Consider the following 72,089-nt stretch of genomic DNA (forward strand, 5'->3'; position numbering starts at 1 on the left):
CTGTCCAAAAACAGCTGGAAGCTGCGTTGGCTACCGTCGGCAAGCATCTACCTAAAGCTCGAAGTTGCAGTGACGTCGTGGCGCCACTTGAACCCCTGGTGGCCCCGTTGGGCAAGAGGTCAGTTTTCCTGCCCAGTCAGGACAAGTAGAGATTGTAGGTATGCTTGTCATTGGGAGCCCCAACGTTAGGCGGGTGATGGAGCCCCTCAGCAGGCGAGGCGGAAAAGAATTCCAGAGTGCATTCTGTATGTTTGCCTGGAGGTCTCATCCGTGATGTGGGGGAGGCCCTGCCGGCGGCTATCGAGCGCACTGGGCGCAACCGGCTGCATATAGTGGCGCATGTCGGCACGAATGACGCCTGCTGCTGGGGTTGTGAGGCCATCCACGGCTCCTTTCGGTGGATGGTTGATTTGGTGAAGGAAACTAGCAACGCACGCGGGGTGCAGGCTAAGCTGTCTATTTGTAGCGTCGTATCCAGTGTTGATCGCGGTCCTCTGGTTTGGAGCAGAGAGGAAGATCTAAACCAGAGGCCCAGACGACTCTGCGACGGTTTAGGATGCGAATTTCTCGACCTCTGCTGTATGGTGCAGAATTGTAGGGCACCCGTAACACGTTAGGCGTGCATTAGACACAGGAAGCGGCTACTACGGTAGCGGAGTACGTGTTGCGTGCACATCGAGATTTTTTAGGTTAGAGAACCCCTCCCTTATGACCAAAGACGATGTGCCGGCTAAATCAGCCACAGTCACCTCAGAGAATCTTGGTCCTCGTAAATCAGAGATAGAAAAGATTAATATGATTTCAATAAACTGCAGGAACATCCAAGAAAAGGTCACAGAATTAGCATTATTTACTGAAAGTTACAATGCACAGATAGTATTGGGAACAGAAAGCTGCTTGAAACCAGACGTCAGTGAGAACGAAATCCTAAGTTCAGATTGTACTGTTTGTCGTAAGGACGGGTCAGTCGCCAATGGTGGCGGTGTGTTCATTGCAGTAAAAAATTCGATAAAATATAGCAAGTTATCACAGATTACTAATGTGAATTAATGTGGATAAAATTGAGTATCAAAGAACGGTCAAAAATTGTCATCGGGTGCTTCTATAGACCACGTGGGTCAGGGTCTGTAGTTGTGGAGCGCTTCAGACAAAACTTGCACAATATCATTCGTAACTTTCCTGATCATGCCGTTGTAATAGGGGGTGACTTCAACTTACCAGGTATAAATTGGGAGTGTTATGCTATCAAAACTAGTGCCAGAGGAAGGGACGGATTCGTGTGGAATTGTTCAGGATGTCTTGTCCGAAAATTACTTTGAGCAGATAGTTAGCGAACCAACTCGTGAGGGTAACGTCTTAGACCTATTGAATACAAACAGACCTGACCTTATTGAATCAGTTAACGAAGAGGAAGGTATCAGTGATCATAAGGGTGTGGCAGCATCTATGGCGACCGATCCTGCAAGGAATGTTAAGAAAAGTAGGAAGATATATTTGCTCAGCAAGGATGACAGGATACAAATCTCAGACTATCTCAGCAGTCAGCATCAAGTATTCGGTCATGAGAACTAAGATGTGGAGAACAAATGGAAAACAATTCAAAGGCATAGTTCAATATCCCCTACACAATTATGTTCCGAGTAAGGCTTTAAGGGATGGGAAAGATCCACCATAGTTTAATAGCCATGTTAGAAAAGCGCTACGTAAACAAAGAGCACTTCATCTCAGATTCAAGATAAGTAAAAAACTAGCTGACAAACAACAGATGAACGAAGCGAAAATGAGCGTAAGGAGAGCAATGACAGAAGCGTTCAATGATTTTGAAAGTAAGACGTTGTCAACCGACCTGAGTAAAGACCCGAAGATGCAAAATCAGTAAATGGGTCAAAATCATCTGTTCATTCTCTCAGTGACCACATCGGCACCAAAACGGAAGGTAACAGACAGAAGGCCGAAATACTGAATTCGGTCTTCCGAAGCTGTTTCACCGCGGAAGATCGTAACATTGTCCCTCCTTTCAATCGTCGTGCGAACTTCGAAATGGCAGATATTGAGATAACCGACAGTGGAATTGAAAAGCAGCGACAATCACTTAATAGTGGAAAGGCGTCAGGACAAGATGGGATACCTATAAGATTCTATAAAGATTATGTGAAATAACTTGCTCTCCTTCCAGCAGTCAGTTATCGCATATCGCTTGAGCAACGAAAGGAACCGAAGGACTGAAAAAAAGCGCAGGTCATTTCCGTTTTTAAGAAATGGCGTAAGACAGATCCTCACAATTATAGACCTATATCGTTGACGTTGATCTGTTGTAGAATTATGAAACATGTTTTATGCTCAAGAATTATGAAGTTTTCGGAAAATGAACTCCTCTATAAAAATCAACATGGATTTCGCAAACAGACGTCCTGCGAAACTCAGCTCGCTCTGTTCCTCCATCAGATCCACAGCGCAGTTGACAATGGCACTCAGGTTGATGCCGTGTCCTTGATTTCAGTAAGGCATTTGACACCGTCCCACATTGCAATTTAATGAAAAAATACGAGCTTACGGAGTATCGGGGCAGACTTGCGATTGGATTCAAGACATTCTTGCAGATAGAACTCAACACGTCGCTCTTAACGGAGCAAAATCGACAACCGGAGTACCAGAGGGAAGTGTGACAGGACCGTTACTGTTTACAGTATATATAAATGATCTAGTAGAAAGCGTCGGATGCTCTTTAAGGCTATTCGCAGAAGATGCAGTTGCCTATACCAAAGTATCAACGCCAGAAGATAGTAAGAATTTGCAGAACGACCTGCAGAAAATTGATGATTGGTGCAAGCTCTGTCAGTTGACCCTGAACGTAAATAAATGTAACATCTTGCACATACATAGGGAAAAAAATCCACTACTGTACAGCTACACTATTTATGACAAACAGCTGGAGACAGCGTCTGCCGTAAAACATCTAGGTGTAACTATCCAGGGCGACCTTAAGTTGAATGACTATATAAAACAGATAATGAGAAAAGCAGAAACCAGACTCAAATTCACTGGAAGAGTCTTGAGGAAATGTAACTCATCCACGAAAGAAGTGGCTTATAAGACGCTTGTTCGCCCGATTCTTGAGTATTGTTCAGCCATCTGGGATCATTATCAGGTTGAACTGATAGAGGCGATAGAGAAGATCCGACGAAGAGCGGTGCGTTTCGTCAAGGGATCGTTTTGCTGGCGAGAAAGCGTTACAGAGATGCTAAACAAACTTCACTGGCAGACGTTACGAGACAGGCATTGTGCATCACGGAGAGAGTTTCTATTGAAATTTCGGGACAGAACTTTTCAGGAGTCGGACAACGTATTACTACCTCCCACATACATCTCACGTATTGACCACGAGGAGAAAATTTGAGAAATTAGAGCCAATACAAAAGCTTACCTACAATCATTCTTCCCAAGCAATATTCATGAGTGGAACTGGGTTGGAGAGATCAGACAGTGGTAACAAAAGTACCCTTCGCCACATACCATTAGGTGGCTTGTGGGGTATGATGTAAATGTATATGTAGATGAGAATGACATGCAGTGTGATTGGCCAGCTTTACTGCGATATGCTTCGCCAGCATGTCATACCCGCACTACAGGAGAGAGACGCATTGAACTCAACAGTTTTCATGCAAGATGGGACGCCACCGCACGTCACTCGTGAAGCTCACCTGCTTCTCCGAAACACATTTGGAAACGATCGAATTATCAGCCGATCGTTCCCAAATACTTGGCCGGCACGATCACCTGATCTCACTCCTTGTGATTTCTGGTTATGGGGATACCTGAAAGAGAGGGTTAACCAGGGGACATTCATAGATGTGCTGATCGAAGGTGTAGCATATTAAGAGAGGTAGCCAGCATACCTACGGATGTGCTTCGTCCTGCTGTGCAGAACGGAATCCTGCGCTTTCAGATTCTCCTGGACACTGATGGGCGCCCTATTGAGCCCATTTTGTGCCAGTAATGGTATCGCTATGTAATGGTATAATGTATCGTAGCAGCACATTAAAAGTGTTTCGGCGGAACTGATTCTGCATTATTTATCTTCCCCATGCCCTTGACATTAACGCTATGAAGTTTGGTCCCGTACGGCAGTTAGTTTCCGTGTTATAACGTATTAAATAGGGAAAGTGTAATTGTAACCAACCGGTACATCGATAAAACAAATATTCACAAGACTAATTCGGGAGCGCTTTATCTAATGAGTATGTAAAATTCTGATTTAAAAATAATTTAATTTTAATGGGAAACAAATTGATGCTTTCTGTTGACGCTGGGCTTTGCGTGAAAGCCGTGACGAACAGTAATTATTAGAGCTGAGTCCAGCTACACAGTGCTAACACGAAATTGCAAATATCTGCCGAAACACCAGAGAAAATGCGCCTGACGACTCTTAGGAGAGAGACCCGTTATATGTAGGGTTATTTCGTGATGATCTTATAAACATTCTGGGATGATGGAGAATGATGAGAGTATCAATTTGAGTAAGGGACCGTGCTTCATAAAGGACCGAGCCGATAATTATAAGCGAAAATCGTTCTGATACCTCTGACAGTGGAATACATGTACCGGTATTGTTGTTGCCGAGATTGTAGAGTAGGCAACGTTCAGAGGTAGTAGTATGGACGAAAACAAGAAAAAAAGTAGCCATTAAGAACGGGCTCTAATTTTAAGAGATATCGACACTTGTTCACAGAAGACATGTGTTTCTTAGTAGCGAAGATGAACAAGTGCTGATAGCTCTTAAGCAGTGCCGGATTAGTCACGTAGCAGGAGTTAGACAATGATACGTGCCCCGCGCATTAGGGGGTGCCGTTCCAGCGTGTACAAACATCTGTCGCTAGGTGTGATTGGTCTTCTACCTACCGTCCAATGGAAAGACGCTGGCGTCCAAAGCTACAGTGAGCAATAACGGTGTTAACTGGCCAAACCATACATTAAGTGTCGTAATTGACAACACTGAAAAACCTGCAGGGGAATTCCCTGATGTAGCTCGAGGTAGTCGTAAGAACCCGATCAATAAGAGAGGGCTCTGTTGATGACAAATAAGGAAGTGACTAATCATACCGTATTTATTTTTGTAAGTGCATTATTACAGTCGTTAATCATTTCTACAGTGTAGTTATTACCTTTCTTACAGTACCTTTGATACGAGCCGTCTAGAGTGAAGGTTACTTTCTTGTTGGTGAACTATTGTCGTATAACGTGTTGTAGCTTAACGGTTCCCTTTTGTGTCTTCGTTTCTCTGCCGATTCAGTGGACAAATACGATACAATACTGCGGTTAGACAGTAGGCGATATTAAGAGTTTTGTGGACTGGCAAGAGCGCCAATCCACTGTGACGGGTAGCCGAAAGGCACGCGTTTAAGCTCACGCAGGCTGGCGTGAGGTCTGGAACAGGTAAAGTAATTATACTAGCAAAAAAGGTACGTAGCTTCTGGAATACTTAACTTTAATCCATAATTGGTGAACATCGGTCTGACGGTACATGCATTACAAGACAAATAGCAAATGATAATGGCGCCTTGCTAGGTCGTAGCAAATGACGTAGCTGAAGGCTATGCTATCTATCGTCTCGGCAAATGAGAGCGTAATTTGTCAGTGAACCATCGCTAGCAAAGTCGGCTGTACAACTGGGGCGAGTGCTAGGAAGTCTCTCTAGACCTGCCGTGTGGCGGCGCTCGGTCTGCAATCACTGATAGTGGCGACACGCGGGTCCAACGTATACTAGCGGACCGCGGCCGATTTAAAGGCTACCACCTAGCAAGTGTGGTGTCTGGTGGTGACACCACAAAAAGAATGAAATATAATTTCATCGAGTGATAGCGAAATTTGCTGACAGGCAAATGGGAAGCATTGAAGAATATAATAAGCTTATTTCTTCTGTTGATCTACGCTACCAAATTTTAAAAAACCAAGTAGGTTCTATGTGCAACGTATAGAACAGTGGTTCCCAAACTAGGGGTAATTACCACCTGATGGACGCAACGGCAATAGGGCGATCGTGCGAACCATCTTTGTGAGCAAGCACAACACCGATCCCGAAATCCGACGCATCTACCATCAACAAAAGGGGTTTCTGGGGATCGAACGGCGTAAGGCAAGTATTGGAAAGCAACGCCGAATTCAACTGGCGAAAGGCGCGTTCGCATTCCGTCGTCCAGACGAACAGAACACCTTTACGGCGTAAGCGATGAAGCGGAGCTGAAATAGAAGAGGCGTGGCGCACATAGCGATGATAATAATTTATTTTCCCCAGCACACTCTGTAGCTGCTTCAAATTCTGCGGCGAAGGCAAGTCTTGTATGGCACGGAGGTGCTCTGGACTCGGATGTATGCCTTGGGCATTGAGTACATGGCCCAGATAGGGTAAGTCCCGAGGAAAAAACCCACATTTGTCCTTCCGCAAGCGAAGACCATTTTGTCGCAAGACCTGAAATAATGTTCTGAGATTGGCTAAATGTTCTTCTTCCGTCTTTCCGGAGATCACAATATCGTCCAGATAGTTTGCTGCAGTAGGGACCGCCGCACAAACAGTTTGTAGATATTGCTGAAACAATGCAGGGGCGGATGCACACCCGAATGGCAATCGTTTACATCGATACAAGCCAAGATGCGTGTTAACTACCAAAACGCGCTGGGATTCTTCGTCCACCGGTATTTGCAAGCACGCATCTGCTAGGTCCAACTTCGAAAAATATTTACCCGGGCACAGTTTGTCAAAAAGATCTTCCAGGCGGGGTAAAGGAAAAGTAGCAGTCACCAGTTGGGGATTCACTGTTGCCTTGAAGTCCACGCAAAGTCTCAATTTTCTGGAAGGTTTTTGCAAAATTACTAAAGATGATGCCCAGAGAGAAGCCTGCACACGTTCAATTACACCTTGTGATTCCAAATAGTTTAATGTTCTTGCGACCTCATCACGCAAGGCGTGGGGAACACTGCGCGCTCTGAAAAATTTCGGTTGCGCGTTTACTTTCAGTTCCAAATGTGCTTTATAGTTCTTAGCGCAACCAAGGCCCGGTGCAAAAATGTCTGCAAACTCGTCACATAGACGAGAAACACTGGCTGAAGGCACAGTCTGGTTCACCGATAGGACCTGATTTACTATAGACAAGTTAAACAACTGAAACAAATCGAAACCAAACAAGTTCACTGCAGAAGAAGAACGAAGGACGTACAATGACACAAGTTTGGTTTGTCCCTTGTATGTTGCAAGAAGGCTCCACTGTCCTAACCAGAGGTGTACAAATTCCCCTTGCAGCCTGCTTGCCCCTAGCTCCTCTGCAACCATTCATGCAGGTCAGCCTGCCGCGACGTAAACACAAGAGTGCGCGTGTACTGAGGCATAGTGGGCAATGCGGGCGATACGGGCTCCCGCAAGCCCGGGCTACCTGAGTTCCCACAGGCCTGCCAAGCTTCACGGGACCCGCTCAGCTTGCTGCGCCTGACAACAGGTTGCGCTGTCAAGCTACCGTGACTATTGTAGCCAGGTAGTTAGGCCGCAGTTCATTTATCGCAACGGTGGAGGCAGCACAATGAATAGGTCGAACTTTAGTGAGATTGAAAAAAAATTGACAACTGGCGAATACATGCTGGTAACGAAACAGAGCACAAGTGCCGCATGGGAAACGTTTTCGTGTGTTTATGAGGCCGCTTCATATAAATCGGTAGGTGTGTCTCAATGTAAACTATGTAAAAAGCTCATAAGTACTTATTCGGTAACCTCGAGTATGTTACGACATGTGTGCAAATTTGACAAGCAGTTCCCTCACTCCGTAAATATCTTGAAAGAGGACAAAGATTTAGTGGCCGAAAAGTGCGTCGAAATGTGTGCTAAGGACCTGAGACCATTTAGCAGTATAGAGGGAGAAGGATTTATTAATTTAGGGCAGACACTGATCGACATAGGTAAAATATATGGCTCAGTTGATATTAAAAATGTTATGCCTTCCCGAGTGACAGTAGCTAGGAAAGCTCAAACCTTTGCTGATAAAGTGCGCAGCAAAATGCTCCCAGATATAGTGCATGCGATTCGTTCTGGTATATGTGCCAGTACAATTGATCTATGGACAGACAATTACAAAGGGGTGCATTACGTGTCCGTGACAATGCATTACATAAATTCAGACTGGCGTTTGAATAAATATGTACTGATGTGCTCTGCGTTTCCTGACTGCCCAAAAACTGGCTCGAATATTCGAAACGAGTTGGAAGATGGCTTAGAAACAATGGGTGTTTCTCGTGAAGACATTGCCAAAATTACGTTTGTCACAGACCAGGGCAGTAACATTGTCAAAGCTCTCGAAGTATATCAGCGTCTTCCATTCATGGCTCATAGTATAAACACAGTCTTGAAACATGTTCTGAGCGAACAGTTTTTGAAAGAAAATGTTCCAAATATATTAGTCATTCTTAATACAGTGCGGGCTACGGTTTCGTACTTCAAGAGAAGAGGTCTCTGTGTGAGACTGAACTCATCTTTAAAGCAGTGGGTTTCAACTCGTTGGAATAGTTATTTTGACATGCTTGTATCAGTCCATCCTCAGATTGATTCAGTGAAGGCTGTTTTACATAATGAAGGTGCCTCTGATAAAACGCTGGGTTATGACCACCATATAACTGGCCAGCTTATAGAATTTCTTAAGCCGTTTAAAGAAGCCACAGTTGATCTAGAGAGTGACAAGGATCCAACCCTACATTTAGTTCTACCGTGGTTTTATGCCTTAAAAACTCACTGTACCGTACGGGATAACGATGAAGAGGTTTGTAATTTTATTCCATCTGAATATTATAGAACCACTTGTGAAATATGTATGTTGAGAAAATGTATTTTCAGGACATGAAACCTTTGAAACAAGCCGCTGATGCCTTCCTAGAACAGAAAATGTGCGTTAGTATGTTGCATAAAATTGCAACGTTTATGGTGGCTAACTACCGCACATTAAGAAAGTTAACCGAGGATGAAAAAATTGAAGTTTACCAAGCAGCACGACAGATGTGTGCTGAAGGTAAGCTCCTAAAATAAGCATATATTCTTCATCTACATGTACATGGTTACTCTGCAAGACACACGCAAGTGCTTAGTTGAGGGTTCATCGAACGACTTTCAACTTATTTGTCTCCTTTTCTCGAATTTCGCGCGGGATAGAACACCTACAGCTCTCCGTCTGAGCGCTGCTTTTTTGTATTTTATTCTGATGATCATTTCTTCCAATGTATATGCGACTCAACAATATCTCTTCGAATTCGGAGGTGTAAGTTGGTGATCGAAATTTCATATATAGATCGCGCCACGTCAAAAAACGCCATTGTTGTAATGATTACCAACGCAACTCTTGTGTAATTTCCGCGACACTCTTTCCCCTGTTTTACGATAATACCAAACCAGCTGCCCTTATTTAGACTCTTTCGACCTCTTTCGTCAATAGTAAGGCTCTCTAACTTCGTAGCAATGCTCCAAAAGAGTGTTTTGTCATTAAAACGCCTACAGAATTTCTGTGTGTCCATTCCTATTTAAGTAGGTCGTAATTGTAAGCAGAGGTATTAAGTAGAATCTACAGCCTTTAGATTTGACTGGTTGGTCTTGTAAACGAAGTTTAGCGGACTTAGTTTAGTACACACAGGGATAACCTCGCTCTTGTCATTATTTATTACCAACTGCTAATTTTCACACCAAAAATATATACCTTATTTAAATCGTCCTGCAGTTAGTTTTGATCTTCTGTTGACTTTACAGGACGATAAATGATAGCATCATCTAAAACCTATTATAATTTCAACTATGTGTAGTACGATCTTCACATTATTCTGCAAATATTAATTGGAACCTGTACAGTTTCAGTACAAGTGCCCAATCACAGCAACCAAGAAACAAATCCAGGGCCGTACAAAATGGCGAAATTTGAGGACTGGGCAGAAGAGCCTCCTCTCCTACATGATGAAGTCAGCAGATACTTGCAAGAACACTGTGTGAACGAGGGAGATATTCTACAGTGGTGGAAAAATAACTCCCAACGACATCCTCGACTTGCGTGTGTGGCAAGAAAAATATTAAATATACCAGCCACTAGTGCGGCTAGTGAGAGAATTTTTAGTTGCGCTGGAAACCTAATTAGCGAAAAACGATCACGTCTTAATGCAGACAGACTTAACGATCTCGTCATAATTAATTCAAACACTAATCAGCAGACACATTGAAAATACAGTAGAACATTAAACGGGAAACTGAGTTTGAGCGCAAATTTAATTAAGAGTGCAGATTTCTTTCTTGTGCTTTCTGGGCGTCAATTTCTGAGATAGAAATTTTGTAATGCATACAGTTCATTTTTATTTTGGACTAAACTTTTTGATTTAAATCCTCCCAAGTGACATTAATTATTGTTTGTAAACCATTTTCTGTTACTTGGGTTTGCAAAAGTAGCCAAATATTTTTAGGAGTATCTGGTTTGGCCTAAATAATACTTTCAGGGGAACTGAAGGAAAATTTGTAAGGATTTTATGTTGAAAAGTGTTCTGCAAAATAAAATATTCATTTGTGGAGTAAGGCAATACACATTATGAGTTTAAATTACAATTTATTTTGTTGAGTTCCACACACATTGCAAAATGTAATTTTATTCTTTTATTTCTATATTAAGGGGAATCCCACATGCAGAGTCAAGATGCTGAAGACCTAACACTACAAATACTCCTAAAATGAAGAGCGTCTTTTTCCATGAATGTATTGTAGTAGGAATATAATGGAAACTCTGAGCCACTCTCCACAGCGTCTATATCTGCGTCATGAGGATTCAGACTCGTCGTTTAGGTCTGTGTTATGAGGGTCTAGAGTCGTCGTTTTGATTTGCATCATGCAAGTAAACACTCGTCGTCTTAGTCTGCATCATGATGGTCCGAAATATGGTCCCTCATGATGCAGACCTATACTACAAGTATGGACTCTCGTGACGCAAACGTAGGAGCCGCGAAAAATGGCTCAGGGTCGCCATTGTATTCCCAGTACTATAGTTTTTAGACGAACTGGATACGAAACAAGTCCTTCGATTTTGTTGAAATGCATTTTGGCAATTTAGAATGATTTTGCCAACTTTGAATGAATTCACAGAACCAGTAAAATACATCCTGGAAACGTAGTTAAATATTTATATAATTGGTGTCATACTTGGCTGAAACATACTAAAGTTAAAGAATCTAGACTTCCAAAATCTTAATTTGGTTCTCATTGCAGTACAGTGGTTAATAGGGGCGTAGATAATTTATTCTTCTGGGGAGGTGACCAATCTTCTTTTTGGGGGGTGGAGGTTCACTTCTTTAGTACAAATATCCATCCGTTTCGGTGTTGAAAAGTGCAGCACAGACTGCATTGCGTTGCCTGGGCATTTATTTATTCCATACTCTCGTAGTCCATCTTCCCTCCCGTATTTCCTCTCTATCCATTTAGTCCTCTCCCACTATCTCTTTGATCACCTCAACCCCCCCTCCCCATCCCTTGGCCGGCCGAAGTCGCCAAGCAGGTCTAGGCGCTACAGTCTGGAACCGCGCGACCGCTACGGTTGCAGGTTCGAATCCTGCCTCAGGCATGGATGTGTGTGATGTCCTTAGGTTAGTTAGGTTTAAGTAGTTCTAAGTTCTAGGGGACTGATGACCTCAGAAGTTAAGTCCCATATTGCTCCGGGCCATTTGAACCATTTTTGAACCCATCCCTTGGCCCATCTCCCCCCCACCCTCTATCCTTCTCCTCGTCCTCTTTCTGTTGGATTCCGCCACCTCAGTTCATCTCCTCTTCACCTATCTATGAAAACTCATATATATCTGTCAACTTTTGTGGTGATCAGTGAATCAGTGTCAAAGTTTATTGCTAGGTAGCATTTATTGCAATACTTTTTGATACGCAGCATTGATAGTTTTGTTTTCTGGTGCGTGAACAAATGAAGTTGAAGGTGTCCCGACAGGGGAATATGCGACATACAAATAGCCATGTGAAAAACATGATTTTCAAGATTGATGCCACAAACATATAACAACTGCCCTTGCGATTTATCTATCGACATGGCAAATGTAAGCTGCACTGGAAATTATAACCGTTTAAAGTCGAATGGCATGTCGGTCGGAATCTTAGTGATACTGGAATCAAACTGTCCTCACCTTTGTACTTACCTTTTAAAATTGTGGCTTCGATTACGTTGTTCTTTAACTTCTTCCCCGCAAGCCGGGTGCCATTACAAAGACGTGGCTGGTTTACCTTTCGCAACATGATTGCCGTTCCGACTTAATTACAGATTGGGAGGTGGTAATCCGGGGAAATCCAGCGAATTTAAAAATTCCGTAGGATAGTTGAGTACATTATCTTGGTTAGTAACGGAATAAAGCGACTTGTATGTCAGCAATTCGCCAGGTGTCATATTTTGAATCTGAAAATTCATTTCGTTAACATCAAGGTTTTTTGCAGCCAATATAACACGTTCACTCAACCAAAAATGGTTTGCAACTGTTAAACGACATTTTCTGTGCGCGAATTGTCCAACATGATGACTGTGAATGTGTCAGACAGCTCTCAAATTTCAAAAAGATCATAGACATTTCGTTTAAAAGAAATATATATATATATATATATATATATATATATATGTATATATACACACTCATAGACAAATACATATATATACATACACACACACACACACACACACACACACACACACACACACATATATATATATATATATATATATATATACATGTAAATATTCAAAAACCTTCTCCATGGAAACATGCGTACATGTTGAACTTTCATGGTAACCTGCAAACGATGTCAAAATCTTTTGTAAGGTACTCTCTTCAATGTACTGTCCGAAATTTTATGTAGACAGTGATGTTCCTCTTGATGGGCAAGTGTGCAAAATTTCTTCAAGATCGGAATAAAATTGTAGGTTGGTGTAGAAGTGTGTAAGTAAAGTACCCTCCGCCATGCACCATTCAGAATTTTAAGCAGACAGCTCCTTTCATCCTGCTTTGAATATCAAGTGTGCAAAATTTCATCAAGATCGGAATAAATACGTACAATTTGTCGAATTCCGTTATGTAAAGGAACCTCTGCCATCCACCATATGAAATTTTATGTAGACTGTGACCTTCCTCTTGGTTTCAAGGTATAGTGTGCAAAATTTCATCAAGATTGTATGCAATACAAACACACGGACACAATGAAAACGCACTTTCAGTTTTTGTCAAATTTTCCAATTTTTCGGTCGATTTTCGAAAAATTTTATTTCATAAAAACCTTGTCCTGAGAATTACGAACACAGCAAAAAAAATTTTGCCGAACTGGTCAAGGCGTTCTCGAGTTTTACGCTTATCAACACATTTGGCAATTTATTTATATTTATATAGATAAGAAGCCCGAATATACGCATAAAGGAAGAATATACAAATAAAACCAATATTTTTTTACCTGAAATTAATACATATATACAATGTTGGGTTTTGTCTTTTGGTGCTCAGGTAAAATAAAAACTTTTTATTAACATTCATAATACGACAATGACGTGCGCAGACTAAACGGCTGCGTAGCGCAGCTCAGCAGTAATATGAGCAGGCATGCAAGTTTCCCGCAGCCTGCCCAGGTTGGGTTCTGCTTGGCTTGGCTGGGAGTGAAGCAGCCTACCCGTTCTGTTGACAACGAGCGGCGGCCTGCCCGCCTGGCCACCGGGCAAGCATGGGCGGGTTAAAAGAGGGACATGTACACCTCTAGTCCTAACACAGGGAGCCCGTGACCTGAATATGTAGTTAGCTTAACATTTGCGTCACGCAACGGAGGTGTGCCAAGCTGTTTGTACATGTCGTGATTGATCAATGAAACTGCAGATCCGGTCTCGAGCTGGAATGGTATCACTTTGCCGTGAATGTCCAAGTCCACAAAAAGTTTATTGTCCTGCTGACGACAAGAGCGACTGTCTCGTGCAACGTGAACTGACACTGATACAGAATCACTTGCGACTTGACGGGATTTCCGGCGATGTCGACGCACACTATTTGTGGAATGAACACAGTCACTGTTAGAGAGAGTGGCACTGGGCGGAGTGGAATGAACTACATGAATTTCCATGGGCGAAGGTTCATGAGCCTGAGTATTCTTGGTTCGATTCCGATTCCAGCGTGAAGCAAAGGGCCTGAAATGGTTGTGAGTGTCCGATCTGAGCTTTTTCTGGCAAACACTTTGAACATGTCCTTTTTTATTACAGAAAGAGCAAATAGCCTGGCGTGATGGGCAATTCTCACGCGAATGTCTAGTAACACACTGCGGGCATGATTTTAGCACTAAATGTGCTTGCTGGTGTGGCACACATGGCGGAGAGCCTGGTGGCAGCTGCACGGACAGGCGCGAGGGCTGTTTACTGTTCCGTGCAGCTCGCCCGGTTGGCCGGGTAACATGACACACAGCTGGTGAAGTTTCAAATGATTTCTGAGCAAAGTCAAGTGTATCCTGCCGATCCAGTATGTCTATCACTTGTTGAAAGGAGGGATTGACCAGTTTCAAAATCTGTTTCCGTATACGAACATCAGAAACGTTCTGTGCAATAGCATCACGTACCATAGTATCTGAATAAGGGAGTCCACATTCACACTCAAAAGCACAATCCCTGGTATGGCCTTGCAAAGTTGCAACCCACTCCCTATTAGTCTGACTGGCCATACGTTTCGTACAAAAGAACGTATACCGTTTGGCAACGACACTGACTGATTCTTTGAAATATGCATCTAATGCAGACAAAATTTCGTGGTAGGACAGAGTTGCTACGTCGCGTCGGGAAAATAATTTCACTATCACACGGTAGGTGGACACTCCGACACAAGAAAGCAAAAAAGGCTGCCGCTCATTACCTTGAATTCTGTAGGCGGCGAAATGGAATCCAAATTGGCGTGATCACTCCGTCCAACTTTCCAGTGCCGCATCAAAAGGACGAAAAGGTGGTGCAACTGCGTGTTGTGGCTGCGGTAGCGGTGGAGCGGCGGCTGCCGCATCGTTTTGCAGTGCACGTTGACCCTGGACGAGCTGTCCAATGGCATCCTGTAAGACCTGCGTCTGCTGATTCTGCAAGCGATAAAATTCGGACAGTACTTCTGGAGATTGTGGCGAAGCCATGACACAAGTAAATTAGGCAAGATCAAAACGAACGCATAATTCTCGTCGCCAAACTTTTGTGGACTGGCAAGAGCGCCAATCCACTGTGACGGGTAGCCGAAAGGCACGCGTTTAAGCTCACGCAGGCTGGCGTGAGGTCTGGAACAGGTAAAGTAATTATACTAGCAAAAAAGGTACGTAGCTTCTGGAATACTTAACTTTAATCCATAATTGGTGAACATCGGTCTGACGGTACATGCATTACAAGACAAATAGCAAATGATAATGGCGCCTTGCTAGGTCGCAGCAAATGACGTAGCTCAAGGCTATGCTAACTATCGTCTTGGCAAATGGTTCAAAATGGTTCAAATGGCTCTGAGCACTATGGGACTCAACTGCTGAGGTCATTAGTCCCCTAGAACTTAGAACTAGTTAAACCTAAGGACATCACAAACATCCATGCCCGAGGCAGGATTCGAACCTGCGACCGTAGCGGTCTTGCGGTTCCAGACTGCAGCGCCGTTAACCGCACGGCCACTTCGGCCGGCTAACAAATGAGAGCGTAATTTGTCAGTGAACCATCGCTAGCAAAGTCGGCTGTACAACTGGGGCGAGTGCTAGGAAGTCTCTCTAGACCTGCTGTGTGGCGGCGCTCGGTCTGCAATCACTGATAGTGGCGACACGCGGGTCCAACGTATACTAGCGGACCGCGGCCGATTTAAAGGCTACCACCTAGCAAGTGTGGTGTCTGGTGGTGACACCACAAAAAGAATGAAATATAATTTCATCGAGTGATAGCGAAATTTGCTGACAGGCAAATGGGAAGCATTGAAGAATATAATAAGCTTATTTCTTCTGTTGATCTACGCTACCAAATTTTAAAAAACCAAGTAGGTTCTATGTGCAACGTATAGAACAGTGGTTCCCAAACTAGGGGTAATTACCACCTGATGGGTAAAGCGAAATTTTCTGAGAGGTAAAAATTAAACAATTCGATTCCGTTTCAGTCACGAAACTAAGTTATTTTTAAAAGATCATTACTATTATCACAATTTTGTAAGACTTTAATATTGATTATATAAGTTGTCAATAAGTACTTTTTCTCAATTAGTGTCATTTATGCGGTGGAGGTTTCAGGTTCGTCTCATAGTCCACGCACTACACACTCATGTTGTGCTTTGTCTCGCACATTGCTGATGATGAAAGTGAAACGTATACATAACAAATGCTAAATATATAAAGGAAATGTCTTCTCCAAGTTGTAGATAATAACTGCAGTCGTCCAGAAATTGCTTCATTGTTCTCGTTGAGACACATACATGTATTAATTGGCAGTATGACACAGCACTAACTACATACGGGTTACTATAGTGCTGTAAACAGTGATATTATTATTATTGTTATTAGAGCGGTTAGACACAAAGCATTAACAGCATGAAGTCGTCCAATATCTACCGGTTCAGAAGTAAGGAGTGCAGCAATTAAATGATTCACAAAAATAAGTATAGTGCACACATTTGAAGCTGTTTCATTTTAAATAGGGTTGCAGTGTGCACGTCAGGTGGAGGGGTAATTCAGGGGAAGTATTTTTTGTAACAAGTGTCTATCCTCACTGTGGATAATTAGCTTACTTATCTGATAAGGAGTTGTGGGCAGCACTTGCGATGTACCACGAATTTGTTTATCATTCATTCTAACACCTCTACTCCTCCTCCCCCGCCCCCCCCCCCCCCCTCACACACATACGCAAACTAAATACCATTCATCTTTCACAATTTTAAAAAGAAAAGTTTTCCAACAGAAGTCTTTCATTCTACAGTTTGGTTAGTTGCTTAAGTTTGTGATAATGTGGGGGAGGGGATAACAGATGGCAGACGGGGAAGGGTGAGGACGTGGGTACTAACTAAGGTCTGATTGCACCAAGGGGTAATGGTCTAAGAAAGCTTAGGAACCACTGGTTTAGAGTGATGTAGGTATCAATTATCGGTTTTTGATGTGACGAATAACTGCTTTAATAATTCAAACGATTTTCGAAATGACAAAAATGCACAGAACTCGTAGCTATTACTCAGCCACATGGTACTATAGGTCAACAAAGAAATCGGATAAGGAACAAATTTGAGATAATCGGCCGTAGATAAAGTCACTGTCCACAAAGCATGTAAGCTAACACAGTGTATTGAACCATTAAAACAAATTTGAAGACTGGCCCGTGCATTACAATATTAAATTAGCAACGATATGAAACTTCTTGTCAGATTAAAACTCTGTGCCGCACCGAGACTCGAACTCGGGACCTTTACCTTTCGCGGGCAAGCGCTCTACCGACTGAGCTACCTAAACACGACTTACGCCCCCTCCTCACTGCTTTAATTCCGCCAGTATCTCGTCTCCTACCTACCAAACTTCACAGAAGGTCTCCTGCGAAACCTTGCAGAACTAGCACTCTTGCACGTCTTCTTCGTGGTGTAGCAATTTTAATGGCCAGTAATGTATTAGTCCTAGAGAAAAAAATGAACGGGATGTTGTCGTAGGAAATGCAATGTAGTTAAATTTTGTTCTGGGTATGTGTTTTTGATTGGCACAGGTTCAGTTATTCAAGTACGAAAGTGACGTTCAACACCCCTCCTACCCCACACCCATCCGTCAACTAGTCAGCATTTCTAGTATGTTGTTTGTGACACTCCCATAAGTCTACAAAACATTCCGAAAACACTAATTATCCTTTTATTCGTCCTTTCTTGTTTCCATTGATGTAGTGTATTTTAACATTTCTGATTGTTGATTCCTTTACCGTGGACGAGTAGTACTCCAGTATACTACAAAAACTGCACACTACTTATAGATAACAGCGTAATTAGTTTACAAAAGCCACCAGTAAAAAAAATTACAATCAAGCATACGTCGATAAAAGTATTGTTTATGCACTATCGAATGCAGTATGTGACGTAGTGTATCAATGTGTCGTACCTTCAACCTAGATCCGAGGTTGCGCTACAGATCAGTCTGTCGCCACAGACTAGCTTCCGCCTTTGAGATGCAATCGTTAATAATATTTCAACATATACCAGGAAGAACGAAACCGGAATTTCCCTATATTGGTGCTAGTCGTCAGTGTAGGACCCGTGAGACCGCGTCTGCAGCGCCATCTGCTTCCTGTAACGGCTGACGACGAATATCAACACACAGTAATCCACGTTCAACACATCGGTATCTGTTTCAAACCCATAAACATGCCGAGTTTTGTGCCTACGAACTACGACTTGCGGGCAGCATTGGTTTTCTGATATCATTTGAAGAAAACTGCTGCAGAATATCATCGAATGCTTGTCGAAGCTTTCGGCGAATATGCTCTTGGGAAAATACAGTGTTCCGAGGGGTTAAAAAAATCTGAAGTGGTGTTTTTGATGTGAGAAACGACGAGCGCGGAAACTACAGAAAAAATTTTGAAGACAACGAACTGCAGGCAGAAAGTGGGAAAAATGGGTTCCGCATGAACTGAAAGAAAGACAGAAGGCAAATCGGAAGACCACTTGTGAAATGCTACTCGCCAGATAGAAAAGAAACTCATTACTCCATCGAACAGTGACAGGTGACGAATAATGGATTCTAAGCGTCGTAAATCATGGTTGAATCCAGGCAAACCATTGACATCCACGGCAAGACCAAATCGCTTTTGAAATAAAATGGTTCAAATGGCTCTGAGCGCTATGGGACTTAACACCTGAGGTCATCAGTCCCCTAGAACTTAGAACTACTTAAACCTAACTAACCTAAGGATAACAGTCTCATCCGTGCCCGAGGCAGGATTCGAACCTGCGAACGGAGCGGTTGCGCGGTTCCAGATTAAAGTGCCTAGAACCGCTCGGCCACGCCGGCTGGCGCTTTGGATAGAAGTCAATGCTCTCTGGTGGGGTCAGAAGGGTGCCATCTATTAAGAGCTGCTAAAACCTGATAAAACCATTAACACTGATCGCTACCAACAGCAAATGACCGATTTAAATGGACCATTACGTGAAAACGACAGGAATATGGAAAAAGCCAACACAGAGTCTTATTGTTCCATGATAACGTCCCATCGGGCACAGCAAAACGGGTTAGGGAAACGACCGAAGCGTTCAGTTGGGAAATACTAGAGCATGCGGCTTATTCTCCAGACTTGGCCGTCTACTTGCACCACCGGGACACTCACTCGCTGAACAACGCTTCAGTTCGTATGAAAATGTAGAAAATGGCTCGCTGAGTGGTTCACTTCAAAAGAAGAACTGGTTTTTTTTCTTTTTTTTTTCATACCCTGCTGGAGAAGTGGGAGAATTGTATAAACAGCAATGGAGATTATTTTGAGTAAAATATTAAAATATTGTTTGTCAGTTTCAAACAACAGACTTGCAATAATTGCAACCAAATTCCGCTTTCATACTTCTGCACCAGGTGTAGCAGGCAAGTTTCGAATATATCAATAAAAGAAAGGTTTGTGAGTGGGAAAACCAAAAAACGAAGAAAGGGCCGTTCACACAACGCGAGTGGTTCTTATCGTTTTGTTATAACAATAAAGATTCGAATTTCAGACGAAATTATTAATAACATTTCAACAGAAAAGGTGCAAATACGACATATATATAGCAAAACCTGAATGTGAAGGGAAGTCTGTCAACCAAATGTGTCCAGTTTCTATGTTAGCGGCATAAAGACGTATTTGGTTAACAGCTGCCCATTGGCTACCACATACTGTCCTGCCAGTGGCTGTCTCTAGTTCGACACAGTGACACAGTTTACACCGCCAAAAACCAAAGCGCATGGACGACCTTTTGTAAAGTTTATCCGAAAATCCAATTCACTTGATTGACCCTTACTGATGCAGATTTCACGATGTGAGAGCGATGTCGACATTTCAACTTTATAGTTTTTATATATTTACGGTTAACACCGCTTCGACAGAGCGACAATTACTCTGCATTTAGTGCCATTTAGCACGGCAGACTTTGTGTCGAGATGCAGTCAGCTGAAGGGTTTCGCTTTACAGTGAATTTACACGTCCTTTCCAAACGGAAAACAGGGCTTCGTCTTTGTCTTATTGCAAATATAGACGCCCTGTAGCTTGTCACGTGAGAGTAAACTGCTCGACGCTAGTCTTGAGCGTCAGCACTTATCGCTCAGTGTTGTTAGGAAGTCACTGATAACGGATCTTAAAACACAGAGGCGTGCACCGAGACTGCACGGCCCTCCCGGGACCCATGACATGTGAACGATCCTCAACTCGCACTGCCCATTCACCTGGTGGAGGTGCACCGAGGCACACAGTTCGAGTCCAGCCGTGCGGCTCGGCTGCTCAAGTCGCTCGCCTTCTGGGCATCACACTGTTGCTGGCGCCGAAAGAAATCTCTGGGCACGTTTGCAGGCAATGTTTCACTTCGCACAGCACTTACCACGAGAGTACCTCACCTCCGGTATTGCAATGAAATAACTGGTGGCTGCAACATCATGAGCAAGATGGTTATTTTAATCTCGAACGTTGCTTGTACTTGTTGAATCAATTTATTGTTACATGCATGTGTAAAAAGCTCTGTACCCTACGATGCAGTGAAAATAGTTGATTTTATAAAGTTCACCCTACTAATTATCGAATTTCTATTGTACTGTGTGAGGAAATGGCAATTATTTAAAAGTTTCTATTGATACACATGGAAGTTAGATTGTTATACCATGGCAGGCCCATACTAATATTGAGTGAAATTTAACTTCTTCTCGTCAGGTGCACCCTTCCCAAGGAAAAGTCTGGCTTTAGACTGTGCCTTATTTCGTAGACATTTTATTAAAAACTAACAGTTTAAATTTATTACTTCTGTACTTCTGGGACCAAACACAAACCTGTGTAACCTGCAATACCATAGAGAATCGTTCATTAAAAATTTTACTGTTTGAGAAATCTGTTTAAAATCCAGTCAAGTGCAGTGCTTCGATAGCCTTCACTATTTCATAGTAGAAATTGAGCCGACTTCGGACGAAAATGTCAAGAACATAACTAGGAAACATTTGAATGGATTTGGAAATGCTTTCAGAGACTGTTTCCCGCTCTGTCTAGTAACAACAATTGGATTCGCAATCGCCCAGAACAGACATTAAGTGAAGAGTATATTAAAACGAGCAAATACACGAAACTTCCAGTTACAGAAAAAAAATCTTTGTCACCGATAAGTTTCTGGTAAAACCTAAAACTGTAGTTTCCAATGTTTTCAAATATAGCGTTAACAAATTTATTACCTATATCGTCCACATACTCGTATGAAAAGCCTTTTCATTCTTACACTAATACAAAAAATAAATGCAGACACAAACTTCTCAGCGAAAGTAATTTGAGACCTTCTTCAACTTCTGTGGTTCCTTATTTCAAAGCTATGCGACGTGCAAAGCAGGCGGATCCCGCTCACCGCATTCCAAGGAAGGATTGAACGAGTTCACTCCATGATCAAAACTTGTCTGTTAACATAAATGTGTAAAATGTTTAAATATTGAATAGTACACCAAGCCATTGTCGAAAAGTCTTCATTAGCCCTTTTAATGTGGTACAACTGAAATGCAAAGCGATATAAGAGCATTATGGCTGTTAAACCATTTGATGTTACAGTAAGTATCTTTTCCTTTTGTAAGGCGGGGTCCACATACATCAGATTTTCATGAAAGCTTTAGGAAACACTGTTCTTTGGTATGTGCAAAAATATCTACATGGCAGCACACTTGTATGACACAGCACTGAACTGTTCATTGGGTGCAAACTTAATCTTTAAAATTAAAAACAAAGTAGTGGTTCAAACAGCTCTATGGGAGTTAACATCTATGGTCATCAGTCCCCTAGGACTTAGAACTACTTAAACCTAACTAACCTAAGGACAGCACACAACACCCAGTCATCACGAGGCAACAAAGTAATCAAGGAACACCAATTTCAGACGATACGGACATATGTAGTTTACTGAAAACTTTCTTGCTTCAAGTAAATAGAAGAATATCCTTCATCTCGTAGCGCTGTAACGAACTTCTGATTAAATTTATACCTGAAACAGGAAATTGAGACGTGAGAGATTTATGATAAGAAAACAGGATGTTATGCTAATGTATCTGAAACTTACAATAGTATTGGAGTGCGCCAAAAGTAGGTCATTGACATTTTCCATGGTTATTCAGTTTCGTTTGGCCACAGTGAGAAGTTCAGCTCCACTAAGTACCCTCTTGCTAGCGACACTAGACTCAGGTGTACATAGAATTTCTGTTTCCACTTGCTGCAGTCTGCAACAAGTTGTTCCACTCGACTTCCACCATTTCAGAACCCACTGTCCCCATCTGGTTTTCCCATCAACAGGTACATGGGAACTTTATCGACTGTTTCCTCCTCCTCCTCCACCCACAATGTAAAGACACACTTTGCACGTTTTAAGGCGTCCATGCTGAGGCTTCGTTCTCTGTATGACATTCTGCATATAATACAACATGCCTGAATGAAGAACGAATATGTTATATCTCATAGTTGCTTATAAATCTCTTGCATTGTTCACATGAATATACACTATGTGATCAAAAGTAAACGCGCAATTGCAAAAACATATGTTTATCATATCAGGTGCATTGTGCTGCCACCTACTGACAGGTACGCCATATCGCTGACCTCAGTAGTCGTTAGACATCGTGAGAGCAGAATGGGGCGCTCTGCCGAACTCACGGACTACGAACGTGCTCAGGTGATTGGGTGTCACTTGTCTCATACACCTGTTTGCGAGATTTCCACATCCATAAACACCTCTAGGTCCACTGTTTCCGATGTGATAGTGAAGGGGAAACATGAAGGGACACATAAAGCACAAAAGTGTGCAGGCCAACTTCGTCTGTTAATTGACAGACAGCCGACAGTTGAAGACGGTCGTAATGTGTTATAGGCAGACATCTATCCAGACCATCACACAGGAATTCCAAACTGCATCAGGGTCCGCTGGAAGTACTATGACAGTTAGGTGGGAGGAGAGAAAACTTGTATTTCATGCTTGATCTGCCGCTCATAAGCCACACATCACGCTGGTAAATGTCAAACGACGCCTCGCTTAGAGTGAGGAGCGTAAACATTGGACGATGAACAGTGGAAAAACATTGTGTGGAGTGACGAATCACGGTACACAATGTGGCTATCCAATGGCAGGCTGTGGGTATGATGAATGATTGGTGAAAGGCATTTACGAGCATGAGCAGATTGTTTTTGTAGGTTCTGGCACACTAACTCAATGTTAAAGTAAATTCTGCATTTTATATACAAAGCAACTGATTTTTAAAATTCAGTATATTTAATTAAATCAACAGATTTTATTAATGTTAACTAAATAAATAAGTAAATAAATAATTAATTAAGTAAGTAAACAAATAAGTAAGTAAATTAATTAAAATGTATTAGTTAAAAAAGTACATTATGTTAAAAAAACATGTTTGTGACAGTAAATAAATTAATTAAATTGTTTTAGTTAACAAAGTACCCTATTATTAAACATTTTACATTGTGAATATAAGTAAATTAATTAAAATATATAAGTTCAAAAAAATACAACTTTTTAAAAAAATGTTTAATATAAACTATAAATGTATGTTTGTAAATCTAATAAAAATTTTTCTTGTATCAAAGGAAACTACTTTAATCAAGAAGCTAAATAATTTAAGTATTTCTCAAGGATTTAGAAAAATAATTAGCTAGAGATAAATATTTTATATAATATTACAAACTGTGAATATTTAAATACTAATTAGGAGAACAACGTAGTCTAGAAGTTAATAACGATTTTAAAACTATTTTACCAAATAGATTTTCTAAATTAATTGATGATCTTCATTTTGAAATAATTATAAAAGGACAAATGAAATTGACATATAAAGGAATGAAGAATCTTACAAATAGAAATAATGAATTTCATGATACAGAGTTCACAATGTGTTTATATAAAATAGTATACTTTTAATAAATAATACAATTTAATAATTTACTTATGTTCTCAAAGTAAAATTATTTGAAATAATATATTTTTATTAACTTATAGCTAAATCACTGATTGAAAAATATCCTTTTTTTAAATATAATAAAAAATTATTTCTTACAAATGGAGAACAGAAAAGAAATGCAAACTATACAAAGATACATATGAAATAATTGGGCTATGTGAAAAACATATTGATTGTCCTATTTGTTTAAGTGATGAAAATAATTATCAGTTTGTTAAAATATATTGTGATCATATATTTAATAAAGAATGTATTGATAAGTGGTTAAAGGAAAAAGAAAATTGTCCACTTTCTAGAAGTATTATTGATTATAAAGAACCAGAAGAAATTGAGATAATTGATATTAATGCTATCTTTGAAGCATTATCTTTTGATGAACCAGCATATAATTATAGATATAATTCTGATTAATTATTTATTTAAGTTGTAAAAATTGTAAAAATTGTAAAAATGGTTAAAATAATTAAAAATTACTTTTTTACAAAGCAAATAAATTTTTTATATACAAATTGAGCAAGTTCAACAATAATACAGCGTGAAAACTTAATTTTGAAAATATTGTAATACAGAGAAATCAACTGATAAGTTTACTTTACAAAATATACAAAAGATGGTTATAGAACTATATGTAGGTAATGTATAAATAAAAATCATGCGAAATTTTACAACAAAAATCGAATTCCTTGTGTATGTGAAAAAAGTGTTGCAAATATTATTTTGAAGAACATTTAGGTCGAAATCCAAGTGAAGAACATACAAAAATAATTGTAACAAAGAATAATGAAGAAGTTGTAACTAAAGAAACATCTACATCTACAAATAAATTTAGAAGTTGTCAAGAAATTAAAGATTTAAATTGCTTTTACACAAATCAATCACATATGATAAACATAATAATAAATGTAATAAATAAACTTTAGAATATATTAAGAATAAGAAAGCTAAAGATGAAGAAGCATCTTGAGTTTATGAACAATTATCTATTAAAGAAGAAGAAATCTTTCTGATTAATTAAATAAATATTAAACTAAAACTTTAAAAACTAATTGATTGTTAAACTAAATTGATTATTAAATTAAATAGTAAACTAATTCTTTTAAAAAGTATTTGTCAAACTAAATAATAAACTAGTTTGCTTTTTGTTAATTAACTATTAAATAATAATCCTTATCCATCTATTAAATAATTATCATTTTATTAAGGAATACCTTTTTCTGTAATAAATAAGAGAGGAAAATGGAGAGATATATTGCTAGTCAGCTAGAACAATTCGCTAACGAGATACTACATGAAATTTGTAAATTAATTAATTTATGAGGATAATCAAACTTTTTGAAGCATATTTAATTAAATTTATTATTGGAAATAATAGAAATAATTTTAGAAATAATACACCTGAAATAAGTGAAAATTATGAAAATTATATAAATGAAGTAATAAAATTAAACAAATATTGTTAAAATTTATATACCTGAAGAATTACGTGAAAATCAAATAAATATGTTAAAAATAATAAAAAATGTGAATGCACTTCTAAGACCCACTGCAGGTCCTGCAGAAGCAAGAGAAAATTTTTTGAAAAAGTTACCATGTTATGATATTTATTATGTGTTTTTTACAACTAAAGAAGATAAACCATCAAAAAGAATATTTCTATTTTCTACAAATATAATTGTAAAACCGAAACCAAAAGATAGAGAAACAAATACAGATTACTGTGTTGAAAAAGCATTTGAAAATAGATTATAAACTTTAAATTTGGAAAATAGTATAGATATACATGATCCTAAACATTTTTATCTGAAGTAAATACAAAAATTTTAAATATTGTAAAAGACAGTTTAAAAGTACATAATGATTTAAAGATAAATTTTTATTTATTTTGTGAATATAAACTACAAACAAATGAAGTAAATGAAAAAGTATAAGAATTTGGGCAACAAACACGAAACTATTCTACTTTAACAGAAAAAGATTATAGTAAAATATTTAAAAAAGCTAAAAGAGGTATTTTATAAAAAAATCTCGAAATTTCAAGCACATGGATCAGGATGGAAATTAAATACAATTATTGGTTTACAACTAGCAATTAATAAATATATTCCACTAAAAGGACTTCCTTATATTGATTTAACTGAAGTAATAAAAAACAAAAAAGCTTCTATTAATGTAAAAAGTAATGATGAAAAATACTTTTATCTTATATAAAATCAGATCTCTTTCCTGTAGATTAAAATGCTGAAAAAACAACAAAATATAAGGATGTTGGTCTTGAGCTTGGTAAAAAAAACTTGAAACTTTGAATTTCCGGTATTAGTTGATCAGATTCCATAAATAGCATATAGCATTTATGTATCTATTAATGTTTATTCATTTGCTGATAAGGAAAAATATCTAGTGTATCCATTGAAAGTTACATAATGTAAAAAGGAAAATCCTGTAAATTTCCTTTATTTCAAGAAAGGTATTTTTCACATTGTTGTTATATAAAAAAATTATCTAGACTTGTATCAAGTCTAATCACCAAACATGAAACATTAAAATTTATTTCTGATTTATGTTCACTACATTTCAATAGTAAAGAAAAGTTAGATAAACAAACATCAAATTGTTTAACTAAGAAACGTCTAAAAGTATTAATGCCAAATAAAGGAGAATGTGTATATTTTAAAAATTATCAATATACTCAAAAAGTTCCATTTTTTGAGTATGCTGACTTTGAAAGTTTACTTTTAAAAATGGAAAACTGTGAACCACATCCAGAAAAACCATTACTTTGACATATCAAAAACATGGATTTTCTTATTATATTATATATATAAAAGGAAATTATAAGGATCCTGTTGTATATAGAGTACCAAATTGCCATAAAAATTTGTTGAATGGATGATACAAGAAGTTGAAGAAATTGGAAAAATTTATTCTGAAGTTGAAGAAAAGGAACCGCTTACAACTGAAGAAAATAAAATACATAATAATTCAAAATTTTGTACATTACATAAATATAATTATACAAAATATAGCAAAAAAGTTCGTCATGATGAACATCTAACTAAAAAATATATTTCTCCATTGAGCAATAATTGTAATAAATGTAATCATTGTACATAATCTATCTGGTAATGATTCTCATCTGTTTGTATAAGAACTTTGTTATGATAATAAAGAAATAGAAATAATACCAAACAATGAAAATAAATACATAATTTTTGGTAAACATACAAAAATTTGAAAATCAGATTTCTTGACACATTCAAATTTATAGCTTCTTCACTTGATAATTTCAGGAAATTTAAAGTAAAAGCAGTTAAAAGATATAAAAACTATTCTTCTCCATAATTATTTAATTTAATAATTATAAATGGTGTTTATCCAAATGATTACATGGATTCTCGCAAAAAATGTGAAGAAACACAATTACCAAAAAAAGATAAATTTTAAAATAAATTAAATGATTGTAATGTGACTCATGAAGATTATGAACATGAAGAATTAATTTGGGAACAATTCAATATAAAAACCTGGTGAATCTCATGATTTATAAATTAAAACAGATGCTCTATTGGCGACTAATATTTTGAAAATTTGAGAAAAACATGTATAAATATATAAAATCTAGATCCTTCTTGGTATTACACAGCTCTAGGTTTGTCTTGGAATGCAATGTTAAAAATTACTGAAGAAGAAATTTAATTATTAAATGATTATTATATGCTTTTAATGGCTGAAAAAGGAATAAGAGCAGGAATTTCACAATGTTGTCACAGACATGTAAAGGCAGATAGTAAATATTTAAAAGATTTTAGTAATAAAGAAATATCAAATTATATAATGTATCTAGATGCAAATAATTTAAATGGTTGTGCTATGATCCAATATTTAGCGAATGATGCATTGAAATGGGATGAACCAAATACTTTTAATTGTACAAAAATAAATGATATTTCAAACAATTGTGAAAATGGATATACATTTGAAGTAGATTCAGAACATCAAAAAGAATTACATGATTTACATAGAGATTTAACATTAGCTCCTGAATCAAAACTTGTTCCAGGTAGAAATGAAAGTAAATTAATAAGTACTTTAGGTAAAAAAACATAATTATGTAGTACATTATAGGAATCTTAAAATACAGGGTGTTACAAAAAGGTACGACCAAACTTTCAGGAAACATTCCTCACACACAAAGAAAGAAAATATGTTATGTAGAGATGTGTCCGGAATTACTTACTTTCCATGTTAGAGCTCATTTTATTACTTCTCATCAAATCACATTTATCATAGAATGGAAACACACAGCAACAGAAGGTACCAGCATGACTTTAAACACTTTGCTACAGGAAATGGAAAATATAAGAAATGGAAATGATAAAAGATTAGTTTCAAGTAGTAATGTCCTCCGTTAGCGAGGATACATGCATCCACCCTCCGTCACATAGAATCCCTGCTGCACTGATGCAGCCCTGGAGAATGGCATACTGTATCACAGCCGTCCACAATACGAGCAAGAAGAGTCTCTACATTTGGTACCAGATTTGCGTAGACAAGAGCTTTCCAATGCCCCCATAAATGAAATTGAACAGGGTTGAAGTCAGGAGAGTGTGGACTCCATGGAATTGGTCCGCTGTACCAATCCATCAATCACCAAATCTGTTGTTAAGAAGCGTACGAACACTTCGACTGAAATGTGCAGGAGCTCCATGCTGCATGAACCACATGTTGTGTCGCACTTGTAAAGGCACATGTTCTAGCAGCACAGGTAGAGTATCCCGTATTAAATCATGAGAACGTGTTCCATTGAGCGTAGGTGGAAGAAACTAGAATGAGCTCTAACATGGAAATTATGCATTTCCGGACATATGTCCACATAACATCTTTTCTTTGTTTGTGTGTGAGAAATGTTTTCTGAAAGTTTTGCCGTACCTTTTTGTAACATCCTGTATATTTATCTGTAGGAATGCAACTTAAAAAAATACATACAGTTTTCAGTGGTTAAAAATGTATATAGATTTAAACACAATTAAGAACAAAAGCCACAAACAATTTAGAAAAATATTTCTACAATTTAATGAATAATACTGTATTTGGTGAAACAATGGAAAATATAAGAAATGGACATGTTAAAAATTAGTTTCAAATAGTGCAATGTGTTATAAACTTATAGCTAAACCAGACTTTAAATATAGAACTATATTTAATGAAAATCTGGATGCTATTAATATGAACAAAACTAATATAGCATTTGATAAACCTATTTACGTAGTATTAAGTTAACTTGCTTTATCTAAGGAATTAATGTATGATATTTCACTATCGAGCTATGATACCTAAATATGAAGAATATTGAATTATGTTATCAAGATACAGACAGTTATATTTATAATATTAAAATTGAACATTCCTATGAAGATAAAATATTAATTACTGATTATTTTGATACCAGTGATTATCCAACTGATAATATATATAATAATCCACATATAAACAAAAAGTTGTTGGTAAAATGAAAGATGAATGTAATGGAAAAGTATTTGAAAAATTTTGTGGTTTAAGACAAAATGTATGCCTATAAAGTGATGAAATATAGAAAAAATTTAATAGACTATAAAAAATGTGTTGTTAAAAACTAAATAATATTAGTGGATTACAAAGATAGATTGTTCAACAATATAGAACGATACAGAAAAATTAATTTAATTAAAGTAAAATACATGAAATAAGTACAATTGAAGTAGACAAAAAAAGACTTAAATCCTCACGATAATACAAGATATGAATTTGAAAATAAAATGAATACATTACGATATAGTAAGTTTTAAAATTTATAAAATAATTTCTATAACTATTAATAAGGCAATATAATTATCAATCATTAATTTCGTTTTTCTTCAACCACTTGGTCCAATTATCGCAAATCTTATAGAAATTGATTAAAGTTTAAAATGTCTGTCTTTTAAATTATTTTCTGAAATTCTTACCTTAGGTTCCAATTCTGTTTTGCTCATTTATAAATATTTTTTTCTATTTTTTATATTTTGGCATTTGTTCATATTTTTTAATATTTTGTATAATTTTTCATTTATTAATAATTTTTACATTTATTAGTAATTTTTCATTAGTAAATGATTAGATTATTTCAACTTCGTGATAAATCTCCTATACTTAGAAAAAGATTAACTGTTCCAATATGTGATAATTATACTAATATTTCATTAGTTGGTTTTTAATCAATTTCTTTAACACCAAATAATACAACAAAAAAATGATGAACTTTACTGTGATGCAGAAACAATACAACTTCCTTAAGGTAAATATAGTTTAAAAATTTAAAACAATATACATTTGACAAAAACCCAATGTACATATATAAGCAGATGAAATTTTGAACGGAAGTGATATTAAAGTGATGTAAAATTATACATGGTTATAGAAGATAATATTGGAAAATTAGTTGGATTTAATAATTAAATTGTTCAAGCTAATGATAAAGCTATAACGAAAGATGTTCCTAAGACAATTCCTTTTGAATTAAACAATTTGAATTTTAATCTTGCTGATGGAATGTATGTAAAACATGATGATCATTTTCGTAAGGAAAGTATTATTATTGCTTCATTTAAACAAAATGCAGAATTTGGTGGACCAATAATTTATGAACAAAATCACCCTGTAAATGCTACCGTTTTTGATACAATTCAAGATTTACAACTTACTATAACTGTTGAAAATGATAATGTATTCGACTTAAATGTTGCTACTCTAATAGTTATTTTAAAAAATATATCTTATTAAATTTTTCCTTAATAAATAAATAATTGCTATAGCAATCATGAATAAAATGGAAAGATTTCAGTTTTTCATTTCCTGTTAATGATAATACTAAAAATAACTAAAATTTTCCTAACAAATATACAGAAATTGAAATAAATATTAATGACAGTTGACTTCATCCTAATCATGCACAATTATACACGAATTTTAGTATTATTGGAAATGGTGGTACAGATAATGGAAAATCAAATAAAAAATTGTTAATTATTTAAATAAATTTTTTGTTTTTCAGTTTTACTACATTTAACTTACTGTTAACATCTGTTACTGACAAAATACGTTTAATAGGACATATTCTTAATAGAGGAAAGATAAATATTAAAAAACAAAAAATTAACTACTTTATCCATTATCATAACTTGGTGGATTTTATTATGTGCGAAGGAAACTTAACTGTAATATTTACACTTAGTTCATCTTCCGGAGATGCAATTTTTTGTTGATTTGATACGAACGATGCTGGTGTTGAAATAGAAGATACCCTACCAAAAGAAGGAAAAATTATTATAGAATCTATGGAAATATGTGTACCTGTTGTTAAATATAAATTAAATTATGAACTTGAACAATGTGAAAATATTAAAAATCCTAAAATTCCAATTTTCTTATGAACTTCCAACTGAAGAAATTGCTGGTAAAAATAATTTTGAACTAGATATTACACTACTGGCCATTAAAATTGCTACAGCATGAGGATGACGTACTACAAACACGAAATTTAACCAAGAGGAAGAAGATGCTGTGATATGCAAACGATTAGATTTTCAGAACATTCACACGAGGTTGGCGCCGGTGGCGACACCTACAACGTGCTGACACGAGCAAAGTTTCCAACTGATTTCTCATATACAAACAACTGTTGACCAGTGTTGTCTGGTGAAAAGTTGTGACGCCTTGTGTAAGGAAGAGAAATGCGTACCACCATGTTTCTGAATTTGATAAAGTTTGGATTGCAGCCTATCACGATCGCAGTTTATCGTGTCATGACATTGCTGTTCGCATTGGTCAAGATCCAATGACTGTTAGCAGAATATGGAATTGGCGGGTTCAGTAGGGTAATACTGAACGCCGTGTGGGATCCCAACGGCCTCGTTTCACTAGCAGTCGAGATGACAGGCATCTTATCCGCATGGCTGTAACGGATCGTGCAGCCACATCTCGATCCCTGAGTCAACAGATGGGGTTATTTGAAGGAAAAAAACCATCTGCAGGAACAGTTTGATGACGTTTGCAGCAGCATTTGTTATTTATGATGATTTTGAAAGTTTGCTTTTAAAAATGGATAATTGTGAACCACATCAAGAACAACCATATACCTTGAAATATAGCCGGTCGGTGTGGCCAAGCAATTCTAGGCACTTCAGTCTGGTACCGCGTGATTGCTACGGTTGCAGGTTCGAATCCTGCCTCGGGCATGGATGTGTGTGATTTCCTTAGGTTAGTTAGGTTTATGTAGTTCTAAGTCTAGCGGACTGATGACCTATGATGTCAAGTCCCATAGTGCTCAGAGCCATTTGAACCATTTTTTGAAATAGCAAAAACATGAATAAAGTGGATTTTCTTGTTAAATATATATTAAATATATAAAAGGAAATTATAATGATCCTGTTGTATATAGAGGACCAAATTGGCCAAAAAAAATTATTGAATGTATAAAACAAGACGTTGAAGAAATTGAAAAGACTTGCAGCACACATCTGATCAAGTTACCAACATTGTCCTTGCACTGCGCGATATATTAGGATTCAATTGTTCCTGTCATATGCTAAATACAGGGCTAAGACTTATTGTTAATGCGGAGTAAATATGCGGCAGTTGTCTATAAGTTCATGGTCTTTTGACTGCGGTGGAAAAACGCGTCACTTACATAAAGAAAAGTGGTGTCCTTAATGCTCTTAATAGACAATTGAGCCAGTCTAAAGATAAACGCTGGAATAAGCAGCTGACGATGTTAGAACGTCTTTGTGTGAAAAGCTCTTTGGGAAGGGAGAAACAGCCTGAAATGCAGGAACTGATATCACACTGATATGTGTACTATTCTGTTACTGTAACTCTTATTCACACTCGTTCATTTTATAGCTTTTAAAACATTAGGGTTTTTATAGCTCTTCAAAGCAGCATCCAAGGAACAAGAACTGGAGAAATCCTATGCACTTCAACTTCTGTTGACATGGACAATGACAGTGTTAAGGCATTTGAGTCAGGCGCCCCAGGACAGAGAAGCTTCTGAAATCGGACTTTTACATTAATCCCTCAAATTATACTTAGATGAAGGGCGATTTGTCCAGAGATACTGTGAGGTAGCAACTTTCCTTTGCCCACCATTCGTCATTTAAAAATTATATCTGAAGATAAGTGGTGTACAGTCATGAAAAGGATACAATAGTTTTCCTTCCTCATACTTCTCCAATCCCACATACACTCTAACGACATTTCCCTTTACTGCATCTCCAACCGTCTGTGCTCTTTGTTCTCGCTAGTAGGCTCGAACGGAACTGGCTTACCTTTCGATCTAGAAACAGTTATCTCAATGTAATCTTCTCTTCTGGAAGTTACAAAAATAACATTTAATGTTCAGAAATAAGAGAGGCGCTCATTCCTACATGTTCCTCCACAACTTGTAACATGTGAATCCTTGGGAATCCATGTTGTCCTATATCAAAGTCTGAATTTTTGCCGTATATGCACTGAAATATGAATTTGGATGTTCTCCGGTTAAAATAAGGGAGGACTAATGAGGCTGGACTTGTATTTCACAGCCCTACCCCATGAAATAACTAATCTTGTTGAAGCACTTAACCTCTAAAGTTAGTGTATCTTTTACAAATTTCTCCCATGCCAATGAAAATGATTTGTCAAACTGTTTACTTGTTTTTTCTTGTATACACCAATCTTGTAATTTTGTCGTACTGACTATTTGAATGATTCCTCATGTAACAGCCAGTACCTTAATCAAATGTGTCATAGGAAAAAGTAAGACACCAAGAAAATTTTTCTTTCTTTATGTTTATGAAATATGTGTGTACCAGAAAGTTCACAAATGTTAATAAGTACATGTAATACTACCTATGATATTCAAGAACAGAGAATCCTTCAAATTTTTTCTGCGATAAGCTAGGAGATGTCTTCCTGTTTCGTATCGTCCTTTGTTCTTCAGCTTTGGCTATGTACGCACCTCTCTTGTTAGCTCTTGTTGTCGTTGTTGTGCTGTTTAGTCCAGAGACTGGTTTGCTGCAGCTCTCCATGCTACTCTATCCTGTGCAAGCTTCCTCATCTCCCAGTACCTACTGCAACCTACATCCATCTAAATCAGTTTAGTGTATTCATCTCATGGTCTCCCTCTACGATTTCTACCCTCCACGCTGCCCTCCAATACTAAATTGACGTCCTCTTGATGCCTCAGAATATGCCCTACCAACCGATCCCTTCTTCTAGTCAAGTTGTGCCACAAATTTCTCTTCTCTTTAATTCTATTCTGTACCTCCTCATTAGTAATGTGATCTACCCATCTAATCTTCGGAATTCTTCTGTAGCAACGCATTTAGACAGTTTCTATTCTCTTCCTGTCTAAACTATTTATCGTCAACGTTTCAGTTCCATACATGACTACACTCCATACAAATACTTTCAGAAACGAGTTCCTGACACTTAAATCTACACTCGACGCTAACAAATTTTTCTTCTTCAGAAACGCTTTCCTTGCCATTGCCAGCCTACATTTTATATCCCCTCTACTTCGACCATCGTCAGTCATTTTGCTCCCCTAATAGCCAAACTCATTTACTACTTTAAGCGTCTCATTTCCTAATCTAATTCCCGCAGCATCACCCAATTTAATTGGACGGCATTCCATTATCCTCGTTTTATTTCTGTTGATGTTCATCTTATATCTTCCTTTCAAGGCACTGTCCATTCCGTTCAGCTGCTCTTCCAGGTCCTTTGGTGTCTCGCACAGAATTACAATGTCATCGGCAAACCTCAAAGTTTTTATATCTTCTCCATGGATTTGCTGCTCCGAATTTTTCTTTTGTTTCCTTTACTGCTTGCTCGATATACAGGTTGAATAACATTGGGGATAGGCTTACAACCCTGTCTCACTCCCTTCCCAACCACTGCTTCCCTTTCGTGCCCCTCGACTCTTAAAACTGCTATCTGGTTTCTGTACATATTGTATACAGCAATTCGCTCCCTGCCACCTTTAGAATTTGATAGATAGTATTCCAGTCAGCACTGACAAAAGCTTTCTCTAAGCCTACAAATGCTAGAAATGTATGTTTGCCTTTCCTTAATCTTTATTCTAAGATAAGTCGTAGGGTCAGTATTGGCTCACGTGTTCCAATATTTCTACGGAATCCAAACTGAACTTCCCCGAGGTCAGCTTCTAACAGTTCACCCATTCGTCTGTGAAGAATTCGTGTTAGTATTTTGCAGCCATGGTTTATTAAACTGATAGTTCGGTAATTTTCACATCTGTCAACACCTGCTTTTGTTGGGCCTGGCTCTCTCAAGGCTGTCATTAGTTCTAATTGGATGTTTTCTACTCCTGGGACCTTGTTTCGACTTAGGTCTTTCAGTGCTCTGTTAAACTCTTCAAGCAGTATCATATCTGCTATTTCATCTTCATGTACATTCTCATCCATTTCTATAATATTGTCCTCAAGAACATCGCCTCTGTAAAGACCATCTATATACTCCTTCACCTTTCTGCTTTCCCTTCTTTGCTTATTACTGGAATTCCATCCGAGCTTTTGATATTCATGTAAATCGTTCTCTTTTCTCCAAAGATCTCTTTAATTTTCCAGTAGGCATTATCTAACTTACCTCTAGTGATATGCGCCTCTACATCCTTAAATTTGTCCTCTAGCCATCCCTGCTTAGCCATTTTGCACTTCCCGTCGATCTCATTCTTTAGACGTATGTATACTTTTTTGCCTGCTTCATGTAATGCATTTTTGTATTTTCACCTTTAATCAATTAAAATATATACAAAACAGATGAATCAGGATATGCCCTATTTAACGAAGTTGTGCCACAAATTTCTTGTCTTCCACAGTTCGACTCAGTATCTTATTATCAGTTATTTGATCTGCAGTGCCACCTCTAATTTTCGGCGCTACTGAGTAAAATTGTGATGTTTCCATCGCTGTTGCAAAAAATCTTGGGAGTGGAACAGCTCAGAGCCGACCATACACCATTACGACAGATGCAGCAATGCCACTGGCAGATTCCTACATTGTGCTAAAGGTAAGGCCATAACAACGACGCAGCAGTAAGGCGTTGGTAAGCCAGTAACTACAACAGACTTCTAATGGTCTACATGGTTACAAGCTATGATTTGCAAAGCAAGAACGCTTTACCCCAACATAAATTACCATTATTTTCAGTCAAAGGTATCTCAGTCTCGTAGTTACTATTTAAAAGGAGAGGTGTATGCCGCTCCACGAGGAGACATGAGGCTACAATCAGCCACCACGAGATTTGGTCTCCACTAACTGTGGGCCCCTGCTGCTGGTTTTAAGGTCTGTGCTGTGAGTTTAGCATCTTCCATCCTGTGGGCCAACTACCAGGTGCAACCAGCCTTCCGCCATAGAAGGCAGTCGTTTGAGGCCATGGCCACCCGTTGCGTCAGTTCCGTAACACTCGCTGTCTTCAGCACACGTTATGGAGGATGTTGCACCACAGAACGTTCTAGTTTGTTCTTCAGTAAAATGTATGAGTAACAGAGAAGTTTTTATGAGCAGCCACTGATCATCATCCCGGTAGCAATCCACCAGCTTAACTCAGACCTCCACGTGTACAGGTCATAAATCCTGGACCTCCAACTTTTGATGTCAGCCTTACCAGCCACCCTCTATGGAGACGATAACTCTCCACTACCTCAGGGTTGCAGTTTGGTCGACACACAGCATCAGTGTGCTGTAGCTGAGTGCACTGTCTGTTCTATTTGTTTTTCCTGCGATTATCACGCCGATTCAGTGCACTTATAGCATCTTTTCAGTTCTGTTTCCATGTGTGACATGTGCAAAGTAATCTCAGACTATGTTCTGAGGATGTGTAAGGATGAGCGCTATTTTATCCTATTATCAATGAGTGTGGCTCATTGTCTGGAAGTGTATAATATGTAAAGCATGCGTAACTTCTTAGGAGGGGAAGATAAGTTTTGTCAAGAGGTCGGAGTTTAGTGGTAGTTTTTAATGGGCAACGTATTTCATTTTGAGCAATAAGTGTGGCTCACTACGTTTAAGCATGACTAGCCGCTCAGGTGAAGAAGCTAAGTTACAGTAAGCGTCAGGGTAGAATTAGATTGTGTGTCCTTGTTGTTGTACTGTTTTGTTCTCCTCGTTTGTTGTTTGCATAATTAGTGTGGTATACGCTGGCCGAGAGGTTGCAAATTTCTGCAGCCTGGGCCAGATTTGGAGGGAAGTGCATGTGCCGATGATCTTTGTGTCATGCGGAGTGCAAATTGTTGTGACTTGGCAAGACAGCCAATCCACTAAGAGATAGCCAAAAAGCACGCATTTAAGCTCCCGCAGGCTGGCGTGAGGTCTGGAACAGTTAAAGGAGTTGAGTCTAGTAAAATAAGTACGTAGCTGCTGGAATACTCAACTTTAATCCATAATTGGTGAACATCGGTCTGCCGGTACATGCATCACAAGATAAATAGCAAATGATATTGGTGCCTTGCTAGGTCGTAGCAAATGACGTAGCTGAAGGCTATGCTAACTATCGTCTCGGCAAAAGAGAGCGTAATTTGTCAGTGAACTATCGCTAGCAAAGTCGGCTGTACAACTGGGGCGAGTGCTAGGACGTCTCTCTAGACCTGCCGTGTGGCGGCGCTCGGTCTGCAATCACTGATAGTGGCGACACGCGGGTCCGACGTATACTACCGGTCCGCGGCCGATTTAAAGGCTACCACCTAGCAAGTGTGGTGTCTGGCGGTGACACCACACAAATGACGACAGTAATTTTGTTGTAGATATTGGAGAGGTGATGCAAAAAGCTATCAATAAGACAGATGGTATTGCAGATGGAAACTGAAATGGTACAGACGCATTTAGTGAGCACGGAAACTAAGCATGGCATGCAGAAGAAGGTGCACATTTCAATAAAAAGGGAAGTAAAAGAAAAACTAATGAGTGGTGAGTGGAGAACCACACAGCCTGAAGCGAATTTTGAAGGTTCAGTTTGGACCGTGGTGAAGACTGTCGTGGATGGTGTTAGGAAAACCGTTCATTTTATTTGCTGTTCGCTGTGCAGTGAATTTTGCTCTCACGCTGAAGGGTCAAGCGGATCTTCGCACATTTCTCCCCATCCAGGCACGTCTAATAAACAAGGGTCTTGTGTAGACGAGAAACGACTTCCTAAACCTGCTCAGGACATAAGTGCCGATAGATGCGTACCTATGTGTGCACGAGATGTAGGGTCTTATGGAACTATAAGAGGTGAAGGTCTTATGGATCTAGTTCACACTTTAGTTGACACTGCAAAGGCCATTATGTCTCACCCCCAAATGTGTCGCGATACATGGCATAAAGTGCTAAAAGCCTACGACTTATAATTATACCTTAAGTAATTGCTCATATAAGAGAAGATGAATACTCAGCAACTACAGACTTTTGGACATCCAGTGCGAGAAGAAACAATTATCTTACATGTACTGTCTCCTGTTTCATTGACTGCACTCTCAGATCTCGCATTTTATTTACAACCGAGTTTCCACATGAACCAAAAGTGGACACTAACATTCTAAGAGACTTGTTTAGACGATTTATGTCTCTTGGTATCCACCACTCCACTTTGAAAGACATGCAGCACACTGCTGATCAAGGTACCAACATCGTCGCTGCACTGCATGATTATTCACGATTGAATTGTTCCTGCCATATGCTAAATATGGGACTACGAAATAAATTTAATGCGGAGTGCATATGCGTCAGTTGTCCATAACTTCATGGTCTTTTGACTGTGACGAAAGAACACGTCACATACGTAAAGAAAAGTGGTCTAATTAATGATTTTGGTAGTTAACTGAGCCAGTCTAATGATGCTCGCTGGAATAAGCAGCTGACAATGTTAGAATGTCTTCGTGCAAGAAGCTCTCTGGGAAGGGAGAAATAGCCCAAAATAAAGTAACTGATAATACGCTGATGAAAGAATTTTTTACGTTATGTATGCTATTCTATTACTGTTATTCTTATACTCAATCATTTATTTTACAGCTTCAAAAACACTAGAGTTTCTGTAGCTCTTCAATGCGGCGTCCAAGGAATTAGAACTGGGGAAATCACCTACACTGCACCATCTGTGTACATGGACAATGACAATGTTAAAGCATTTGAGTCAGGCGCCCCAGAACAGAGAAGTTTCTGAAATGGTACTTTTACATAAACGCCTCAAATTTTAATTATATGAAAAGCTATTTGTCCAGAGATACTATGAGGTAGCAACTTTCCTCTGGTCACCATTCCTCATTTAATAACGATATCTGAAGATAAGATGCGTAAAGTCATGAAATAGATACAATAGTTTTCCTACTTCATACTTCTCCAATCCCACAATACACTCTAACGACATTTCCCATTACTGCATCTCCAACTGTCTTCCAATTTGTTCTCGCTAGTGGGTTAGAACGAAAGTGGCTTACCTTTCGATCTAGAATTAGTTATCTCAATGTAGTCTGCTCATCTGGAAGTTACAAAAACAACATTTAATGTTCGGAAATAGGAGAGATGCTCATTCCTACATGTTCCTCCAGAACTGGTTACATGTGAATCCTTGGGAATCCATGTTGTCCTAAATGAAAGTTTGAATTTTAGCCATAATGCACAGAAATATGAATTCTGCAGTCCTCAGGTAAAAAGAAGAGAGGAGTAATAAGGCTGGACATGTATTTCACAGCCCCACCCCAGCAAAGAACAAATCATGTTGAAGCACATAAATTCTGCTACTCCATCTTCTGGATTTCTAGTTGTGCAACTTGAAGATGGGAGTGAGACATTCGGGTAGCCTACACTCGATGTCCTCCCCCCATGAACTATCGACCTTGCCGTTGGTGGGGAAGCTTGCATGCCTCAGTGATGCAAATGGCCGTACCGTAGGAGCAACCACAACAGAGGGGTATCTGGTGAGAGGCCAGACAAACGTGTGGTTCCTGAAGTGGGGCAGCAGCTTTTTCAGTATTTGCAGGGGCAACAGTCTGGATGATTGACTGATCTGGCCTTGTAACACTAACCAAAAGGGCCTTGCTGTGCTGGTACTGCGAACTGCTGAAAGCAAGGGGAAACTACAGCCGTAATTTTTCCCGAGGGCATGCAGCCTTACTGTTTGGTTAAATGATGATGGCGTCCTCTTGGGTAAAATATTCCGGAGGTAAAATAGTCCGCCATTCGGATCTCTGGGCGTGGACTACTCAAGAGGACGTCGTTATCAGGGGAAAGAAAACTGGCGTTCCACGGATCTGAGTGTGGAATGTCAGAGCCCTTAATCGGGCAGGTAGGTTAGAACAATTAAAAAGGGAAGTGGATAGGTTAAAGTTAGATGTAGTGGGAATTAGTGAAGTTCGGTGGCAGAACGAACAAGACTTTTGGTCAGGTGAATACAGGGTTATACACTCCTGGAAATGGAAAAAAGAACACATTGACACCGGTGTGTCAGACCCACCATACTTGCTCCGGACACTGCGAGAGGGCTGTACAAACGATGATCACACGCACGGCACAGCGGACACACCAGGAACCGCGGTGTTGGCCGTCGAATGGCGCTAGCTGCGCGTCATTTGTGCACCGCCGCCGTCAGTGTCAGCCAGTTTGCCGTGGCATACGGAGCTCCATCGCAGTCTTTAACACTGGTAGCATGCCGCGACAGCGTGGACGTGAACCGTATGTGCAGTTGACGGACTTTGAGCGAGGGCGTATAGTGGGCATGCGGGAGGCCGGGTGGACGTACCGCCGAATTGCTCAACACGTGGGGCGTGAGGTCTCCACAGTACATCGATGTTGTCGCCAGTGGTCGGCGGAAGGTGCACGTGCCCGTCGACCTGGCACCGGACCGCAGCGACGCACGGATGCACGCCAAGACCGTAGGATCCTACGCAGTGCCGTAGGGGACCGCACCGCCTCTTCCCAGCAAATTAGGGACTCTGTTGTTCCTGGGGTATCGGCGAGGACCATTCGCAACCGTCTCCATGAAGCTGGGCTACGGTCCCGCACACGGTTAGGCCGTCCTCCGCTCACGCCCCAACATCGTGCAGCGCGCCTCCAGTGGTGTCGCGACAGGCGTGAATGGAGGGACGAATGGAGACGTGTCGTCTTCAGCGATGAGAGTCGCTTCTGCCTTGGTGCCAATGATGGTCGTATGCGTGTTTGGCGCCGTGCAGGTGAGCGCCACAATCAGGACTGCATACGACCGAGGCACACAGGGCCAACATCCGGCATCATGGTGTGGGGATCGATCTCCTACACTGGCCGTACACCACTGGTGATCGTCGAGGGGACACTGAATAGTGCACGGTACATCCAAACCGTCATCGAACCCATCGTTCTACCATTCCTAGACCGGCAAGGGAACTTGCTGTTCCAACAGGACAATGCACGTCCGAATGTATTCCGTGCCACCCAACGTGCTCTAGAAGGTGTAAGTCAACTACCCTGGCCAGCAAGATCTCCGGTTCTGTCCCCCATTGAGCATGTTTGGGACTGGATGAAGCGTCGTCTCACGCGGTCTGCACGTCCAGCACGAACGCTGGTCCAACTGAGGCGCCAGGTGGAAATGGAATGGCAAGCCGTTCCACAGGACTACATCCAGCATCTCTACGATCGTCTCCATGGGAGAATAGCAGCCTGCATTGCTGCGAAAGGTGGATATACACTGTACTAGTGCCGACATTGTGCATGCTCTGTTTCCTGTGTCTATGCGCCTGTGGTTCTGTCAGTGTGATCATGTGATGTATCTTCCTGGGACAATGAATTCACGGTGTTCTTATTTCAATTTCCAGGAGTGTAAATATAAAATCAAATAGTGGTAATGCAGGAGTAGATTTAATAATGAATATAAACATAGGAGTGCGGGTTAGCTACTACAAACAGCATAGTGAACGCATTATTGTGGCCAAGATAGACACGAAGCCCACACCTACTACAGTAGTACAAGTTTATATGCCAGCTAGCTGTGCAGATGATGAAGAAATTGATGAAATGTATGATGAAATAATAGAAATTATTCAGGTAGTGAAGGGAGACGGGGTGACTGGAATTCGAGAGTAGGAAAAGAAAGAGAAGGAAACATAGTAGTTGAATATGGATTGGGGTAACAAATGAAAGAGGAATTCGTCTGGTAGAATTTTGCACGGATCATAACTTAATCATAGCTAACACTTGGTTCAAGAATGATAATAGAAGGTTGTAAACATGGAAGAATCCTGCAGGTACTAGAAGGTATCAGATTAATTATATAATGGTAAGACAGAGATTTTGGAACCAGGTTTCAAACTGTAATACATTACCAGGGCAGATGTGGACTCTGACCACTATCTATTGGTTATGAACTGTAGGTTAAAACTGAAGAAACTGAAAAAAGGTGGGAATGTAAGGAGATTGGACCTGGATAAACTGACTAAACCAGAAGTTGTACAGAGTTTCAAGGTGAGCATAAGAGGATAATTGACAGGAATGGGGGAAAGAAATACAGCAGAAGAAGAATGGTAGCTCTGAGGGATGAAGTAGTGTAGGCAGAAGAGGATCAAGTAGGTAAAAAGACGAGGGCTAGTAGAAATCCTTGGGTAACAGAATAAATATTGAATTTAATTGATGAAAGTAGAGAATATAGAAATGCAGTAAATGAAGCAGGCAAAAAGGAATACAAACATCTCAAAAATGAGAGCGACAGGAATTGCAAAATGACTAAGCAGGGATGGCTAGAGGACAAATGCAAGGATGTAGAGGCTTATCTCACTATAGGTAAGACAGATACTGCCTAGAAGAAAATTAAAGAGATCTTTGGAGAAAAGAGAGCCACTAGGATGAATATCAAGAGCTCAGATGGAAACAAAGTTCTAAGCATAGAAGGGAAAGCAGAAAGGTGGAATGAGTATATAGAGTGTCTATACAAGGGCGATGTACTTGGGGACAATGTTATGGAAATGGAAGAGAATGTAGATGAAGATGAAATACGTATATGGTACTCCGTGAAGAGTTTGACAGAGCACTGAAACACCTGACTCGAAACAGGGCCCTGGGAGCAAACAAAATTCTATTAGATCTACTGACGGCTTTGGGAGAGCCAGTCCTGACGAAACTCTACCATCTGGTGAGTAAGATGTACGAGACTGGCGAAATACCCTCAGACTTCAAGAAGAACGTAATAATTCCAATCCCAAAGAAAGCAGGTGTTGACAGATGTGAAAATTACCGAACTATCAGTTTAATGAGTCACGGCTGCAAAATACTAACATGAATTCTTTACAGACGAATGTAAAAACTGGTAGAAGCCGACCTCTGGGAAGATCAGCTTGGATTCCGTAGAAATGTCGGAACACGTGAGGCAATACTGACCTTAAGACTTATCTTAGACGAAAGATTACGGAAAGGCAAACCTACGTTTCTAGCATGTGAAGACTTAGAGAAAGCTTTTGACAATGTTGACTGGAATACTCTCTTTCAAATTCTAAAGATGGCAGAGGTTAAATACAGGGAGCGAAAGGCTATTTATAATTTGTACAGAAACCAGATGTCAGTTATAGCAGTCGAGGGACATGAAAGGGAAGCAGTGGTTGGGAAGGGAGTGAGACAGGGTTGTAGCCTCTCCCCGATGTTATTCAATTTGTATATTGAGCAAGCAGTAAAGGAAACAAAAGAAAAATACGGAGTAGGTATTAAAATCCATGGAGAAGAAATAAAAACTTTCAGGTTCGCCGATGAGATTGTAAGTCTGTCAGAGACAGCAAAGGACCGGAAGAGCAGTTGTATGGAATGGACAATGTCTTGAAAGGAGGATATAAGATGAACATCAACAAAAGCAAAACGAAGATAATGGAATGTATGGAAGTGAAACATGGACGATAAATAGTTTGGACAAGAAGACAATAGAAGCTTTCGAAATGTGGTGCTACAGAAGAATGCTGAAGATTATATGGATAGATCACATAACTAATGAGGAGGTATTGAATAGAATTGGGGAGAAGAGGAGTCTGTGGCACGACTTGGCAAGAAGAAGTGACAGGTTGGTAGGACATGTTCTGAGGCATCAAGAAATCACAAATGTAGCAGTGGAGGGCAGCGTGGAGGGTGTAAATCGTAGAGGGAAACTAAGAGATTAATACACTAAGCAGATTCAGAAGGATGTAGGGTCCAGTAAGTACTGGGTGATGAAGAAGCTTGCAGAGGATAGGGTAGCATAAAGAGCTGCATCAAACCAGTCTCAGGACTGAAGACCACAATAACAAGAACAACAATCGATCTCATTCAACATCTACTCGGAACGAGCAGTAAAGCATACAAGGATATATTTGTAAACAGACTTAAATATCAGGGAGAAGCAATAAACATATTGAAGTTTACCAGTGACACTGCAATTCTGTCAGAGACAGCAAAGAACTTGGAATGACAGTTGAATTGAATAGACAGTGGTTTGGAAAGGGATTATAAGATAACCTTCAATGCAACTAAATGAAAGGCAATGTAACCTATTCGAACTGAACCTAGCAGTACCAACGGATTTACCTTAACGTGTACTACAAAAGGGGGGTGTAATATACGGCCAACACAAAGATATACGGACTTCATTAACTTTCGTTGCCTTTTAGGCACAGCATACTTTTGAAAGATATATTTATGTGTAAGAAGAGTCATAAACCTGAAAATATGAATATGACACATGTTCTGAAAATTCACATCCACTGACAAGACCTAAATTTTTGCATTAATTTTTACTCAAAAACTTAAAACATAATCTGGTAGAAGAAATCACTAAAAATCACAAATACATTTTTATCAAAATTTTAAAATATAATGTATATGACTAGATTGTAGCATTCTGAAAAGGTAGGCAAAAAGTAACCCTTCCTTATCCGTTGGTATTCCGAGGATTAAATCAGGTAGTGTTAAAGGAATCTGATTACCGAATGAGACACTAAAAGCACTATTGGGCAGCAAAATAACTGATGATGGCCGAAGTAGAGAGGATATAAAATGAATAGTGACTACAGCAAGAAAAGTATTAATGAAAACGAGGGATTGGCTAACGTCGAATTTAAATTTAAGTGCTAGGAAGTATTTCTGGAAGGTATTTGTATGGTTTCCAAGATGCTGCTCCAGGCGGGAGTAAAAATAAATGTGCGCAGTGGAAAATACTGGACGCAAATATATAGATTTGGCCCTGTCCGACTACCCCCTGAAAAAGATCTTAATATCTCTTAACGGTGATATTATTTCCTGCTTCTTGCTCTTTAACATATGCATTACAACATAAAAATAAATGAATGATTAAGGGAACTAGCAATTACTAAATATTAATGTTGTTTCTGATTATACATTTATTGTAGATTTGAACCTCTTTATATGTTACAAATGTTGAAATGTCGATGTGCAAAGGACGTAAAGAGATACAAATGAATTTCCTGACTAATATTATTGATCAACTGCTCAAATGTGCCCCTTTTGGTGGCTACGTGTTCTAATATAAACAACACGAGATGACTGATATCATCTACGCCCCAAACACTAAAAGGCACTACTTTCAAAAATGATCTAATGCGGTTTCCAGCCTCAGTGTAAATGAAGCATACGTGATCACAGCTGTTCAGCTTTATAGCCCTAATAAGCCGAAGTAATTAGCAATATCAGAGAATGTACTGAGTTAGTGTGTCAGAGTGACGCTTCTTGTGCACAACTGCGACGATGGAAGAACTCCAGCCACAAAATAAAAAACTCATTAAACGCTAGGACGGCAGAAGGCGGTCCTCAGACTAGTAAAATCTAATAGTATCTTCTCAAAAATGGTTCAAATGGCTCTGAGCACTATGGGACTCAACTGCTGAGGTCATTAGTCCCTTAGAAAAAAATGGTTCAAATGGCTCTGAGCACTATGGGACTTAACATCTTAGGTCATTGTCCCCTAGAACTTAGAACTAGTTAAACCTAACTAACCGAAGGACATCACAAACATCCATGCCCGAGGCTGGATTCGAACCTGCGACCGTAGCGGTCTTGCGGTTCCAGACTGCAGCGCCTTTAACCGCACAGCCACTTCGGCCGGCTACTATCTTCTCCTCTCTGTATTCTACAGACAAGAAACGCGAAATCCCAGCCGGAAGGACGGAATTCATATAACGTCCCAATGTGAGTATATGCAGGAGAAGAGCTCTCAATCACTGAACGCTGCGTACTCAACGACGATTCGCTACCCAGAGGCGAAGTCCAGAATCGTGTAAGTTAGCAACACCTTCGGTCACCTAAATCAAATTCCCAGTGCCTCGTGGCAATACATCACGCAGATTAATGTTTAGTGATTTTGCCCGCATTTGTTCTATCATGATATACGAACCTTGTGACAGTATTTCACTGTTGGCAGCTTCCCCAGCTTGAACATTATCACCCTGAGTTCCACTGCACGTCATCGAAAGTCAGTTTCGGCATGATGCTTGATGAGAAAGCCTAACCCTGGGATTGCACAGCAGCCTTCGCCTGTATCACCCATTACCCTACAAGTGTTATCCGTGTTGTCAGTCTCCTGATCCACTGGCACAAGCCTTGTCGGCCCGATCATAAACCCTACAAACACATTTGCTCTTTCTGCTCCTCCCACCTTCTGAGGAGGCAGTGCCGTCACAGATGGTGCCGAATATGCGTCTTTTGGAAATACTAAATGCGTCTGTACCATTTCAGTACCCAAAACACCTGCAATGCAATCAGTCCTATTAATTGGTTTTACGTGTCACTTCCTAAGTATCTACAACAAAATTACTGTCAAAAGTGGCACTCTGGATGACTGCAAAATCGTAGGCACATCTACTTCGCTCCACATCTGGTCCAGACTGCAGAAATTCGCAACCTCTCCGCCAGGGTATACGTCACTAATTATGTAAACAACAAACGAGGGGAACAAAACAGTATGACTACAAGGACCATTAATCTCATTCTACCCTAACACTTACTGTCACTTAACTTCTGCAATTTAGCGGCTACTCATGACGACCACTATACGCGCTTAAACGCAGTGAGCCAAATAATTTGCTCAGAATGAAATACATTGCCCATCAAAAACGGCAAAAACTACCACAAAACTACGACTTCTCGGCAAAACTCATCTTTTCCTTCTAAGAGTCTACGTATAGTTAACACCTTATACACTTCCAGTCAATGAGCCACACACATTCATGATAGGCAGAAATAACGTTCATCTTTACACATCGTCAGAACACAGTCGGAGTGTAGTTGCCACATGTCACACATGTAAACAGAACTGAAAAGCTGCTAAAAGTTGCTATGTCTCAATGTGATAGTCGCAGGGGAAAAAATACAGTCAGTCCACTAGCCCACTGCACACTGATGTTGTGTGCCGACGTAACTGCAGCACTGAGGTAGTCGAGAGTCATCGTCTCCCTGGAGAATGGCTGGTAAGGTTCCCCTGTCACTGAAATTTACACTTGACACACGCTTCTGACATCAAAATGTTGAGGTCCAGGATGGATGACGTCTACATGTGGAGGTCTGAGTTGAAGCGGTGGATTGTTGTCGGGATGATGATCGGTGGCTGCTTATAAAGACTTCACTATTAGTCATACATTTTACTGAAGAACAAACCAGAACATTCTGTGGTGCAACGTCCTCCATAGTGTGTGCTGAAGACAGCGAGTATTAAGGAACTACTCAACAGGTGGGCATGGCCTCAAACAGCTGCCTCCTACAGCCGATTGCTGGTTGCACCTGGTAGTTGGCCCACAGGGTATAAGATGCTAAGCTGACAACACTGATCTTAAAACCAGCAGCAGGGGCCCACAGTTAGAAGAGGCCAAGTAACATGGTGGCTGCTTGTAGCCTCATGTCGCCTCGTAGAGCGCCACCTATCTTCTTAAATATTAGCTACCTGACTGATACATCTTTGACTGATAATTATGGTAATTCATGTTGGGACAGAGCGCACTTACGCACAGCTTTCAACCATGCAGACGATAAGAAGTCTGCTGATTGGATGTGTAGTTACTGGGCTACCAACGCCTTTCTGCTGTGTCGTCGTTATGGCGGTCCCATACATTTGCCTGGAGCACAATGTGGGAATCTGCCAGTGGTATTGTTGCATCTGACGTAATGGTGTTTGGTCGGCGCTGATCTTTTGCAACAGCCATGGCAATGTCACAATTTTACTCAGTAGCGCCGAACAATAGTGGTTGCACTGCAGATCGAATAACTGATAAGAAGATACAGAGTCAAACTGGGGAAAACAAGAAATTTATGGTACAACTTCGTTTCATTGGCATATCCTAAGGCTTCAAAGACTTATCCGTTTGGTAATGGAGAGATGTGTGTGTATATGTGTGTGTTGGGGAGGGGGGGGGGGTGTGGAGTGTTAAGGTTATAGAGAGAGACAAAGTCTTGAATACAGTCAGTAGTTTCAAACTGATGTACACTGCGCTAACTGTGCAGCGCTGAAGAGGCTTTCACAGAATACACTAGCTTGGGCAGCTGCATCAAACCAGCCTTCAGACTGAAGATCACAACAGCAACATTGGGGAAGGAGATGGGAGGGAAAGATAGGTTTCTGGTCCATAAATTTGCAAGTTCTTTCATGGGAGAACTACTGAGTAAGGTAAATCTCGAGTGATTCACCACCTTCGGTTGTTGACATGGCAAAATACGTTTCTATATTACTCTAAAATAACGGTGCCACTCATTCCCGTATGTGGAAAGCTATTTATCTCACACTATTCGCCGATGCAGCGAACTGAAGTAGCGGTTGTAGTATATTTTGTTGTTGTAAACAGAAATGTCTCTGGTATGACGTTAATCTGCAACCATACATGGAGTGACCACAGTATAAGTGGTCCACATCCAACAACAGCAACAACCTCTCTGGTAGGGGGATGAGCGAGTGGAAGTTCTGAGCTGTAACTGTTACCTTGCCTCCTTGCGAAGGTGGAAGGATGATAGAGAATGTAAAGAAAATATTCATGATCTCCTACCACTTACCACCTGGTAGTCAGCTCAGTAATGTCAATTGAAATTCACCTCTTGATTCCTGTTGTGATTTCCTATTACTCCAGGTTGGTGTTCGAGAGAAATGCAAAGTTGCAGATGTGCCTCCAATGTAAATTTCATAAGGCAAGTGCACAACGCGATCGGTCAATCACATTATGCTGTATAATTAATTGAGTATCGGCCTTAGTTTCTGAAAGACTGCAGTTTCGTTGCTGCACCATAAATATCTGATAAATTGCTAATCAGTATTTGGATCACACCAAAGGCGGACGGGCTCCAAGTCAGCAGTTTGCATTTCTTTCATGAATAATTGAACACAGATCTGATAAAGACTTTATACTAAGGCTAGGCGCAAATTGAGACGCGTAAAGCGCGTGTGGCGCGGCGCAGCGCAGCGCGTGTTTTTGTAACATCGCAGGTTCAAATGGGACCGCGCAAATTGCGACGCGACGCGACTGTGACGCGACACGCGCCTGCGCTGGGTCGCGCGGCGTTGTGGTTGTGGCACAGTTTCTCCCGCCGCGCGTCGTGCGTGCCTCGCTAGCACCGTGGGAAATTTGAGGCGGGGAGCGGAAAAGTACTCCGGCCATATGCTCACATCGGCACGGCGCATATGAGCAGTGGCAGTATTGCCCATACGATAAATATTGCCTTACTGTATACTAAATTTTATTGCCTTTGGGTGGTGTTTCATTTTTCGCCAATTAAACGTTCCAGCTTTCTTCGTTAGTACCTTATGCTTTTCTGTTATTTATGTCTGTATAGTATTTTTTTCTTCTGTCAAGAAAAATGCATACTTCAGTAACTGGTGAGCCATTGGCCACTGTAATTGTATCATATGCCTCCACGACGTTTTCAGTTTGCAAGAAGTTTTCTGAAATTCCTTCACCAGGGAAGATGAATGGAATATTCCCGAATTTGAAACACGAACAGCTGTTAGCATGAGTTTCTTAGAAATATATAACTTAGGGGTTGTGAAGCAACTCAAATCGCTTGATACAGGCAAGTCTTCTGGTCCAGATTATATACCGATTAGGTTCCTTTCAGATTACACTGATACAATAGCTCCCTACTTAGCAATCATATACAACCGCTCGCTCACCGATAGATCTGTACCTACAGATTGGAAAATAGCGCAGGTCGCACCAGTGTTTAAGAAGGGTGGTAGGAGTAATCCATCGAACTACAGACCTATATCATTGACGTCGGTTTGCAGTAGGGTTTTGGAGCATATACTGTATTCGAACATTATGAATCACCTCGAAGGGAACGATCTATTGATACGAAATCAGCGTGGTTTCAGAAAACATCGTTCTTGTGCAACGCAGCTAGCTCTTTATTTGCACGAAGTAATGGCCGCTATCGACAGGAGATCTCAAGCTGATTCCGTATTTCTAAATTTCCGGAAAGCTTTTGACACCGTTCCTCACAAGCGACTTCTAATCAAGCTGCGGGCCTATGGGGAATCGTCTCAGTTGTGCGACTGGATTCGTGATCTCCTATCAGGAAGGTCGCAGTTCGTAATAATAGACGGCAAATCATCGAGTGAAACTGAAGTGATATCAGGTGTTCAACAGGGAAGCGTCCTGGGACCTCTGCTGGTCCTGATCTGTATAAATGACCTGGGTGACAATCTGATCAGTTCTCTTAGGTTGTTCACAGATGATGCTGTAATTTACCATCTAGTAAGGTCATCCGAAGACCAGTATCAGTTGCAAAGCGATTTAGGCAAGATTGTTTTATGGTGTGGCAGGTGGCAGTTGACGCTAGATAACGAAAGTGTGACGTGATCCACATGATTTCCAAAAGAAATCCGTTGCAATTCGATTACTCAATAAATAGTACAATTCTCAAGGCTGTCAATTCAACTAAGTACCTGGGTGTTAAAATTACGAACAACTTCAGTTGGAAAGACCACATAGATAATATTGTGGGAAGGCGAGCCAAAGGTTGCGTTTCATTGGCAGGACACTTAGAAGATGCAACAAGTCCACTAAAGAGACAGCTTACACTACACTCGTTCGTCCTCTGTTGGAATATTGCTGCGCGGTGTGGGATCCTTACCAGGTGGGATTGACGAAGGACATCAAAAGGGTGCAAAAAAAGGGCAACTCATTTTGTATCATCACGTAATAGGGGAGAGAGTGTGGCAGATATGATACGCGAATTGGGATGGAAGTCATTAAAGCAAAGACGTTTTTCGTCGCGGCGAGATCTATTTACGAAGTATCAGTCACCAACTTTCTCTTCCGAATGCGAAAATAATTTGTTGAGCCCGCCCTACGTAGGTAGGAATGATCATCAAAATAAAATAAGAGAATTCAGAGCTCAAACAGAAAGGTTTAGGCGTTCGTTTTTCCCGTCCGCTGTTCGGGAGTGGAATGATACAGAGATAGTATGCTTGTGGTTCGATGAACGCTCTGCCTAGCACTTAAATGTGAATTGCAGAGTAATCATGTAGATGTAGATGTAGAAGGGACTGAGGGTAGTGAATAAGGAAGCAAGGAATATTATAAAATCATGTGATTAAGAAGCAAGACAGGAAAGTAAAACAAGGTTATCTTCTCGCTGCCTCGTATGCTGGCATATCTGTACGATCTGTTACAAAAATTTGGAAAGGGGTAATCTGGTAAAAAGCATCGAAGATCAGAAGTGTTGAAGTCTCACTGTGAATACTTGGATGTGGATGTAATAATGTAATACGACACTCTGTAATACATGCATGTGAATATCACATTTCCGCTACAAGCCAGAAACAGTCGAAAAACAGTCACAAATAATGTTTTAACTGGTTCGCCGTGATGAGAAAAAGCATTTTAATTGTTGCATGCACATTATTAGCATTAATAAACTAATTGTACAACAGGCTACACAAATGAAGAAAATGTTCGGTATTATTACGAAAGTAGGAATATCCTAAAGGAGTATCACGACTAGATAGATTTAATTTGCTGAAATGTACTGCTGACAAAGGCAGACCTACTTTCATGACAGTGCTTTTCGAACTTCAGCTTACAAGGCACACATGGCTAGCTTCTGCATTCTTGTCGCGCGTTTTCCTCCGCTGCTGACAATACACTGACCACTGAGTTGTGCGACAGATCAATTGTTTATTTTTCTCAGTAACAACTATATTATTCGCGATCACACATTGTCAGTTTGGCAAACCGTAGGTGAGTAACCAGTATCTGGCATGTGCCTATCATTCTGCGTGAAGGAACGCTTGTCATTATTTTAATACTGCTCAGTTCAGGAGACGGAATGAAATCCTTTGGTAAGTTTCCATTCCAGTCACTCACTTTTAAAAGTACGATGGGTTACGGGGATTCCACCAAAATTCCAACACAATTGGCAATCTATTTTTGTGTCAGTTAACCTTTTCTCATTCGAATAAGCATCACCATTTATGAGTAACGGCCACATTTCTGTTGGTACAGGTTTAATTGTACTTCCTTTGTCACAGTGTAATTTGCCAAACTCATCTCACAGCAGCTATTCCGACACAATTCTGAAACGGAATGTCACATTAAACAAGTAATTGGCAGTCACAGAGCTCAATAGCTTATGAAAAACCTCGTAGTGTCCGTTTGCAGTAACGTAAGAGCAAAACTTTCATGTTTATTTTCATACTAGGAAGCTCTTGTTTCGCTAGCTGTCGATAACTCTTAAAAAATTACAGTCACTGGAGTGAAATAAATAAAAAGGTAAGTTAAGTACTGATATATCGCCATAGACAGGATGTTCCATGTGTTTAAGAATTGACAAAACACTTTCCTCCTTGTGTGCTATCATTCGCCAGACTTTCGTTTCGATGTCTCTAGTGGTTTAGGAGATAAAAGAAATGTTGCGAGTACTTCATTCTCGCGGGCGTGAGATCGGAAGTGAGCGCGCTACATAGGATCCAGTTTCTCGAGATCGGAGGCAGATAGAGACCTCCTCCCAAGTCTAAACAAAAATTCAACATGTTAGCTAAATTTCATACGCAGCAACATATGATGTAATACGCACCAAACGCAAAATCATAGCGACCCCTAATTTTCGTGCAAACTTTTTGAGTTTTGCGTAGTGTCTTACTAAAATGTGTGCATCACAATTAGAATGGTTATTAGCGAGATGATGGGCACTTCGCCACGTAGCTGACATTTAACGCTACAAGTAAGGCTAAAATCGAATATTTTCAGTGAATAGTTTCTGAAAAATCGTTTGAGGAAGGTAATAGGTTGCGCGCGCTTCGGTTCTCTTTGCGTAGAGCGCCGTCAGTCGGCGCGTGTGAAGTATGGTGTACGCGTCGCAATACGCGCTGCATCCGCGCGACTCGTGCGGCACGTGTGTGTCGCGCTGTAGTGTCGTGTCACGTCACACGCGCTATACGCGTCTCAATTTGCACCTAGCCTAAGAGATATGTTTAGTTTGTTAAGTCAATACATCTGGAAGTTATTAATTTAAATACACTTAAATATATTGATGGTTCTTAAAAGCTAATAACGTACACTACTGACCATTAAAATTGCTGCCCCAAGAATAAATGCAGATGATAAACGTGTTTCACTGGACAAGTATAGTCTACTAGAACTGACATGTGATTATATATTCAGGTAATTTGGGTATATAGATCGTGAGAAATCAGTATCCAGAACAACCACCTCTGTCTGAAATTATGGCCTTGATACACCTGGGCATTGAGTCAAACGGAGCTTGCACGGCGTGTACAGGTACAGCTGGCCATCCAGCTTCAACACGATACCACAGTTAATCAAGAGTAGTGGTTAGCGTATTGTGATGAGCCAATTGCTCGGCCACCATTGACCAGACGTTTACAGTTGGTGAGTGATCTGCATGATGTGGTGGCCAGGGCAGCAGTCGAACATTTTCTTTATCAGACTGGCCCGTACAGATCCTGCACCATGGGGTCGTGCATTATCCTGCTGAAATGCATGGGATCGAATGAAGTGTAGAGCCATGGGTCGTAACACATCTGACATGTAACGTCCACTGTTCAAAGTGCGAACAACAGGTGACTGAGACGTGTAACCCATGACACCCCATACCATCACGCCGAGTGATACGCCATTATTGCAATGACGAATACATGCTTCCAATGTGCGTTCACCGCGATGTCGCCAAACACAGATGCGACCATCACGATGCTGTAAACAGAATCTGGATTCATTGGAAAAAATTCGTGCACTCAAATTCGTCCTTGAGTTTACCATCGCAGGCGCTCCTGTCTGTGATGCAGCGTCAAGGGTAACTGCAGCCATGGTCTCCGAGCTGATGGTCCTTGCTGCTGCAAACGTCGTCGAACTGTTCGTGAAGATGGTTGTTGTCTTGCAAACGTCCCCATCAGTTGACTCAGGGATCGAGACGTGGCTGGACGATCCGTTACAGCCAAGCGGATAAGAGGCCTCTCATCTCGGCTGCTAGTGATACGAGGCCGTTGCGATGCAGCCCGGCGTTCCGTATTACCCTCCTGAACCCAAGGATTCCATATTCTGCTAAGAGTAATTAGATCTCGAACAACGCGAGCAGCAATGTCGCGATATGATAAACCGCAATCGCGATAGGCTACAATCCTACCTTTATCAAAGTCGGAAACGTGATGATACGCATTTCTCCTCCTTACACGAGGCATCACAACAACGTTTCACCAGGCAACGCCGGTCAACAGTTGTTTGTGTATGAGAAATCGGTTGGAAACTTTCCTCATGTCAGAACGTTGTAGGTGTCGCCACCGGCGGCAACCTTGCGTGAATGCTCTGAAAAGCTAATCATTTGCATATCACAGCATCTTCGTCCTGTCGTTTAAATTTCGCGTCTGTAGCACGTCGTCTTCGTGGTGTCCCAATTTGAATGGCCTGTAGTGTAGATGCTTACACTGCGAAAGCGGAAGAACGAAGGACGGTACCAAACAGGCAGGCATCCCCTAACTGATCGCAGAAAAAATGTGGAGGCTTCTCTGTTCCTTATCAACATAGAAAGTATTACATGTACTTTTTAACACTTGTGGGCTCTCTGGTAAGCACATATTTCATAAACATAAGGAAAGAAAAATTTTCTTGGTGTCTTACGTTTGTCTACGATACATTTGACTACGATACTGGCAGATACATGAGTACTCATTCAAGTCGTGTACAACAAAATTACGAGATTGGTGTATGAAACAAAAACCATACACTATTTGACATGTTTTAAATAAACCGTTTGACAAATCATTTACATAGGCACGTGAGATGTTTGCACAAGATACACTAACTTAAAATTTGAGACGTATCAATGTTCTGAGTATAAGAGGTTAAGTGAGTTCAGTGACGTGTCTGCCCGTGGGAATTGATGCAGGCACTGCAGGAGTGACTTCGCAGTTGGCTTTTATGTCGTCAATCGGTCGGTGACAACCGGCTGAGTGTGAGCTCTGGTTGTGCAGTACGCAGCAGTGGTGATCATCGAAGCACGGCCCGTCCAGGAACGTAGCCATGACAGCAGTGCGAGCCTTGCCTCGCACTGCCGGTTCAGGAGGGGCACCCACATCTAGGTCCGCTGGGAGAGTCGTGCGAAGAGGCTCGGCCCATGAGCTGCGGCCGCACTGGGCTACAGCAGCATCGGGCTGAGCGAGACCCTGACGTCATCCTAAAGGCCGAGCAGTGCTGTTGCGAAATCACCTGTATGCCACGGGCTCAGAAGAGTTGCGCATGGAGACGCAGCCCACGGGCCGCGGCTCAGCTGCTCCACACTGAGCGAGCCCATGACGTCACTGCAACAGTGTCTTGCGCAAGCACTGGTGTGCTGCACCTACGACCTGTTGGTAGCACTGACCCCAGTTGCGAGCTACGGGCTACGAGCGATGAGTAGAGCAGTGTTTAGTGGAGTGATGGGATTTCTTCATTTTTTTTGTATCACACAAAATGAGACCGGGAAACTAAACATGGTTTGGAGAAGAAGGAGCACATGTCAAGAAAAATGGAAGTAAGAGAAAAACAAATCAGTGGTGAGTAGAGAACCACACTGCCTGGAGCAGTTTAGAAGTACACTTTGGACCCTGGTAAAGTCTATTGTGGATGGATTTAGGAAAAGCGTTCTTATTCTTTGCTGTTCGCTGTACTGTCAAATTTACTCTAATGCTGAAGGGTCAAGAGGCACTTAGTTCATTTCTCGTCATCCATGCGTGTCTAATAAACAAAGATCTTATGTGGACGAGAATCGACTTCCTAAACCAGCTCAGGAGCTAAGTGTCGATAATTGCGTTCCTATGTGTGCACGAGACGTAAGGTCGTACGCAACTATAAGAGGTGAGAGTCTTATGGATCTAGTTCAGATGTTAATCGACCGTGCAAAGGCCATTCTATCTCACACCACAACTGTGTCGCCGGACGTGGCAGAAAGTGTTAAAAGCCGACGACATATAATTATGCCTGAGGTAATATAACAAAAGGTGAATACTCAGCAACTACGGACGTGTGCACGTCCAGCGCGAGCGCGAGAAGACACCATTATCTGACATGCACTGTCTCCTGTTTCATTGACTGAACTATCAGATTTCGCGTTTTCTTTATAACCCAGTTTCCAGATGAACCAAAAACGGACGGTAATATTCTAAGAGAATTGTTTACACGATTTAAGTCCCTTGGTATCCAATAATTTTGATGCGGAGTATATATGCGTCAGTTGTCCATGGTCTTTTGATTGCGGCGAAAGAACGCTTCCCCTACGTAAAGAAAAGAGGTTTTCCTAATGCTCTTGATAGATAACTGAGCCATTCTAAGTATAGTCGCTGGAATAAGTAGTTGACAATGTTACACTGTCTTTGTGTGGAAAGTTCTCTGAGAAGGGAGAAATAGTCCGAGATGAAGGAACTGATATTACGCTGATGAAAGAACTTTTCTCGATATTTATGCTATTCTATTACTGTAATTCTTATACGCAATCGTTTATTTCATTGTTTTAAAACATATGGGTTTTGGTAGCGCTTCAAAAACGGCATCCAAGGAATTAGAACTGCAGAAATCAGCTGCACTGCACCTGCTCTTGACATGGGCAATGACAATGTTAAAGCATATGAGTCAAGCGCCCCAGGACAGAGAAACTTCTCAAATTGGCCTTTTGCATTTACGCCTCAAATTATACTTAGATGAAAAACTACTTGTCCAGACATACTGTGAGGTAGCAACTTTCCTCTGGCCTCCATTCGTCATTTAAAAATGATATCTGAAGATAAGAGACGTAAAGTCATGAATACGACACCCTCACAATTCTCCAATCCCACAATACACTCTAACGACATTTCCCTTTACTGCATTTCCAACCGTCTTTCTTCTTTGTTCTCGCTAGTGGGTTCGAACGGAACTGGCTTACCTCTCGATCTAGAAATAGTTATCCCAATGTACTCTGCTCTTCTGGAAGTTACAAAAATAACATTTATTGTTCTGAAATAGGAGAGATGCTCTTTCCTACATGTTCCTCCACAACTGGTAGCACGTGAATCCTTGGGAATCCATGTTGTCCTAAATGAAAATTTGAATTTTTTCCATATATGCACTGAAATATGAATTTTGCTGTCCTCAGGTAAAAAGAACAAATTTTGTTGTAGCACATAAATTCTGCTACTCCATCTGTTAAAGTTCTAGTTGTGCAATTTGAAAATGGGAGTGAGACATTCGGGTACCCTACACTCGATTTCATTCAACATCTACACCGAACAATCAGTAAAGCATACAAGGATAAATTTGTAAACAGAATACTAGGGGGAATATTAGGGAGAAGCTGAAAGGGTACAGTACCGCCTGACATTGAAAATTGGTGCAACATTCTTCGTTATTCTTGTCAGAACAACATATTTTTTGTGGGTAATAACTCAATTTCACTTAATACACCGAAGCCAGACACCACTGTAGGAAAAAAAAAGTCAACATTGTGATCTGTATGGCATGGGGTAGATTTAAAATGCTGTTACAGGTAACATCAGCTACGTGATCGAAGTTTTTAGATTAGCTGCCATCCGATATATAGTATGTCATTGTCGTGGTGACAGTTATAATGAAGTATGGTTGTTCGGAATCTGGTGTTAGGGACAGAGGCCACTGGCACCAAAGTTTCTAGCCCTTGTGTTGTCCCTTTCTCCCAGCTTGTATATTCTCAGCACACATTTAATTTTCATGTAAGCGCAGATTCCTAACTAGCAAATTCCTTACTGTGTATAGTGAACCATTCAGAATGAGGCGGATTGTCCATGAAAATGCTGTACTGATTGAGACGATCAAGGGAAAATAGTCGTGTGGGCTCTTCACATTTCTAACATCAAATTATGGAATAGTTAAGGATAGATCGAAAGTAGGCGAGTTATTGTAGATAGGCAGTGTATTTATTTGTGGTGTGTAACGCTGTGCAGGGTCAAATCGAACATAAGAATTTACAAGTGGGGTGTCAGGAAGTGTGACGGAATAGACTGGTCGAATGAGTCATGAACAGGAGTCGACAGAGTGGTGTATGTACGAATTTTTTGTCATATGAATAAGGATCAAGCAGAAACGACGTGATGATTAATGAGTGGATAGAGATGGTAGATAGAGAGAGAAGCGACGTGATAAATAGTAGTGGATACAGGTGATATGTAAGGAGAGAAGCGATGTGAAGCAGTGTGATTAATAATTTCGACGTGATGAAACAGTGGTAAATATAGGTGAGTAGAATTGAATAATGTGGAGATGTCTTAGATGTATGTTACAGAGAGGCCTGTGTATGCTGCAATCGAGATTGATGCGAATGGAGAAGGAAGATCAGGAAATGATGGAGTAATGGACGGACAGAGAGTTGAAATACGAATGAAGAGATGAGGACAACTGCACAACGTGAAAGGACCCAAAGGGAGTCTGAGATCCAGATGGTGAACGTTGTGGAATACTGACGTAAGATATAATATAAGCGTAAATCTAATTCATATCATAACATTTGCAATATTGCAAAAATAATATTTTGTTGTTGTTGTTGAAGCCTGGTACCAGTATAACTAATCAAAACGGTCCCAAGAATGTGTACAGTTATTTTGCAGGAAGAATGATTTGTGTATCTTTTGGTCTTAGATGAAATATCGCAACTCTAAGTTGATATTTAGCAGCACGAATAATCGGTAAAGTGAATGCAGAGGTAAGCCGATGGAGAGAGATGCCAGAGTGAAAGGACGAAATCGGAGACTGGAATGCAATCTCCGAAACAACTCCATGTGTTATTTTGTTTAGTATAAGGGAGCAAAGGTATGTTATGTTGACGTGTGTGTGGTGGTGTTAAGGTTAGCTGACTGCTAGACCTATTCTCTTGGTGTATTAATGGATCAAATGAGAAGGAAAATGTGATGTCATTGACTGAGAGTCATAGAGTAGTGTGATCAAACGGTTCAAATGGCTCTGAGCACTATGGGACTTAACTTCTGCGGTCATCAGTCCCCTAGAACTTAGAACTACTTAAACCTAACTAATTTAAGGACGTCACACACAGCCATGCCCGTAGCGGTCGCGCGGTTCCAGACTGAAGTGCCTAGAACTGCTCAGCCACTCCGGCTGGCAAAGGTGTGCTGTATATTGTAGTTTTAGGATCAACAGTTTCTAATATGTTCACTGTGATAGGATGTCAAAGTAGTCTACTGTTTGATATTGTAACTGTGAGCTGTATAGATTGTTTCTTATTCCTTTTTTTGTAACACTTTCATGTTTTGTATGAGGGACGACAGCTACAATCAATAGCACAAGTGTGGGCTGTATATAGAAAAGGGATAAATGTTGATGTTGTATGTGCAGAAAACTAGGGTGTATGATTTTATGTTTTTTAGAACAAAGATTCTTTTATTACCAATGTATCTAATAGATCATACATGTAACAACGAGTATTTAAATACTGTAAGAATAACATTTTGTCTGTAATTTTGCGAGATGCACGGAAGGGTCTGACTGATTGGGTGTCGTAGCACTGAGGTGCGCACGCAGAACGCGCCCGTACCTACATAAAAATGCGGGAGGCCAAGCTGACGTCAGCATGGGAGAGGCGACAGAGCCACTGCGCTCCCCACTCCACTGTCGGTTGGGGTACACTCCTTGTGCCCGCTGCAGCAGGTCAACGGCCTGGGGCGACCCGCACCTACCACTGCCATTCATAAGTTGCGCCACCCTTACGAATGGAGACAGTATCCCACAGAGGCAACAGCGGGTGGTTTTTCTGCTCAACGGCTCGCCTGGCGTCGGCTCGACGGTAGAATGAACGATGCGCGGCAGAGTCCGGCGGGGATTTTTTAACAGCAGCTATTAACTAGCACTGGACTGTGGAGCCGTGAAACAAGATGACTGCTCGTATGTCTCAATAAGTTGGAAAGTGAAGGACTGGTGTTTCCACATTGTGAGTGGTGGAAAAGATTTTGTCTTTAGCAGACAGGACGATTGGTTTGTTTTGTCTTGACAACTGGACAGTGGGATCCATAAACATTTGGGAGTGACTTGTTAAGTGTGCTTTGTAAAATGCATATGGGACGATAGTTATACTTAAAGCGGACAGTTGTCGTTTGTTGACTAATTATTGTCTGAACACAAGAAACTAAAGTGGGACATTGACATTTGCATTTGTAGCAGGAGACATTTCTATAATTGGTGCGAGAATAAGTTTTGTATGTTGGAACATAATGACTTTTAATTACACCATGAAGTGAAAGGAAAGGACCGTGGGTAATAGTAGTTGTAGGGCCATTTCTGGACGACCAGATTCGTGTGGATGGTAATCTGAGAGTGACTATGACATTTGAGTTTAATGTGAGATACAGTTTACTGTTCAGTGTGTGTTCAAAATGCCGATTTGAGTGACCTAAAGACTTTCGTCCGGGTGACCATGGGGGAGCTTTGACATCGAGGCAGTGTTTCTAGGAAAACTGTCAGCAACTTTTTGACCCCAAGAAAATCACAGAATGAAATGATTCTGTGACTCACAAGATCCGGAATAATGTATTTGTATTTGTAATTGTGTAAATTTTTTTATATGTTTTATACCTGAAGGGACAGCAAGTGTAATCGTATTTCAGTAACATATGTGTTTAGAATTGTTAGCGTGGTTTTTTTTTGTTTGTTCTGGGTTATCAAGTTCATGTAGCATGTTTATTGGAATATTTGGTACAAGGATGCTTTAATTATTAGCCAGTGTCGTAATACTAACATAGCGGCTCTTGTTGCATTGGTCAGTAAGGTTGTCACAGGGGACAAGAGTTAGCATTGCACAACAAATACAGGAATTAACTGATGCATTTTGATGTCGTGGACAGTAATAATCTAGTTGGTGTGATGACTGAAGCCACGTATTTGTATTATCACAGTGGTGATATTTCACATTGAAGTGTAATGGGGGCTAGTCGAAATGCAAGTTCTTGTGGTCTAAATATGTAACAACAGAGAAATGAGCAGTAGAGTAAAATACGAGAGCTACTGGTGGGTTCAGGCACTTATTATTAACTATTTACTGCGGTTATTGATGAAAGTTGATGGACTGACTAGCTCAGCAGGAGGTATTTATACTGCTGGACAAGAATAAGGTTTAAACTGACAGGCGAGTAGTGGTGGAAATTGCTTAAGTGATGATAGTTAATGAGGTATGACATTGTGTCTTACATTGACTTATTACGTAACCAGTATGTGTTATATTTCATTGTTTTTTTCTCAGTTTAATTTCTCTGTAGGTGATGTACATTTTGCCGACCGCGGTGGCCGTGCGGTTCTGGCGCTGCAGACCGGAACCACGGGACTGCTACAGTCACAGGTTCGAATCCTGCCTCGGGCATGGGTGTATGTGATGTTCTTAGGTTAGTTAGGTTTAAGTAGTTCTTAGTTCTAGGGGACTTATGACCTAAGATGTTGAGTCCCATAGTGCTCAGAGCCATTTTTGATGTACATCATAAAGTAATGGTACAGAGCCTGACATTCTACATGTAACTAGTGTACGCAATTTTTTTTTCTTTTGTTCATTTTGTTTTGTATTTAGACATTGCTGTGTCGGGTTTGATTCCCGGCGGGGTCAGGGATTTTCTCTGCCTCGAGATGACTGGGTGTTGTGTGATGTCCTTAGGTTAGTTAGGTTTAAGTAGTTCTAAGTTCTAGGGGACTGATGACCATAGATGTTAAGTCCCATAGTGCTCAGAGCCATTTGAACAATTTGAACCATTGCTGTGTAATGTTTATTACCCCGAAATTTATGTATGTCAGATTTCTTGCTCTTTGTGGACGGTGAGCTATTTAAAATTTCATGAGTACAATTAGTATTTTTTTTATTTGTTATAGAATTAGTAAAGATTGAATTACTCCTAAGAACAACGGAGATACAGGTAACTAAGCAAATTTTTATCTCGCCATTTTTTTTATTTGTATGATGTAATGTTTTATTTGTCATTTGGATTGTTGTAAATTTGTATGTGTACGTTACTCCGGATTGTACAGAGTACAATAATGTGACAACTGTGTCAATAAGTTGGTAAAGTAACAGCATTTGGTCGTCTACTTAAGGTCAAGAGGGGCTAAGGTCTTCTTCTGGTTATTATCGTGACTTACTACAATTGTTCGAAAACAGCTTTCTTAAAAAAATGTTCGGAACTGCCCTCACATTGCAAGGATAGTACCGTGAATTATTATCATTTTTTTTTTCCTTTTTGCATGGGTAGCCGGTGGTGAAAGGGTACAGTACCACCCAACATTGAAAATAGGTACAACATTCTTCGTTATTCTTGTCAGAACAACATAATTTTTTGTGGGTAATAACTCAATTCCACTTAATACACCGAAGCCGGATATCGCTGTAGGAAAGAATGACAAATTATTTATTTAATTGATCACATGTGCACTCCCACAAAATAAATCATTACATCCAATTTGGTGAGATCTGTGAAATAAATGAATGTATGGTCGTCTGCTAACCGCAGATAGTGAATGTGCAATATATGATCATCTTTGAGATGGCCTTTGGTCACCTTTGGTGGAACCAAAGAGGTGAAATTTACCAGAGATTTGAGCACCTGAAATGTGGCTGACCAATACGGTAACATGGTGCTCCCCCATCTTGCCGGAGGTGTGAGCTGACCTGAAGAACGGCCATGTTTCAGCACTCTGGCGCTGGATCTTGTGTTGGTAAGACCTGTCTTAGGTGTGCTCCGTAAAAGACAAAAGAGCGGAGAGATGGTATGCATGTGAAATACTTAAGATTAGTGTGGAATAATTATTTCTCTATTTCTGGAAGTTTTGTGGGGAGAATTAAATGTCAGTCAGATAATATTAAGGGGATTGCAGTACTCTTCGGAAGTGACGAACGCTCACAATGAAAACACGTGTAGCATTAAGTTGAAATACTTGCAAGTGCTTGTACTAAGTAGAATTACTTTCGAGTGCTAAAGTTAAGCTGAATTACTATTAAGTTGGAAATATTTAAGAAATGGCGTGTGCGGGACTTGAAATTAGAGACGGGCACTTCGACGTGAAGGGTACTGTAAGGAAAGTGCACTGTAGCGTTAGATAATTACAAAACCATAAGATAGAGAATCACCAATGTAAAGCCATGCCCTCTGGGCGGAGTTTCTCTTGTGTAATTGTAGTATAAAATGTAATGGTGTGTTTAGGTTATCTGTGAACCATAATAGAATTTATCTGAATAAAAAAGATAGTTAACAGAAAGAGATTGGTGGCCTTGTTCTTCGAATAGTGTGTAGTCATGATATCCAGAATTTATAACGTGTGCGCCATCCATATTCAGTGCGATGGCTACGTGTTGATCAAAGCCGTTGGGTGAGAAAGAAAATGTGGTATTGCCAGTGCGTAGTGAACTATCAGAGTTGTTTACATTTTTAATAGTCAGATGTGCGTTATCCGTATCCGTTGCGTAATATTCAAACAGGAGATTAATTTGTAGCTTAATTGTGGTTACTAGAGCTCACAATCAGTCACTGATGTATTGCGATAAATAAGAATAAATCCACTCGCTTGGCAGACCACTGATCTTGCAGGCCTGACTGCTTGATGCCACAGTATGAGCAAGGCATATGGGTGCCTCTCAAAGCAATAAACATTTTGCAGTGTACGAGTGACACTGCAATTCTATTATAGACAGCAGAGAACTTGGAATAACACTTGAATGGAATAGACAGTGCCCTGGAAAGGGATTATGAGATAACCCTCAATGGAACCAAATGAAAGGTAATGGAACGTAATCGAATTAAACCTAGCAGTACCATCGGATTTTCCGTAACCTGTTCACCAAACAGGGGGCGTAATGTATGATGAAGACAAAGATATACGGGTTTCGTTAATTTTCGTTGTCTTCTACGCACAACGTATATTTTAAAGATGTATTTATGCGTAAGAAGTATCCTAAACCTGAAAACATGAATATGACCCCTGTTCTGAAAATTCACATCCACTGACAAGACCTAAATTTTTCCTTTAATTTTTACTGAAATATTGAAAACAATTACATATCTGGCAGAAGAATTCATTAAATATGACAAATATATATTTTTTTAATTTTAAAATATAATGTACATGACTAGATTACAGTATTCTGAGAAGGTAGGCAAATAGTAACCCCTCCCCTCTCCCTTGGTATCACGTGGGTTAAATCAGGAAGTGTTATCGAATCTGATTACGAAATGAGACACTAAACGGACTATTGGGCAGCAAAATAACTGGTGATGACCGAAGTAGAGAGGATATAAAATGAAGACTGACTATAGCAAGAAAAGAATTATTGAAAAAAGGGATCTGCTAACATCGCATATAAATTTTAATGTTAGGAAGTATTTAATGAAGGTATTTGTGTGGTTTCCAAGATGCTACTCCTGGCGGATGTAAAAATGAATGTGCGCAATGGAAACTACTGAACACGAAAATAAAGATTTGGCCCTGTCTGACTACCCCTTGAAGCAGGTCTTAGGATCTCTTAACGGTGATATTATTTCATCCTCCTTGCCCTTAACATATAAATTACAACATAAAAATAAATGAATGATTAAGGGAACTAGCAACTACTAGATTATAAATGTTGTTTCTGCTTATACATTTATTGTTGATTAAAACACCTTTATATATTACAAATGTTTATGTGTGGATGTGCAATGGACATAAAGAGATACAAATGAATTTCCTGACTAATATTATTGATAAACTGCCCAAATCTGCCGCTTTTTATGCCTACGTGATCTAATATAAAAAACGCGAGATGACTGATATCATCTACGTCCCAAACATTAGAAGACACTACATTCAGAGATGATCTACAGTGGTGTGCTACCTCAGTGGAAATGAAACTTACACTATCACAGCTGATCAGCTTTATAGTCCTATTAAGCCGAAGCAATTAGCAATATCACCGAATGTAGTGCAGTGATGGATCTCGTGCACGTGTGTGACGATGGAAGAACTCCCGCCACAAAATAAAAAACTCATTAACACTAGGATGGGGGAAGGCGGTCCTCTGACTAGTATAATCTACTACTATCATCTCCTCTCTGGATTCTACAGACAAGAAACGCGAACACCCAGCCGCAAGGACGGAATTCAGATAACGTCTCAATGTGAGTGTAGACAGGAGAAGTGCTCTCAATCACTGAACGCTGCGTACTCAACGACGATTCCCTACCCGGCGGTGAAGTCCAGAATCGTATAAGTTAGCGACACCTTCGGTCACCTAAAGCAACTTCCCAGTGCCTTGTGATCATATACCATGAAAATCAAGCTTTAGTGATTTTGCCCACATTTGTCCTAGCATGATAAACGAAATCTGCGACAGGATTTCACTGGTGACAGCTTCCCCGAGATTGAACATTATCCCCCTGGGTTCCATAGCTACGCATGGTTAACACCTTATAGACTTCCAGACAATGAGCTACACTCATTTATGGTAGGCAAAAATAATGTTCATATTAACACATACCCAGAACACAGTCAGAGTTTACTTGCCACATGTCACACTTGAAAACAGAAATAAGAAGCTGCTAAAAGGTGCACTGACTCGACGTGATACTTGCAAAGGGGGAAAAATAGAACTTGCAGTGTACTCCCCCACTGCATACTGATGCTGTGTGTCGACGAAACTGCAACCCTGAGGTAGTCGAGAGTCATCGTCTCCAGGGAGGGTGGCTGGTAAGGTTCCCCTGTCATTGAAATTTAGACGTGACACACACTTATGACATCATAATGTGGAGGTCCACGATGGATTGCCTCTACACGTGGAGGTCTGAGTTGAGGAGATGAATTGTTGTTGGGATTATGATCGATGGCTGCTCATAAAAACTTCACTATTAGTCATACATTTTACTGAAGAACAAACTAGAACATTCAGTGGTGCAACGTCCTCCACAGCATGTGCTGGAGACAGCGAGTGTTAAGGAACTGACGCCTCAGGTGGCCATGGTCTCAAACGACTACCTTCCATGGCCGAAGGCTAATTGCACCTGGTACTTGGCCGACAGGCTGGAAGATGCCAAGTTCACAGCACTGATCTTGAAACCAGCAGCATTAGCCCACAGTTAGTGGAGGCCAAATCTCGTGATGGCTGCTGGTAGCCTCATCTCGCCTCGTGGAGCGGCAACACCTCTCCTCTTAAATAGTAGCTACCTTTTACTGAAAATAATGGTAATTTATTTTGGGATGGATCGCACATGCTTTGCAAATCACAGATTGCAAATATGTAGACGATAAGAAGTTTGCTGATTGGATGTGTAGTTACTGGCTTACCAACGAATTTCTCCTGTGTCGTCGTTATGGCGGTGCCAGCTAGTTTCCTGGAGCACAATGTGGGAATCTGCCAGTGGCAGTGCTGCATCTGACGTAATTGTGTTACGTCGGTGCTCAGCTGGCCCATTCCCAAGATCTTTTGCAACAGCCATGGCAACGTCACAATTTTACTCAGTAGCGCCGAAAAATAGTGGGGGCACTGCAGATCGAATAACTGATAAGAAGATATTTAGTCGAACCGGGGAAAACAAGAAATTTATGGCACAACTTCCTTTCATGGGGCATATCCTGAGGCATCAAGGACGTTTCAGGTTAGTAGGTAATGGAGAGAAATGTGTATATGTGGGCGTTGGGGAGAGGGTGGGGGTGTTAAAATTGTAGAGGGAGACAAAGTCTTGAATACAGTTAGCAGGTTCAAACTGATGCACGTTGCATTAGCTGTGCAGCACTGAAGAGGCTTGCACAGAATAGACTAGCTTGGGCATCTGCATCAAACCAGTCTTCAGACTGAAGACCACAATAACAACATTGTGGAAGGGGGCAGCAGGGAGAGGTAGGCTTCTGGTCCACAATTTTGCGAGTTCTTTACAGGGACAAGTTGCGAGTAAGGTAGAACTAATGTGATTCAGCGTTCTCGGCTGTTGAAATGGCAAAATATGTATATATATTGTTCTAAATTAACGGCGCTGCCCATTCTCGAATGAGAATAGATATTTATCTCACACTGTAGGCCGATGCAACCAACTGATGTAGCGGTTCTTGTATAATTTGGGTGTTGTAAACAGAAGTATCTCTGGTATGACGTTAAACTGCAACCACACATGGAGTGACCACAGTATAAGGGGTCCCTGTCCAACAATAGCATCAAGGAGGATAGGGGAGTGGAAGTTGTGAGCTGTAACTGTTACCTTGCCTGCTTGCGAAGGTGGAAGGAAGATAGAGAATGTAAAGGAAACAGTCGTGATCACCTACCACTTACCAGCAGGTAGTCAGCTCAGTAATGTCAATTGAGATTAACCGAGCTGTGGTTGTTAATTCCTCTTGTGATTTCCTATTACTCCGGGTTGGTGTTCGAGAGGAACGCAAAGTTACAGATGTGGCTCCAATTTAATTTTCATAAGGGAAGTGAACAACGTGATCGTCCAATCGCATTATGCGGTATAGTAAATTGAGTATCGAACTTCGTTTCCGAATGACTGTAGGGTCTTTGGTGCACCATAAAAGATCTGATAAATTGCTAATCAGTACTTGGATCACACCAACGGCGGACGGGCTCCAAGTCAGCAGTTTTGCATTTCTTTCACGAATACCTGTATACAAAGCTGATAAAGACATTAATACAAAGAGATATGTTTAGTTTGTTAAATTAATACATCTGAAAGGTATTAATTTAAATATACGTAAATACGAGGGTCATTTGAAAAGTCTGTGCAAAGTCCGAGAGATGCCACCACCGGCGCCTAACGAGGTCATGTTTAGTTAGTAGCATGTTTGGAAAGAACGCATACCAAGTTTCAGTAATATTGGTCTATTTGTTTGTGTTATGCATTCGTGTGAGTCAAGGAAGTAGAGTGATTGTCAAACAATGGACGGAAAAGAATCTCATGTGGTGATCAAACTTTACTTTATGAAAGGCAAAACGCCCCAGGAGACTAAACAGAAGCTTGATAAACATTACAATGACTCTGCGCCTTCGATTAGTACAGTTTATAAGCGATTTCAAAATTTTAGGAATGGCCATATGGACACAAGTGATGCTGAACGAGCCGGCCGGAGTGGCCGAGTGCTTCTAGGCGCTACAGTCTGGAACCGCGCGACCATGCAGTCGCAGGTTCGAATCCTGCTTCGGGCATGGATGTGTGTGATGTCCTTAGGTTAGTTATGTTTAAGTAGTTCTAAGTTCTAGGGGACTGATGACCTCAGATGTTAAGTCGCATAGTGCTCAGAGCCATTTGATGCTGAAATTTCTGGATACCTTGTGGAAGTTACGACTTCAGAAATCATTGATAAAGTCCGTGATAAGGTGATGGATGACAGAAGAGTTAAGGTGCGTTAGATTGCTAGTGCTGCGATCATCTCGAAGGAACGGTTACATAATATTTTGCGTGAACATATGGACATGAGAAAGCTATCCGCAAGATGCGTTCCGCGATTGCTCCCGCTTGACCAAAAACAGAATTTTGCGAAGTGTTGCAAATATTGTTGCAGCTGTTCAGAAGAATCCGCAGGACTTTGAGCGTCGTTTCGTCACTGTGGAAGAAACATGGATACCTTACTATGCTCCTGAGACCAAACAACAATCTAAACAATTGGTTACCAAGGGAGAATCTGCACCAAATTAGGCGAAGACCATTCCATAGGCTGGAAAGGTTATGGCGACTGTGTTTTGGGATTCGCAAGGGACAATCCCCATCGACTATTTGGAAAAGGGTAAAAGTATAACAGGTGAATATCATTCATTGTCATAGGACCGTCGTTTCCCATCGTGACAATGCACCAGGACAAACCTAAGCAATTCTGGTGGCAAAATTAATGGGAATATGATTCCAGCTCGTTTAGCATACCCCCTATTCTCCAGAATTGGCTCCCTCAGACTAATATTTGTTCCCCAATTTGAAGAAATGGCTGGCGGAACAAATATTTTATTCAAACGAGGAGGTGATTGCAGCAACTATTAGCTATTTTGCAGCGTTGGACAATTCCTATTATTTAGAAGGGATCAACAAATTAGAACAGCGTTGGACCCTTGAAGGAACTTTTCGAACGCCCCTCGTATATTCATTGTTCTTAAGAGCTAACAAGATAGATGCATTCATAGCGAAAGCTGAAGAACAAAGGACGATACGAAACTGGAAGCTGATGGCAGAAAAAAATGTGAAAGCTTCTCTGTTCTTCATTATTGTAGAAAGTATTACATGTACTTATTAACATTTGTGGTCCTTCTGGTACACAAATATTTCATAAACATAAAGAAAGAAAATTTTTTTGGTGTCTCACATTTTCCTTCGATATACTTTACTACGATAATGGCTGTTACATGAGTAGTCATTTAAGTCGTCAGTACAACAAAATTACATGATTGGTGTATACAAGTAAAAACAATACACAATTTGACATGTTGTAAATAAACAAATAATTTTCATTGGCACAAGAGATATTTTTACAAGATAAAGTAACTTAAAATTTCCGAGGAATCATTGTTCTGAGGATAAGAGGTAAGTCAGATCAGGGACGTTTCTGCCCATGGGAATTGATGCAGCCACTGCCGGAGTGACATCGCAGTTGGCTTGTGTGATGTCAATCGGTCGGTGACAACAGGATGAGTTCAAGTTTGGTTGAGCTCTTTGTAGCAGAGGTGGGCATCGAGGCGCGGCCCCATCCAGGACCGTAGCTATGACAGCCGTTCGAGCCTTGCCTCGCGCTGACTGTACAGGCGGGACAGCCGCACCGAGGTCCGACGGGGCGCACGGTGCAGAGTCATGCGGCGACACTGGGATACAGCAGTCTCGGGCCGAGCGAGTCCCTGACGTCACCCCAAGGGCCGAGCAGTGCTGTTGCGAAACAACTTGTATGCCACGGGCTAAGCAGAGTCACGTACAGCCCGCGGGCCGCGGCCTCACTGCTCCGCACTGAACGAGGCTGTAACGTCACTGCATCAGTGGCTTGCGCAAGCACTGGCGTGCTGCTGCCTACGTGCTGTTGGTAGCACTGACCGCAGCTGTGAGCGACGGGCTGCGATCCTTCAGTAGAGCAGTGTTTAGTGGGATGGTGGGATTTCTTCATTTTTGTCGTAACGCAAAAAAGGAGATTGGAAACTAAACGTGGTCTGGTGAGGAAGGAGCGCATGTCAGGAAAAAGGGTAGTAAAAGAAAAATTAATTAATTGATGAGTGGAGAACCACACAGCCTGAAGCGTATCTCAAAAGTTCACTTTGGACCGTGTTAAAGCCTATTTTGGATGGCATTAGGAAATGCGTTCATTTTGTTTGCAGTTCGCTGTGCTGTGAAATTTACTCTCATGCTAAAGGATCAAGTGGCACTTCGCACATTACTCGCCATCCATGCGCGTCTAACAAACAAGGGTCTTATGTGGACGTAAACAAAAGTGGTCTTCTAAATGCTCTCGATAGATCACTGAGCCAGTCTAACGATACTCGCTGGAATAAGCAGCTGACAATGTTAGAATGTCTTTGTGCTAAAAAGTCTTTGAGAAGGGAAGAATAGCCCGAAATGAAGGAACTGATATCACGCAGATGAAAGAACTTTTCACGGTATTTATGCTATTCTATTGCTGTTATTTGTAAACGCAATCGTTTATTTTAAAGCTTTTAAAACATGAGGCTTTTTGTAGCTCTTCAAAGCGGTGTCCAAGGAATTACAACTGGAGGAATCACCTACACTGAACCTTCTGTTGACGTGGACAATGACAAAGTTAAGGCATTTGAGTCAAACGCCCCAGGACAGAGTAGCTTCTGAAATCGGACTTTTACATAAACGCCTCAAATTATACTTAGATAAAAAGCTATATGTTCAGATGTACTGTGTGGTAGCAACTTCCCGATGGCCACCATTCGTCATTTAAAAATGATATCTGAAAATAAGAGGCGTAAAGTCATGAAAAGGATACAATCTTTTTCCTTCTTCGTACTTCTCCAATCCCACAATACACTCTAACGACATTTCCCTTTACTGCATCTCCAACCGTCTTTCTCTTTGTTCTCGCTTGTGGGTTCGAAAGGATCTGGCTTACCTTTCGATCTAGAAATAGTTATCTCAATGTACTCTGCTCCTCTGGAAGTTACAAAAATATCATTCAATGCACTGAAATAGGAGAGACGTTCATTCCTACATGTTCCTCCACAACTGGTAACACGTGAATTCTTGGGAATCCATACTGTCCTAAATGAAAGTTTGAATTTTTGCCATATTTGCACTGATATATGAATTTTGCTGTCCTCAGGTAAAAAGAAGAGATGTATAAAGAGGCTCGACATGTATTTCAGATTCCCCCCACCCCTCTCCGCCCCAAAAGAAAAAAAAATCATGTTGAAGCACATAAATTCTACCACTCCATCTGCTGGATTTCTAGTTGTACAGTTTGAAGATGGAAGTGAGACATTTGGGTAGTCTACACTCGATGTCATTCGACATCTAC

This window comes from Schistocerca americana, unplaced genomic scaffold (assembly GCF_021461395.2).
Source record: "Schistocerca americana isolate TAMUIC-IGC-003095 unplaced genomic scaffold, iqSchAmer2.1 HiC_scaffold_15, whole genome shotgun sequence".
Taxonomy (NCBI): domain Eukaryota; kingdom Metazoa; phylum Arthropoda; class Insecta; order Orthoptera; family Acrididae; genus Schistocerca; species Schistocerca americana.